General features: G+C 40.6%; 1 protein-coding gene and 2 long non-coding RNA genes across 5 annotated transcripts; 1 reads left to right on the top strand and 2 right to left on the bottom strand.

Moving 5' to 3' along the window:
• Positions 1-1,185: 1,185 nt before the first annotated feature.
• On the top strand, positions 1,186-15,864 carry LOC124078397 (uncharacterized). The gene is made up of 4 exons (XR_006846888.2): positions 1,186-3,471; positions 5,854-6,005; positions 13,036-13,134; positions 15,132-15,864. It is a non-coding gene; the product is annotated as an uncharacterized LOC124078397 (long non-coding RNA).
• Positions 15,865-19,103: 3,239 nt separating this feature from the next.
• Positions 19,104-52,167, bottom strand: Heatr6 (HEAT repeat containing 6). 3 transcript variants are annotated; one of them, XM_046423143.2, is made up of 20 exons: positions 51,918-52,167; positions 49,669-49,776; positions 47,061-47,201; positions 46,513-46,628; positions 45,636-45,750; positions 44,095-44,196; positions 43,023-43,160; positions 40,817-41,115; positions 39,803-39,980; positions 34,056-34,262; positions 33,560-33,659; positions 31,434-31,789; positions 30,373-30,495; positions 29,995-30,081; positions 27,458-27,592; positions 26,201-26,323; positions 25,416-25,540; positions 24,182-24,278; positions 22,719-22,923; positions 19,104-21,122 (listed from the first exon to the last, which is right to left on the bottom strand). In XM_046423143.2, the coding sequence occupies exons 1-20, from the start codon at positions 52,134-52,136 to the stop codon at positions 20,551-20,553; spliced, it is 3,546 nt and encodes a 1,181-aa protein (XP_046279099.1). In that variant the 5' UTR covers positions 52,137-52,167; the 3' UTR covers positions 19,104-20,550. The 3 variants fall into 3 exon arrangements, with proteins under 3 accessions (XP_046279099.1, XP_046279100.1, XP_046279101.1); XM_046423144.2 differs by having other exon boundaries at positions 43,026-43,160; positions 51,918-52,166; XM_046423145.2 differs by lacking the exon at positions 27,458-27,592.
• A 4,076-nt stretch (positions 52,168-56,243) lies between these two features.
• LOC124078398 (uncharacterized) lies at positions 56,244-58,763 on the bottom strand. Its single transcript, XR_006846890.2, has 2 exons — positions 57,415-58,763; positions 56,244-56,386 (listed from the first exon to the last, which is right to left on the bottom strand). It is a non-coding gene; the product is annotated as an uncharacterized LOC124078398 (long non-coding RNA).
• Positions 58,764-59,807: the final 1,044 nt, after the last annotated feature.

Raw genomic sequence — 59,807 nt, 5'->3', positions numbered from 1 at the left:
GAGAAGCTAGGGGTGCAGCTCAGTGGTAGAGCACTTGCCTGGTATGTGGGAGGCCCTGGGTTCAGCCCTCAGCATTGAAGAGAGAAGAATCTGAGAAGGTCTTCAAATGGCAGGAATAAAATATAGAAAAATTCTTTGGAACTTTTTCCAAAGTGAGCTGCATGTTGCCTATCATCCTGGGTGTAAAGCAATGAGACTTGGTTGGACAAACATGACTTGACCTTCAACTCCCCCATTCACCCTACAGGGTGGTGTTGGGTGAGACAAGCCCTCTTCCTTGGCCTCTGTAGAACTAGGAAGTTGGAACTGATTGCCTTCAAGGCTTCCTTCTTCCCATTGTGTGGTTTATGCTCTAAGAGAGGACCCAGAGCTTCCCTCCATGTTCAGTGAATTCCAGAGTTGGACTCCCCTTTGCCTCCGTATCAGCGCCAGGTTGTTGTATTCAGGGGACATACACCCCAAGAAGAGGCCTCACTCCAATCCTATTTTCAAAACCTGACTGGCAGACAAACACACAAGAGAAAACAAGCCCCAGACCTTTACAATGTGGATCCCCACCTGGAGGGACCGACGAGCGTTCCAGGGCAGCAGTGCCCAGAGCAGGACCCCTGTGCTGGCCGTCCCCGCTGACACAGCACAAGAGCCAGAATGACTAGGGTCATGGCAGATCCACGCACCGCACCACGCTGCAGACTCGTTCACCTCAAGGGGCTGTTTTGGTTCAGCAGCTCCTGTGACTTGAATGAGTTAATCACTGATGACAAGAGATTAATTTATAACTGGACAGCAGACAAGATAGTTCAGGCTCTGGCGGGATGGCACTGAACTGTGGTGTGGGGCATTGCTCAGAAGACACCTGGATGTGCAGCTTGGTGCCGAGGCTGGGAACTTAAGGTCCCCCTTGATTCCTTAGAGGCCACCTGGGCCAAAGAGAGGGAGCACATGCTGAGGACTTGCCCTTCTTCTCTTAGCATATGTGCCAGAAAACATGTGCAGGGACCAGCCAGGCCTGATAGAAATGTCAAGTCAGGAGGGAGCATTGGCAGGCTAACCCAGCTGAGGCCCCTTGGCCAACTGTGTGACCAGAGGGGGCAGGGGAGGGCTGGGGAGAAGGGAGGTAATAACAAGTGTGGAAGGAGGGATGGGAGCCTAGGGTGAGGGGTCATTCCTCCAGCCTGAGTCACGCAGCTTGTGGCCTGCTCTGGGAAGTCAGGCCTGTGAGGATCTTCTCTCCCATTCCACACATATCCCCTCTCACACACCCCTCATCCTGGGATCCCCAAAGATGGGAGTGAGGCATGATGTGCAGGTGCTTCTGAGGTCTGCCTTTGTATCTGAGATGCTGCTTTTATACAGGAAAAAAAACGACTCTCCCCTGCCATGTTGGAGACACAAGGCCGTGGTCTTGGGTGTGGGTGCTGCTACTCTGCCAGCTTTGGTGATCCTAGGTTTCCCACTAGGACAGTTTGGAATTCTGAAGTCAGGCCTATGGATCGAGGAAGCCCCCAGTGATACTGCCCCAAAGCCACTGGACTCAGGAGGCCTTTCCATGAGTCCACAGTCCAGCTAAAGAGATAAGAAGAGAAAGTGGGAAGGTGAATGGAACTGAAGACAGGAACAAGGCCTATGTGAAAGTCGGGGTGCAGAGGAGCTCCCCTGTGGGCTGCTGAAATATGGGCTCCCTGAGAGGGTGCTGGGAGCCCTGCTGAGTGACAGGTGACTTTGGCTTGCTCTTCCTGCTGTAGCCTGATTCTAGTCACTCAGATCCAGCCCCTCCACCCTGCTCCTGTCAATGCAGCCCATGCAGGGTCCCCTCTCACTGGGATAAGCTGCTCTTCCACTCAGATGTCCCTCTGGGCTTTCTCCATGTCCTTCTCTTCTGTCAGCCATCAAAACCCAGCGGAGACCAAATAGAAGGCCTTCCACGCACCTTCACGTGGGACCTCGGCTCCTTCTCCTTGGTTCCACAGCAGCCCATGTCTCGACAGGGTTCTCCATCCTCGAGGAGACCCCAGGAAGCCAGCGAACCCCAGCCCTGGCTCTCAGTCTCTTGGGATGGGGCTTGGGAACCTGTTTTCCTTCATCTTCACACACCCTTTGGATTCCAGGCCAGGATTGGGTATGTCTTTTCTGGGTCTGGGCACAGGGCTTAGGTCATGGTGACTGCATGTCACTGTGCCCAGACAGCCCCCTAGGCTTTGGCAAAGAAGGGAAGCAGAGTAGGAGGCCCAGGCCTTTTAATTTGCACCATTTTCATTCGTTTATGTTTCCCTCTCCATATCCCAGACACCATCCTGGGTCCTGGGGTACGAGAGCAAAACGTAATCCCTGATCTCGTTGGCTGCACATGGCACATAGTCCGGTGGGAGAGACCTGGTGCATCAGATTCCTCATGTGTTCCATGACAAAGAGCAACAAGGGTCTAACAAAGGTGCTCAGAGAAGCCATGGTGGGATCCTGGTGCAGGTCTGAGCCCCTCAGGTCACCCAGGATGGTTTCTAAGACAAACTTCTTCTCACAGCACCCCGCCCCCCACCAGCCCCTGCCAGCCTTCACTACTGGTCTCCTGAATCTGCTCTTTGTGTCAGCTTTTGGAAATGGTATGTTTTTAAACAGAGAAGAGACCCATTCTGTTCATGCCAGAGTCTGTCTGCTAGCATATACAGTGCCCTACTGAATTCCGAAGAGGTGCACTGTCATTTGAACAGACAAAACCTTGGCACATGACTTGGCCAGTCTGGCAGGCTGGACTTGAGCCCCTATCCACTCCTTCCAACCCACGCCCCTCAGCCAAGTGTACTTGTACAGTGAGCAAATTGGACAACCATCTGTGGGAATCCTGCTAGAGACTCCTCTTGAGCAGAACGTTCTGGCTTCTTGGCACATCCTCACAGCTAGAAGATTCCTGTATCCTACAAGGACATAATTATATCTTCTATAGGCATAAATCTAAAGATTTAAACAGGAATTTATATGCATTTTTTGAAGAATTGGGTATTTTTCTTACCTAAATGGAAACATGGCTTATTTATATATGGTCCAAGGGAGTTCTTTCATATGGTAATTAACTCACATACCCTGGATAAGCCCTAGACTTGGCATAAGGTTCAAAGCAGAAATTGGGTTGAGATGAGACACAGGGATGTTTCTGGATCAAATTTGCTGTTAGCCACTGACACTGGGGTAATTTGGCTCTCTGAGTGGCAGTGAGTCTCAAAAACCTGGTGAAACAACATCTTTGGAAAGAAAGCTCAAAATGTCTTTAACTAGAAAGAATGGAGGAGGCCTTGCTATGTTTGGGAGCTAGAAAGAGAAGCATTTTGCGGTGGAAGATGAATCTCATCCCACGCTGGCCACATCAGTGGCTTTGAACTGGAGTGGCCCTGGAGAGACCCCTCGCCCAGATCCTTTCATCTACCAATGGGGAAGCTGGGACTCAGAGAGAGAAAGCGGATTGGCTTAGGCCACAGGGTGAGTGACAGAGCCGGGCTGACACTAGACAGGTGCTTTCTTCTGCACCTGGACCTGGTGTGTGAGGCCAACAGTGTACATTATGGGGAGAGAGTGAGCCACATGGGTGACTGTGGGAGGATGGTGACAGGGGAGGTCTAGGGCAGCATGGCCCCTCCTCTTCCAGATGTGGAAAGTTGCTTTTCCTAGTTCAGAGGGATTAGGGTTAAGTCTCATTGGGAGTTGTCACTAGGAATTGAGTGGACACTGGGACCCACAGAAGAGGAAGAAGGAAGTCAATCTCCCAGTCACAGATGAATACACTCATAGCTGTTCCACGAGGAATTGCAATAATTGATTTGGGGTGTTGGAGGATATGGTGCCCAAACGGCACCCTCCCTTGGGTACCACAGTTTTCCATGTGGGACATCAGAAGACACGTTTTCAGTTGTGAGGTGAAGATGAGCTCAGGGTGGCTGGCACAGAGTAGGTGCTCAGCAAATGGTGGCCTCTCAGTAGAGATCCTATTAAGAAGACAGGGAGAGGACGGGAAAGGCATATAGCCATCCTTCCAAGGATGCTTTCAGGAAGTGTGGTTTTCCCTTCCTGCAGATGAGCAAACAGAGAGGGTACATTTCCTGTCCAAGGTGACACAGTTCCAAAGCCACAAAATTTGGCCTCTTTGGTTCCGTGTCATTTCCACTGGGCCATGGTGACTTTTCTTAGACTCTGCTTCTGTGTCCCTCCCTCACAGCCAATCCCTGAGCCCCAATGCATTTGAATGGAAGGGCCGGCCATCAATGTAGGAAGGTCTGACTTTGGGACACAAATGTGTTTGTTGTTGAAGCATTTGAGAGTGCTGGAAATGGGAGTCCCTTTCTCAGAGCACAAGATGAGGGGACATTCTGGGGCCACACCCAGGTCTGTTTGTATTTTACTCCAAGACAGTCTTGTTTTCCTTAGATCAGAGCTCCCTCAGGGAGCCAGGACCCTGTTCTGATTCATGCTTCAGGGTCAGCACAGGACTTGGGGCTCTGGTTCAGAGGGAGAACACGTGAGGGAGGCCCCGGGTTCCATTCCCACAAACAGCAACAACAAAAGCCAACCTAGACCTCTCCTCCAGGCTGATTCCTCATAGCAACACTGAGGAGGAACTGTCCCCAGGAGTGGGGGCCCCTTTCTTCCCTTGCCTCATTGGCTGCTCTGGTGACCAGGCAGGAGCAGGTACAAATGAAGACCTTTATCATGTCTTCTATAAAAACTGTTCTATAGATGAGGCAATTGTGAGTTTTTATCCATACCTATTTCACTAATGAATTCCAACAAGATCTAACTCTAATACTCAATATGCAACAATTCTATTCCTGTTAAGGCTGTGGGTGAAAATGGGAAGACAAGTTGAGAAGGTGAACTTCTCTACCTCCGAAGGGCACAGGCAGGAGCATCAACCAGACTTTTTTTTTGAATGGAAGGGTCTTTATTCCTTCTCTGCTGCCTGTATGATTGTGGACAAGTTGCTTAACTTCTCTGGGCCCACATGTCTGCCAATTATTCTTTCAGTGCAAATATTTTATGATTATAAACCCTGAGAGAAGCACACATTCCCCTGGCCCATGATGCTTGAGGTTAGAAGTATCTTTTGATACTTCTTTTGATTGGAATAGGGACAGACATTTAAAACAATGACTTGAGTTGTTTATCCTTCCTTCCTTCCTTCCTTCCTTCCTTCCTTCCTTCCTTCCTTCCTTCCTTCCTACTGGGGATTGAACCCAAGACCTCATGCATGCTAGGCAAACAAATGCTCTACCGCTGAGCCACCCCACCAGCCCTTCTTATCTTTTTATTTTGAAATAGGGGCTCACTAAATGACCTGAGCTAGCTTTGAACTTGGGATCCTCCTGCCTCAGCCTCCTGAATAGTAGAGATTATAGGCCTGCATCACCTTACCCAGCACTTGAGTTCTATCCAACCACGCCCCCTGAGCCTGTGGGTTTGGTAGGTCACTCAGGCTCTAGAGTCATTAACATTTTACACTGTAGAAGTATTTCCCATTTGCTTAAAAGGAAATCTTAAAAGTGAAGAGGTGTTTCCAAACTCTACTGAGGCAGAGCCTCTGAATTGGAGAGCTGGACCATGTAGTCTCTAATCTCCTCAATGTGCAACGTGGAGGCCCGGAGTCAAGAGAGGAGGTTTCCAGGATTCCAGGGGAGTTTGACACAGAGCCCGAGTCAGCACCTGGCTGCCACCACACTCTATCCAATGCTGGTGCCTCCCGGCTGTGCAGCTTCATAGATGAATAAGAGTTGATTGAAAGGGTAAAGGATCATAAAAAGCATGCCATGCCTGAAGAACAACTTTAACACATGTAAAGAGAGGCCCAAAGATTTTTATTTTTATTTTCAGTTTAACACACATCGAAACCCAGCAGGTCTTCCAACACCAGCAATTTGCATTTTCTGAAGCCACCTCAGTGAGCAGCTCTGAAATAAATTAAAAAGAATGGTCAAGGCTGAATGCACACGGAGGTTTCCATGTGCTCAACTCAGCAGATTCAGGTATGACCCCTACAGAGCTTGGACTCTGAACCGGCACTAACATTCTCTATGCTCAATGACCATCTCGCACAATGAATTCATCTGTGTAATTGTGCTTAGCTGTCCCAAGATTAACTCCATGTTTGCATGAAGATCAAAATGCTTGCTTTTAGAAGTTTGGTTTTCTACAATTTCTGTCTTATCTGGGGAGGCATGCATGCTTGGAATTTCCTGGGCTTTTCTTTTTTAAATCTCTTGGAGGGATTGAGAATGGGAGGGAAAGATGGGGTGGGGTGGGATGTTTTACCTTCTTATTGTTCTTTTTTTTGAAACAACAATTGGCAATTTTTCTTTGATATTCTTTTGTCAAAGGCAAGCCAGACCCTAGGGATCTTAAAATGGGTAATAGCATTATGGCTTGAACACCACCCACCACCACTCCTAAATCTTATACTAAGTAGGTCATGACCTAGAATTCTGCTTTATTTAAAAAAAAAAAAAATCTAAGGGCTGGGGATGTGACTTAGTGGTAGAGCACCTGCCTAGCATGCGAGAGGCCCTGGGTTCCATTCTCAACACTGCCAAAAAAAAAAAAAATCCTAATGGATTAAATTTACATACATACACGCACAGAATACCGCTCTGAAGTTCCTATCTCGATATGTATTTGTGTGTATGCATATACTTCTGCTCCACTTGCGCCTTGAGTTTTTGTTTAGTACCCCTTGGTAGTGAGATGTCTGCTCTGTGTTTTTCCAAGGACAGCCACTTCCGAGCCAGAAGGAGGCCGACCCACATTCCTGCGCTGGAAGGGTGGTGGCCTGATTCAGATCAACGGGGTTTACTTTCTGATTTCACCTCGCTTGCACTTGAGTGACAAGTTCTGGGAGAAAAGTTGGCACAGTGCACCGAGGTCCATGATAGGGAGCTGTGGGGGACAGACAGCAAGCCGTCTGAATGGGGTGGAGTGTCCCCACTTAATCATTACCACTGCTGACATTAGTGAAAAAGAAGCAAGGCATAGCGTCTGCATGGGACCTACAATGAGTGGAAAGGAGGCCAGATTCTTAGGAAGTGGGAGGTAGAGAGGGGCAGATGTCGGGGAGAAGCCTGTGTGATATTGCAGGTTCAGTGTGCACTTTTTTTTTTTTAAGTGGAGGAAGAATCCAAACTGCCCTGGCTATTTCAAAATCCTAATATCAGGGAGGAGCAGGTGTTTTTCAGCCTTCCTGTGTGAGCCCAGGACACAGGGCAGCTTTGAGAACAAACACATCCTTTCTCAAAATAGGAGGCCAACTATTTACTTATGCAAGCGATGCTATGAGAAGGCATTATAGATTGAGTCACAGCTGTTGAGCTTTGGACTGACCACCAAAAGGCTCCTTCCCAGGGAGGAAAAATCCTGAGGCTCTCAGTGGACCTGAGAGCACTGGCTCAAATAACAAGTCAAGGGAAGAGCTGCCTCTGCCTACCTGTTGAAGCTGCCCAGGCACACCCCAAGACAGCTTGCAAACACAGAGGACAAGAAGGGACATCAAAACCTGCTTTTAAAAATTATGCTGTGACCTGTTCAAAGTTGGATAAGCAGAATTAGAGCATGAATGGAATCCTAAATAAAAACATCATTTGTTCAATCCATTCATTCAACAAATATTGAGTGGGATATGCCGACGTGGCTTGACAGGGCATGTGTGGTAGGATTACCCTGCACCTTGAAGGGGCCCGCTTGAAATTCGAGGTTGCATTTAAATTGAGAGCCTCTGGACGGAAGTGCTTAGTCTGTTCTGTAAAATGAGATCTGGGCCGGAAACACTGGGACATGGAGAGTCACCATAAATTTGGTTGAATGAGTGATGCCAGGTCCCTCCTTCTGCAGAACTTCAAGGGTCCATGAGTCTTCCTGGGGCATCCACTGCTGGGTGTTACTTAGGAAAGAGCCCAGCGAGGTCACTGACACTTCAAGGACCCAAAGAGAACAGCTTGCAAGAGGATCTGCCTCTACTTCACGGTTTCTGAGGTTAAATTCAGATCCTGCAGCTAGAAAGGGATTCCCAAGGAGGCAAAACTCTCCCACTCAGAGCAGTCAACTTTGGTCCTGAGGAAGCTTCAGGAGGGCTGAGTGGAAAGAGCACTGGAGTGGGGGGTAGGACAGTGGATTGTCCCTTGCTCAGTTTCCTGTTTAATGGGTGGACTCAAGTTCACTGAGCTTTTATCTGACTTCCACCGTTGCCCTGCCCTGGTGGCATCTCTCTGTCCTCTTTGCCTGGCCTGTTTCAGACTCAGAACTGGCGCAGCACCAGCAAGTTCATGGTTTTACAGACCCCGAAACGTGCTTTGCAAATAAATGACGAAGACATTAAACGTATTGCATGCAAACCCCAAGGTCTTGAGCAAGGACAGACCTTTGGAATTGTAAGAGGAGTGTAGAAAACACCTGTCCTTGAGTTTTAGACCAGAGGGAGGGGCAAGTGACCACGGACAGGAGACACTCAGGTGCTAGGAGAGCTGTGTGCCACCTCCCTCAGTGCGTGGTGCTCTGGGCGGTGGGGTGGCAGGTGGGCAAATCTTTAAGAACAAATCAAAATCTCTAGCGAGGAAACCAAATTCAGTCTTTCTGAATCCTTAAGGGGTCTATAGCAAGGCTGGGACAATTTAACAACTTAAACTTGGTAATCTGTCCCTTCTTCTCCGATAGCACTCTCCCCTAGACCCCACTTTGTGTCAAACAGAGAAAATGGGGCTCAAGCTCAGAGAGTTTATGAGTCTAAAAATCTTATATATCGTTCTGTTTTATTGTCTTTCTTTTGGTGCCTACTTCCCATGGTCAACAACATTATTTTCCCAGTTTTAAGTAGTTTAACAATTCTCTTAAAATACACAAATTCAAATTAAAAAAAAAAACTGAGTTGATTCTATAAAAATATTCATAGTGTAGGTACTATCCAGGTATGACAACATAGGACAGATGGCTCCTGGGACACCACCAGCAAGCTCTAGGTTCCAAGAAATAGCCCTGCCCCAAATCCCTGGACCTCATTCCCCAGCCAAGCCTTGCCCAAGCAGCCACTTTCCTGGTATGTGACCTTGCCCCACTTCACCTTTGCACTGCCCGTTGAAATCTTCAAGGCCAAGTCCAAGTCTCGCCTCCTAGAAGCTTCTAGAAGCCAGCAGCCTGCGTTCAAATGCCAGCTCTGTCACTAACAGGGTGACCTTGTAATATGTTACTCAGACTTTTTGAGCCCCAGTTTCCTAATCTATAAATAAATAAATAAATCCTATAACATTTACTTACAGTTTTATTTTTCAAACATTCAATGAGACTATGTGAGTGAAATTGCCTAGTTTATAGAAGAGAATCAGGAAATAGCTCTGTGATCCCAGCAATTCAGAGGTAGGAGATGGCAAATTCTAGGCTAATCTCAGCAACTTAGTGAGATCCTGTCTCAAAATAGAAAATGAAAGGGCTGGGGATGTAGCTCCCCTGGGTTCAATTCTCAGTACCTAAAAGACAGAGGGGGCACGGAAATCTCCATGACCCATGTGGTTTCCTTCTGGACAAGCTGTATTCACTCTCCCTTGTCTCTGGTCTCCTTACCTATAGATTACCTTGGATCAGAGGTGTCTGTGTTGTGAGGTAGGTCAGAAGCTCATTTTGCTCGTGCCAATATCTCCCTCCATACCTTTAGCACAATCCTGGTTCAGGTAAGGATACTGAGCAGCCCCTCCGGGTGTGGCTCCCTTTTTCCTGGGATATTTGTTCCAAAAGCCTCTGAGTGTGCCTGGGCAGCTCACAGCATCTCATCCTGAAGGCTTCATGGGTACCCCGAATCCAGCCTGTCTCCACCTGAGCTTTGTGGAGCCTCACCTCTCCCCAGCTAGAACAGTGGTTCTCAACTTTTGGTGTCCCTCCACGCCAGCCTAGGGCAGTGTCTGGAGATATTTTTGGTTGTCATGGCTAGGGTGAGGGGTTCTTACTGGCATCTTAGAGGCAGAGGTCAGAGATATTGCTAAATGTGCCCCAATGCACAGGAATGACCCCGTCCCATGTGTCAGTGGTGCTGTCACTGAGAAGCCCTGACCCAGAGGCACCCTACAAGTGGGCCAAGGACTTCTCTGCTCACAGCCCTCCCTCTCATGGCCCTTGTGAGATGATCCAAGGTCTTCACGGTGGAGGATGAGTCTTGCTCCCCACCTGCTGTGCCCCTGCTTTTCCTGTCCCTGCTCTCTGGCCCTTCTCTCTCTCTGTCCTTCACTGATCTACTGTGTCTCCTGCTGTGCCTCTAATACACTTGTTGCACACCAGGTGCCCTGTATCCAGAATGCTCCTCCTTGGATGGTCGCTTAAGTTTCTGTTCAAAGGTCTCTTTCCCAGGGAGGCCTTCCTGGTGGCCTCATGGAAAGCCAGACCCTCACCCCTCACTCTCCCCCTGGCGCGTGCTCTGTGCTTCTCCATGGCGCAGATGATCACCTTACACCCTAATTCATTTATTGTATTTTTTTTTATTATTTTCTCTTCATACTAGAGTATAAGACCGACAAGAAAAGCGTTTCTTTTCCTTTTCATTTCTTGATCTTGTTCACTGATATTTCCAACTGCCTGGTGCTCAAAAATTATTTACTGAACAATGAATAAATCAATATCATTCTGTTCCCTAGTTGTTCCTCTTACCTCTATTTTCCAGCCAATTTATGAAGCTACCACTTGTCTGACACCCAGGTACAAAATCTAATCTGAGGTTAAGCTTGAATCTTCCCTTTTGCTATTTTTAACAGCTTTAGTGAAAAATGTGATTCGTTTCCATACGAATCACCCATGGAGAGTGTGTAATTCAGTGGCTTTCTGTTTATTCCCAGTCAAGGAACGATCACTGCAATCAATTTCAGAATGTTTTCATTGTCCCAAAATGAAGCCCTGCACTTCTTAGACATCCTACCCCCAAAACACACAGCCCCCTTCCCCCAGGCCCTGTCAACCACTAATCTGCTCTTCATCTCTATGGGTTTTCCTCTTCCAGACATCTCATGTACATGGAGTCTAACACTTGTGACTGGCTTCTTTGACTCGGCATAACTTTTCAAGAGTCACCCATGTTGGGGACTATATTACTATCTCATTATTTCCATAGCCATTGGATAGGTAAACAACATTTTGTTCACTCACTCATCAGTTGGTGGACATCTGGGTTGTTTCTAGTTTGGGGCTCTTGTGCACAAGGCTGCCATGAACATCTGTGCAAGAATTTTTGGGTGAACATACGTTCTCATTTCTCTGCGGTGTTCCTGGTCACGTGGTAACTGTGTGAGGCCTTTCGAGGAGGAGGAGGAGGAGGAGGAGGAGGAGGAGGAGGAGGAGGAGGAGGAGGAGGAGGAGGAGCATGCCAGCTGTTTTCTCCTCTCTTTGAGCCGGCTGGTGTTCTCCCCCTTGAATTTGTGCCCTGCTCCATCTCCAGAGAGACTCCTCTGTAGTTCTCCCCTGGAAGGCTGCAGTGCCTCCTAATGGGGATCTCTCCAGTGGGTCACCCTCAGCTGCACCCTCAGCTTCCAGGGGAGGGAGTATCAATGTCCCAGTGCCCAGGCCACACCTCACCGGATTACAGCAGCCTCTCTGCAGGTGGGACCAGGCACTGGTGCTTCCTGATGCTCCCCAGGTGACTATAATGTGCAGCCAGGGGTGGAGAACCCTACAGGGCCTTCCTTCCTTCCGTCACTCAAATCTGACTGTGGCCCCACCCTCTTCTAGAAACCCCTCATAACATATCCTGAGCTCCCAGTTGCTCACACACGTGCCCACCATTCATCTGCCATGCTTAACCACACACACTTTCCCAAGTGCCGGCTGGTCCCTGCCTCCATGCCTTGGGAGACCACTCCCCCAACCTGAAATGTCTTTCCCCATTTTTTCACCCTCCACTAGGAGTCTTCCTGGCTACTCTCTGTTGGTGGGCTGGGTGGGACCCTCTGTCTCCTTAGCCCTGAACCAGCCTCTCTGCAACCCCAGGGACAGCCTCACTGAGCCTCACAGCCTCACTCTCAAGGCCAGGGCCCATGTGTTATCCATATTTCTAGCTACAGACCTGCAGGTGGTACTCGTGTTCACTGGTGGCATGTGAGGGTGGGAGGCAGAGGGGGAATGGATGCCCACTGGTCCACCTGGGAGCAGGGACCCCCTAGGCAGCCTTATCAGCTGTTCATTCACACTCTTCTGAGCTCCCAAAATAATCCTAGGGGATGCAGCCAGCCCCAATCTCCTCCCTTCCCCTGGACCACAAGTTCTAGCACATTCCTGTCCCAGGGTGACCTCTACCTGCAATTCCCCAGCCTCAGCCAGGTGCCAGGAGGTGTTGGTACTGCAGGGGTTAGGGTGGGGCAGTCTTCCCCCAAAGCTAAAGACAAAGGCCCCAACCCAGACTATAGCATACAAGTCTACCTTCAAAGGGCCAGACTGGGGTGAAACGTCCTTGTCCCTTCGTCCACTATGAATTTCCAGGCTCAGGAAGGCAATTGCCTCATCATGACAAAGCTGTAAAGAGCAGATATGAACATGGGTAGAGTGCAGACTGTCCCTCTGGGCGGGGCGAGGCCCACCTGCTTGCTACCCATGGGGCTTCTTTTCCCCTGGCTCCCCACACTGATTTCTCTGTCTCTGGAGGGAGTTGGAGGCTGTAGGGTGCTGGAGGCCTCCATGGGTCTTTGTCCTGGAAATCACTAGGTTCCTCCCCGCTGCTCAGCCCACGTTGATGACCTCCTTTCCCCAAGATCAGAGGAGCACCGTGAAGGGAGTCCAGACCTGCTGCCACCATGTGACTCTGGGTGACTCATTTCCCCTCTAGGACCTTCGTTCCCTTGAGGTTTAGCGGGTGGGATGGACTGGACAGTCCTGGAAGGCTTTGCTCCAGTGGAGAGCGCAGCTGGGTGAAGGTTCTCCTCTCAGGTCTGAACTAGCAGAAGAACCATGTTTGGGAAGACCAACGTCAAACATGGCCAAAACCAACAAGCCTGGTCATAACTACTCTTTGTATTTTGATTTCTTCTGTGTTTGGCTTCAACATAGCATGGTGGCAGAGCCGTGCAGGGGACAGCATTGGTCAAAGGAAGCTCCAAGACCCGAATTCATGCCCTGCTCCACCCTCGATGGGCAGTGTTATCAGGGGTAAGCCACTGTTTTCTCAGAGGCCTCAGTTTGCTCATCCCTGAAAGCAGACATTTGAGCTGTGTGTGGTGGGGCATTGGCGCATGCCTGTAGCCAGAAGTTGAGGCAGGAGGATCACAAGTTCAAGACCAGCCTGGGCAAGTTGGTGATACCCTGTCTCAAAATAAAAGGGAGCTGGCGAAGTAGGTCAGTGGCAGAGTGTACCTGGGGTCAATCTTCAGTACTACTGGAGAGAGAGAGAGAGAGAGAGAGAGAGAGAGAGAGAGAGAGAGAGAGAGAGACTGACTCTGATTGATTTAGTACTTTCCCAATTAATTCGACAGATTTCTCAGAGTCTTCGGGAGGGTGCCTGGCCTGGGCCTGGGTGGGAGATAGAAAGGTGAATGGACAGGAGGAGCTACTTGAGGCCTGGTAGGAGACTGCGAGGTAACAGGCATTTGTGATGTACTGTTGCAGTATTAGTGTTCTATTTCATTAAAAATATTTTTTGTAGTTGTAGGTGGACAAAATGCCTTTATTTTGTTTATTTTATTTTTTTTTTAACATCAGAAATTTATTAGTTGCTCAAAACATTACATTGATCTTGACATATATTTTTATGTGGTGCTGAGAATCAAACCCAGTGCCTCATGCATGCTATGCAAGCGCTCTACCACTGAGCTACAGCCCCAGCCCCAGTATTGGTGTTCTTAAGGAACACAACTGGAATTATTAAGAAGGGTTGGTTCTACAATCTTCAATACCCTCTTTCTTCTTGGCTAGAAAATGCTTGCTATAAAATTCAGTTCTAGGGCTGGGAATGTGGCCCAGTGGTGGTCACTTGCAAAGCATGTACAAGGCCCTGGGTTTGATCCCTAGTATCACAAAAATAAAGAAAGAAAATTCAGCAACAAATAGCTACAGCCCACGTTCTCAAGCAAAAGGTGGTCAGACTCTATCCAGTCCCAGAACCAAATGAGACCAGTCTAGTATAAATTGGTCACCTGGCCACTGAGCTTTCTGTTAGGATGTTAAAGAAGTCTGGGCTTGTATGAGAATACAAGTGCAGTGGAATGAACAGAGGGGGAAGGCCCACACAGACCTGCAGGAATGAGCAGGGAGACATTCCCAAGCCATGCGGAAAGGAGGGTTTGGGTATTAGATCAGCAGTGCAAACAGCTGGCCAAGTGCTTGGGAAGTGATGAAGTCACATCTCGGCCTCACGTCCCTCATTCAAGGTGCAAATAGAGATTAAAGTGTTACATGGTGGCACAGGAGGGTGAGGCAGGACAATTGAAAGTTCAAAGCCAGCCCCAGCAACTTAGTGAAGTCCTAAGCAACTTAGTGAGATCCTGTTTTAAAATAAAAAAGTAAAAAGGACTGGGGATGTAGCCCAGGGGTTAAGTGCCTCTGGGTTCAATTCCTGGTAGCCAAAAAAAAAAAAAAAAAAAAGGAGTTACATGTAAATCAACTAAAAATTAGAAAACAGCATCCAACATTAGAGAATTGGTTAAATTATTGTATATCAATACAATGGACTATTATGTAGTTATTAAAGCCATGTTTTAGAAGAATCATCAATGCTTACAACCTACCATTAAGTAAAATAGTAGATTACAAAAAATGTCTTTTGACCACAGCTTTGTAGTTCAGTTCCCCATGAGACATATGAGATTGTGTACTTGCACAAACACACATTTGAGGTGTATATAAGTCCACATGTACACACATACAAAAGTCTGTAATAAAACACTGAAATGATAACACTGATTTTTCTCAGGGGATAGCAGGTAATTTTTACATATACACACTTCTGTGTTTTTCCCCAAGTATTCCACATTAAAGACACGCTACTTTTATAACACTGGAAAATACATGTTATTTAGAAAATTGTTTTATAATAGCTCTAATATTAAAATAATTAAAACACTTTGATAAAGAAAAGTGAAGACAAATTCAGGGAGCAGACCCTGTGAAGACTGGGAATCCACTGTATTGAGCCATCCTATTTTTCCCAGGACGGTTCCATGGATCAACCAAACACAACTTTGTAATTGCTCTGGCACCTGACACGGGACACCTGACGCCTGGCCTTCTCTGGAGAGGAAAATTCTGTCCCACTGTGGGAAAACCACCGCTGTGAGCAGAAGATGGCTCAGGGGTGGCCAAGCTAGTCTTGTATCCATTTCCAGAGGAAAAATAAAGCTGATAGTTTTTGTTCTCTCAATTAAGACTTTTCTCCTATAATATTTTTTTTTGAGGAGCTGGGGGTATAGCTCAGTGGTAGAGTATATGCCTAGCATGCAGGAGCTGATGTCCACCCCCCACCTGCCCCAAATTTCTTTAAAACATATGATACCTAATGTTAGTCTGATATGTTAGAACTCCATATGAGACTCAGACTTAGTACTGATTATGTATTTAACTATCTTAAGTTCTCTGTATCACCATTTCAGCAGACACTGTTTCAGGAGATTAAGACTACAACAACCTAGGTCTGTGTTTCAAAGTTCCCAGGTGATTCTGCAACACCGCTGTGCACACAGGTTGAGACCACCATTGTAGCATGTTCCAAAGTGGCAGTTCTCAGACTTTGCTGCCATCAGAATCACTTGTGCAGTTTTAAAAACTTCCAATGGCAAGGCCATATCTCAGACCACTAAACTCAGAGGGCACCTGCCCATCAATGGGCCTTAAAGGTCAGGCAAGGTGGTGCATGCTTGTAATTCCAGCAGCTTGGGAGGCTGAGGAAGGAGGATCATGAGTTCAAAGTTCAGCAATTTAACAAGGCCTTAAGCAACTCAGTGAGACCCTGTCTCTAAATAAAACATAAAAAGGGCTGGGAATGTCGCTCAGTGGTTAAACGCCCCTGGGTTCAATCCTCGTACAAAAAAAAAAAAAAAATTCACTTGGATGATTTCAATATACATCTGGATTTGAACTAATGTTTTTAAAGACAGCAACCCAATAAACAGCTTGTAAAAGCAGAATCTGAACTACTTTGTGTTCTCTGTCTCCCTCTGCTGGCCTTTCTACCACACTGCTGAAATTTACTGCCACTGGGTATCCAAGTGCTTGCTGGTACTTTTAAAAATTTGCTAAGAAAATTAAAAAGAACCAAAGAGGACTGAAATTTTTAAGGAACTAAAAAGCTATAAAGTATATTCTTGTCTGTCACAGGATGTTTTAGGAGTTTTAAATGCATTAAAATAGGGCTGGGATTGTGGCTCAGAGGCAGAGCGCTTACCTAGCACACGTCAGACCCTGGGTTTGATCCTTAGCACCACATAAAAAAAGTAAAATAAAGATATATGTCCACCTACAAGTAAAAAATAAATATTTTAAAAAATGCATTAAGATAAAGCAGCTAAGAAAAATTTTGCAATATTTGGCAAATAAAAAGTAGCCAATAGATATTAGTTATGACCATTCACTGTAAAGCACAAATTAGAGCCCATCTTTTGAGTACCAGTGATTCATTTTTAATGAATGGTTTTAATTCATTCCAAAATATTCTTAGTCACTTAGTCCTATTTTTCCCTGGCATACTGTTGGCTAAGGGTGACCAGTAGTGAGAAGAAAGACTGGTCTTCTGGCTAGAAAGACAGTTTTGATTTTCCTTCTTTGACTGCCTCGGAAAGCAGTTATGTTTTACTGTTTGTTTCTATTTATTCTATTATTTTCTGAGTTGATTTACTTTCTTCATTTCTGCACATAATCATCTGTGAATTCAGTCTCTCAGGCTGGTGTTATGTAATGATAATTTGGAATTGCTTGAAAAAATTTTTTAAATTTTATTTTTGGCTTATTTAATCACATTGGCTATTAAATTGTGTACAATATTGGGAGACAGTAATGACACTTAGGTTTGCTTATTTTGATTCTGAGTTTTTAAAGGAGAAGTCACTGCTAAGATATGTTTTATTATATTGGTGAAGTATCTTTTAAATTCCTTATTGTTTTAAAAGGAATTTTGCTTGGAAAAAGACAATATTTTTTATACTCTTGTAGCATCCATAAAAATGACTGTTTGGCTTTTTCAATTTGGTGTGATAGCATTTTTAAATTAATGTGATAGCATTTTATTAATAGAACTTGCCTGCATTTCTTTAGTAAATCCTAGTTGGACATGGGGTGGAAGAGAGCAACAGCTCTCATGACACTCCCAGAGAGGGTGTTCCACCAATGTCCTCCTCTCCCATTATAACCGTAAGCCTCTGCTCCTGATGGTGGTGGTGGTCCTCAGGGATGTGGACAGAAATGACAAATGCACATACAATCATTATCTGATACTTGCCCCCCCCGCTAACCCTGGCACAATGTCATCCAGTGGAGCTAAGGACCCTTTAGCTCAGGCTTGAGGACTCAAGGTGTGCACTGGAAGCAGCCAGACCTCCTTCCTTCCTCAAGGTTCCCCCCCAGTGTGCTGATGGAGACATCCCAGCCCAAGGAGGATGCCAAAAAAAGAGCAGCAAGGGGCCCCTACCAGGCCTGAACGAGGTGCTTCTCATGTTGTGTTACTTGCTTCTGAACAACTCTGTGAGAAACTGTTAGCCCCACTTTAGAGATAACTTGCCAGAGGACATAGTTATTAAGTAGCAGAGCTGTCCTTTAAAACTGGGTGTAATTTTGGAGCTTGTACAAGCTGGATCTGTAGATTCTGAAGACTGGCTCTTGGGATGGGTGAAGAGGCAGAAGCAGAAAAAGGGTCAATGTGGCCTATCCCTTGCTTCCCCTTGAGGAACTTGTGGGGACAGTACTGAGGCTCTTATTGGCAGACTGGAAATCCTGTGGTGGTGCCTCTCCACTGATGGATCCAGGTTCCCGAGACATCCCAGCTATCGCCTCACCTAAAAGTACAGCTGAGGGAATCCAGCTGTTGTCCTCACAGAGACTGCTGGAATGTTGGCAGTATCTCTGCCCAGGACACCAAAAATGCAAGGAAAGAAATGTTTGATATTTATTGAGCGCCAGAGATGTTCTAAGAACTTTCCAGGTATTGATTAATCTAATCATTTTAACATCATTACAAAGAAGATACCATTATCTCCATTTCACAGATAAAAGACTAAGACACAAGAGGTTAGGGAACTTCCACAGACAGAAATCTACAGAGCCTGGGTTTAAGCCCAGCTCTTCGTCACTGCCATTTTAATGAAGTAAAGGCTGAATGAACCAAAGTAACTCACTACGCTCTTAGGTTGGAAAGATGGTGTGGTGCCACTTTGGTCAACATTCACCTATGACTACCAAAATCAAGGAAGTCTTTGTCTCTATGTTCAAGAGGAGGTTTCAATCTGCTCTCATCTCTGTAGGACACCCGCCTCACTACTGACTAATATCACAGAGCGGGGTTACATGGATGTCTTTCTAGAGTTTTAGAAGAGAGTGGCAGTTAGCAGGTTTTATATTGATCTCAGAAAAGGTTCGAAGATGAGTCTCAATGCTGTCCATCTAATGAAGAAGGCTCCAGCCATTGTAGCTCCAATCTTTCTTTTAAATATCAAAACAAATTTCAGAGTATAACATTTTAAAAAACTTCTTTATGGTGTTGGGGATTGAGCCCAGGATCTTATGCATATTAGGCAAACTCTGAATCACTGACCCACATCCCCAGCCTAGAATTTAATGTTTGAATTAGAATTCTGAATCAGCAGGGCTTTTTGCATTAAAGTAAGTTCTAACTCTATTTTCTGGGTGGCTTCAGTACTAGTAGTGTTACTGAGGCACCAGCCCAAGGTGTTGACAGGTGTCTGCCCTCTGATGCACGCGCAGGAGGCCTCAGTAAGAAAAGCAGCATCCCTTTGAGACTGATGCCCAGACCCAACTCCTGGAATTTCTAGAGATGCTTAATCTTTTCTTTCCCTTTATGTAAACACGAACATCCATATCAGGCCTGGAAACCTTTGTAGAAACTACAGGTTCAAAAAAAAAAAAAAAAAAAGATATAAATAAAGGAGATTTTGTTTGAAATAAGCAAAAGATAAGAATGACATTTCATAAATATTTTATCAAGAAACCCACCAGTAAAAGCTCAAAAAACCCCCAGGCCATTAAGGTATATAAGCCACATTTTTACTTAAAAGTGCAAGTCAAGAAGCTGCCATTTAATGTATTAAAGACAAAGAAGTTCCAAGATTTGAGAAGAGTCAGAATTCCTGTAGGTCAGGACAGGTTTGATTCAGTCTCCTGGGTCCTCTACAGCAATCCATATTCAGAATCATCTCCAAAGAAGGTTAAGTTTAAAAAATGTTCTTTTGTGTTTTCACTATGCCTGTGGTCTAATTCTTTGGAAACTAATTCTCTACTAGTGGAAAATGAAGACTTTAGGAAATCTGAGTGCTGTGTCCCCTTGTCACTGCCTCAGTAGCAGTTTTGAACAACATGTTAAAGGACAGAAAAGAGCAACTCAAAGACAAAGAGAAAAACTGAAAACATAAACCCTTAAAATAAATATCTAAATGGTAATTAAGTACTAGATCACCAGAGCCCATTCTCTACATCTTGATTCTTATTTATCTTAGGTCAAAAGTAATTGTGGAATATTTTAATTGGTTTTTAAATGTCCCTAAGTTCCTTTTTGAAATAAATTCTAATAAATTGTTGGCAGGCAAAAGACAAATGCAAAATCTAAATGTAAATAATTGTTCTGTGAGAAATGACTTTCACCACTACTTGGGCATTATCAAAATATAGTTTAAAAACCCTTCTATTCAACCACTGAAATTACACAAGTAATCATTTTTGAAGGCACAAATTAAAAGGTGGAAAAACCACCATAAATTGAGGCTACTCTTCTCAAAAGATAATCTGCATAGGAGTCGGTATTGTGGCCTAGGCCAGGGCTCCTGCATGCCAGGAGTTCACTCTGGCCCCTGAATCGTGGAGAGGCTGAGGGGATCCTTGAGGTTGGCACTGGGGGAGCCTGGCACAGCAACTACTTACTAAGAGGAACTTTTTCAGGATTTTATCAGCTGATGCAGTTGTTCTAGTGCAGACTGACTAAGCATCTGATCTGCTCAAAGCTTTCTCTAAGTGTGACCTGACCAGAACAGGAGATTGTGGCCACACCATTTTCATTAGCTTATTATAAAATAAAAAAGTTCCTGGAGATACACAACATTCTAATTCCTTCCTTTTTCTGAGACTAAACACCCTTCACAATTTCCCAGTGTGCTCAGCCAACACTACAACCTGATGCCTGGGGTACGGGTTGCACAGGTTAGAGCTTTCAATACCCTGACCATGACCAGTGCAGTGCAGCCACTCTCCAAAGCAGCTGAGCCCTTTGAGAAGACATCAAATAGCTGCTAACCTATTCTAAATAAATAGTGGATAAACTGTTCCTGTCTGTTAAAATTAAATCCCACATAACCTATGCTCAAGCTTGCATCTTCTTATGACCATGTTTGACATCTGGAAAGTATGGTGGAATAGTCACCGATCTGACAACTCTAGAAGTGTCACTTGTGACCCAAAGGCATCAAAATAAATAGTCAAAATATTTTCTAAAAAGTCCATGATAGCTCTTCTGGCTGTGTCCCCAGTTAGTGCCTGTATACTGCTTATATGCTTCAGGGCCATTTTGACCATCTGGTATCTTTCTTGTGGGCTATGGGCTGCTCCAGGATCATCTCCCTCTGTTCCGGATTTTAAAAACTGTAGGAGATAGGACCGGACCATATCTCCATTCAGTTCAAGGGTTTCTTTGATGCAGGGCAGGTCTGAGGCGCTGGCCAAGCTTAAGAGGTGAATCAGTGCCTGGCAGATCTGGGTCCGTAGGCTGGCACAGTACTTGAATTCCAGAAAGTCTGTGGTGTCTTCACTCTTCTGCAAGGCAGTGACCAATGCGTTCCAGATCTGAGCATACTGCTCTACAGACCCATACTGCTCTCTCTTGCTCGGGATGGAAAGGGCAGTGGCAGATCTGATACGCACTTTGAAGTTCTTGCATGATGTTACAACAAACGTCAGGGCATCGTAGGCTTGGGAGGTCCATGGGGCTGTCCCTAGGAAGAATATCGTCATTAAGACCATTAAAGGTATAAAAATAAGTTGGGGGGGGGGCAGTGGAGAAGGCATGCACACTAGTGCTCCAGATAGTCACCAAATGTGCCCATTTATTTCTAATAATAATCCCGTAAGATCAGAGTGGTGAGTGAATAATGGTGGGATCCTAGGTAAGTGACTGGATACTGACCCCCAAACCTCCCTCTTCACCTAGCCCAGCCTGCAGCATGCTTAGGACTTCTATTACCCAACATAGGACTTTGGCTGATTCAAAAAAGATTTCTTCTCTAGGAAGATTTTCTCCAAAGGGGCAAGACTTGGAAGGACCATTGAATGAATTGCAGCCCTACCTGTCCTCTCAGTTGGACGTTGTTGAGCAGTATACAACCCATACAACTGTATGCAGCAGCCCTGTTCATGCTAGCAAAAAGAATATTTCCTCGCCCAGATTAGCATACACACATTGCTTTGGCCATAGCAACTTTTGCATTTTATTGTGAAGAAAAAGAAAACTTCTAATTTCAAGATTTTTTTCTTCTATTCCCATAGGCTCAGAAAAATCTTCCTGCTTCCCTCCTCCCCAGTTACCTTTGTTTTGGGGTGTCCTTATTCTTCAAGACCAGCCTGAAGTAGAATGTAGCTTCTTTAAGTCTCCCAGCCCTTCCTTATTCTTTGTTGCCTCTGAAGACAGGCAAATAGGCCCTTTCCAATTTGTGGATGCTATTGCTATTTACAATGGACCACTGTTTGAGGTCCTTGAATATCACCATTCCAATGCCATCTCTAGTCAGTTTCCTGTCTCATTTTCCTTTTGTGGTTGCTGATAGCTCTATCTCCTCAATGGAAAATGTCATGAGGCTACTTCTCTACCAGCTCCCTCTGGTCCCCTTACTTGATGAAGGCTCTGCAGGCTGAGAGGATTTCCTCCTCTCTAGGAACATATTTTTAGATTCAAATTTTGTCAGAGAGACAGACGTATAAGGCAAATGCTGACCTTCAAAGTGAGTGCTGTCTGGGGCTATAATCCATACACCTAAGCAGCTGCTGGCCCTGAATGGTATTTCCTGCTACATGTCATGTTATGATGATATGACTGACAGACACCCTCCTTAGATGAGGCATCTACCTCTGTTCCGAGGGCTCACAGGATTTCATATTTGTACCTTTTTTCCCATTCCATTTTTTTGATATTTTTCTTGACTGTTAAAACCATATATGTTCATTGTAGAAAACTTAGAAAATGAAAACAGAAAACAAATCTACTCATTATTCCATTCAGAGGCAACCAGTATTCATAATTAGGTCAATTTCCTTTTCCTCTTTTCTCTACCCATCTGTTGAGATTTTACTATAGAAAGTATTTAATATTCTGCTTTAGTTTTTGTTACAAAAACTTAGAATTATTTTCCCAGTTTATAAAAAAAAATTTTGAAAATGTAATTTTAAATGGTAACAAAATATTCTGTTGCATATGCATACAATAATTTATTTTGCCATTGCCCCCAATTTGGGGTTCCATTGTTTTCTAATACTGTGACAAAAAACATTGTGAAAAAAAAGTTTGTCTGCTAGAGTGAAGAGGGAAACCTTCTTACCAAGAGGAAGGGCAGGATTTTTAAACACATTTCCCATGGCGTAACAGGCATTCCATCGAACTTTCATGGCAGCCTCGATCAGAACAGTAGAAATCAGAGCCTGGATAGACTCCTCAATAATTTCAGCAAATATGGGTTTTTCTATATGAGAAGGTTGCAGAAAATGAAGCAAGTTTCCAAGGGCCCGAACTGCATTGCTTTTTACCTACAATAAAATGTAAAAGCCTTAGAAATCTGTTTTGCCAGAGATGTTTCAGAAAATATAATTTTTGCTTTAAAAACCCCAGGAGAGGGCTGGGGATGTGGCTCAAGCGGTAGTGCGCTCGCCTGGCATGCGTGCAGCCCAGGTTCGATCCTCAGCACCACATACAAACAAAGATGTTGTGTCCGCCGAAAACTAAAAAATAAATATTAAAATTCTCAAAAAAAAAAAAAAACCCAGGAGACACTAGATTTCTCAAAGCAGGAAGACTAATGAAATGTACCTCCTGTAAGGATGCAAGTCCTTGGAACTCTGCAAGGTCACATCTGGTTAATTTTCTGAGCCATCAGAAAGATGAGGTCTATACAGCTCCTCTCCTAGATTGCTGGTGCTAGACTGCACTTCAGAGAGGTCTGTCTTCCCTTATAGAGATGGAGCACCAGGCCCAAGACAACAGGACCAGGCTGCTTTGCAGCAAGGCTAGAAGGAGAAGCTAGGCTTCATCACTCCAGCCCAGTATTTTCTATTAGATCTGAATGTCTTAATTTTTGCAACATACTAGAATTATCCAAGGTTTTGTTTTTGTTTTTAATACCTATTTCCTGGACTCTAACCCAAAAATTCTGATTGAATTACTTTGAGGCAGGGCTTCTCAGGTGATTACTAGGTTCTCAGAACCACTGTACTAAATAAAGCATTGGTCTGGGTCAGGTACTATGCTAGGTGCTTTACCATAAGGCACCTCAGAGTCTAGTGAAGTATATGCAATGACTCCCATATTCCAGGTGAGAAAACTGAACTTCAGAGAATCTAAAGAACACACCAGAGTCACCTACTATAAAAGGGGAATCCAGGACTTGAATCCATGTCCACTTGACCTAAGGCCCAGGCCTATGCTTTTTGAGTTTATATTATGTAATAGGAGATATTCAAAGCCAGGGGCTCCTCATCTTTTTGATTTGTCAATTCCACTTACAAATGTTTTGGGAAATAACAGAACAATGTTAGAAAAAATATGAGTATATCATGTAATATTACAATGGGCTCTGATATTTTTCATGACATTAGAGACAATAAAGAAACTGTACAAGTGTAGAGGGGGCCTAGTTATATCCTGAGTATACTTTCCACCCCCTTTGAAGAGGAGACATTTGCTGTGACAGTTTGAGGAACTTCACATCACACTGAGCTACCAGCTATGGTACGACTATAAACACCCAAGTATTTAAACAAGAAATACTAGGTGTTGTTCTTAGTTTACCTTGTCCTTGTCCTTGGAGGCTTCTATTGCTGACCGCAACATTTTTAAGAGCAGGAGACCAGAGAACTCTTCTTGGAAACTTGGGTCTGGTATTTCCCTGTACCACCCAAAGCATACAAAATAGGTTAAAAGGTAAACCCCACTTAAATATGTACATATAAAAATATACTCACTTAGTATAACTACAAAAACTGTAAGAAAACAGCTTAACAAAGCTGTTCAGATCACAGCAAGAACTTACAGGATGTATGTATCTCTCTCTTGCTCTCTTTTTTTCCTAGTGTTTCTGTGGATTGAACCCAGGGGTACTCTACCACTGAGCTACATCCCCAGCCCTTTTTAGTTTTTGAGACATTGCCCAGGATAGACTTGAACGTGAGATCCCCTTGCCTCAGTCTCCTGAGTAGCTGGTATTACAGGCATGTGCCACTGTGCCTGTTTCAGTATGTACTTCTTGACTCAGCAGTTCGATACCAAGGAATGTATCCAAAGGGAATACCTCAAAAGGGAAATTTTATGCACAAAAATGTTCACTGTGGACAGAAGCCTACAAACCTAAAGTCTAAAAGAAATGCTTAGGCATAGTGGGTTAAAAATTCATCACATAGCAATGACCAAATAAAAAATAAGTACTTATTAGAAGCCAATAATGGAGAATGCTTATACATGTGACTTACACATCAGTTTTACAGGGTTAAGAGATAAAAAGCAGGATACCTGTGTACGAATAACAACAAATATTTCTGAGAAGGGGGATGTGGGTGTTCAGGTAGGAGATAGGTTTTATACTGAATATGCCTTTGTACTGTTTCAATCTTTTTTAACTTGTGAATATATTATTTATAAAAATATAAACATTATATTTTAAAAGTAGAGTAACCATTACTAAGGTTTTGGATTTCTATTTTTATATTTTCTATAATGTGGATATATTTTTTTATATCAGCATACAGTATTTTTATACATGTAATTTTTACGTATATAATTAATACATATATATTTTATACATACAAATACATATAAAATATTATGTATATTTTGTACACAGAATTCCCAATATGTGTTAAGAGCAGCTAATTAATCTTATTATTTAAAGGAATATAAAACAAAATAAATCAGTAAGACTGATGATATGGGGGAATTACTAATAATTCTCTCATAGTAGGGATAAAAGATACTCTCTTGGGACCTCCACCTTAGAAGTCACCCAGGGAAAACAGGCTGAGTCACCTACATGTTGACAATCAGAGTGTCTGTCAGGTTGCCCAGGGACCAGGCTGCTTTGGCACGGACATTCAGAGACTTGTCTTGAAGTGACATCAGTATGGCATTTGCTGTGTCTGCAACAAATATGACATCCTGTAAGATGAACCAAACACTGCATTACTTTGAGTTCACAATGCTGCTTCTGAAATTCTCAAATTTATTTTATACAAAGCTACAACCTTTATTGCAAAATTTGATTCAAAATCAAAATTCATTTACTCAATCAATTCATTTACTATTTTATTAATGTTACAATTTGGATACTCAAGATACTCATGCCATGGACACCCAATCAGACTGTGGTTGAGCTCTTGTGAATGCCTTACAACCTGGCCTGTGACAGTTATCTGTGAATTCTGTTCTTCAGGAAGTGTTGTTCTGACAATAAAATACATTTCCAAAACACACCCTATTCACTAGAAACTTCTCAGTGAGAAGATCACAAATAAGAGTGATGGAGAACTTCATTTCTTTCTTAGTAAAACCATCAGCTTTCTAAATTATTACTATCACATGGTACTGTCTCATAGCCACTCATAAGCATTCACTGAATACCTAGGTCCCAGGTGGTGTGCTAAGTAATTTGAAATAAATGAACTATAGGCATTACCAAAATTTTGTAGCAATTAAAGAAATCAGATTACAAAAAAAGTTAATTTCCTTTACTGCCCAACTCAGGAGCTTTATATCCACAAACAAGTGGTGATATGGATTATAAATAGAAAAAGAAGAGCTAAATGAGCTCACTCTGACCTGTCTGAGACAAGGAAAAAGCACATAGACTCCAAGGGCCCGCGATGTCGCAGCTTTCACTAAACGGTTCTTGCTGTCATTCAATCCGAGTAGCATTGTAATGCACAAAATCTGCCTGTCATTCTGCAACGAGAAGGGTGACAAAGGGAAAAGCAAAATGAAATAATTATGAGCCAAAGTTTCCCCAAAATGACTATGAAGTACCTGTTCATATTCAGGAGCTGAATGCACTGTGATCTCAGGGCAGGCTACCCTGTGTTAGCGCAGGTTCCATTCAGACTCAACATTGACCTGAGAATCCACTTTGTGCAAGGCACACACAGCATCTCATCACATCCAAGCTTTCTACTGTGTGAATTAGGCAATTTTTTATCCTTTTATTCCATTAAACTTGCATTTTTTATAAGAGCTAATTTACATAAATAAAAACAGATGCAAATTCTGCTGAAGATTAAAGAAAAGCAGCAGTTTGGATACTGCTATGGTCTAAATGTTTATGCTCCTGCCACATTCATATATTGAAACCTTACCCAAAAGGTGACAGTAATAGGTCCTAGGGCCTTTGGGAGGTGATCAGGTCATGGGGACAGAACCTTCGTGAGAGAGATTAATGCCATTTTAAATGAGGACCTGAAGAGCTGTCTTGCCCCTTCCACCCCGTGAGCTAGACAGGGCCACCTATGAATCAGAGATTGAGCACCTAACACCACCAACTCTGTAGATGCCTTGATCTTAGAACTTCCAGCCTCCAGAACTCTGAGAAATAAATTGCTGTTTTTTAAAAGTCACCCAGTTTATGGTATTTTATTTTAGCAGCCCAAATGGGCTAGGACAAATACCATGTGTTGGCATCATATCTAAATATTTTCACCTACTTTTATGTTATTTTTCACATGACTCCCATCTTAAGATAATATTATTAAGTTCTATAAAAGTTAAGACAGTCCCAGAGCTACAAAGACCCAGCATTTAAGCCCAGGTCTTTTAAACTCTGGCAGGAAATCTTTCTGAAATCTCTTTGCCTTTGCAGCTGTGCTAACTCTTCTACCGCCCACCTTCTAAAGCACCGGGAGAAACAGCTGTCTGACAGATTAAAAGTTCTCCCATTTGTTGTTCCCACTGCCCTCACGCCAAACTCAAATACAATAATCTCCTCTTTCTTATAGATAACACTGAAAATATTTCAAAATAAAAAAGAATTAAACTTGAACTGTGATGCTCAGGGCAGTATGAGAGGAAGAAAATGGCTTGAGCTACCGGCAGACTGCTGAAGGCCTCGGGCAAGATGGAAGACAGGGCGTCACAGGCGCTCGCCTGGAGAGTTGGGTGCTCTGAACTCTGCAGGGCTCGAGGTAAAGGACCTTTTAGCATCACAGTCCAGAACATCACCACCTGAAAGAGGCACAGTTAGAACTACAGCCTGAGATGCACAGTGGAACCAAGTGAAGCTAAGCCTACCACATGTGGCCTTAGCTATGACATGTTTCCTTAAGGTACTGGCTTTCTGTAAATGCTTCATTGGTTCCTCCATGGTGATAAAAAAGACTTTAGAAAACAACTAATCAAATCCTCGTATTTTATTGACTAAGAGACTACAGTGGAATGAAGTCAGACAGCCACAGTGACACTGAGGAGAAGGATGAAGATGACAGTAAAACAGCTAATGGTTTTCAGAGAGCTGATCACATTCTGGGCATTGTTCTAAGTGCCTGAAGTACTTCAACTGATTTTAACCCTCAGCATAACTTACATCTCTTTTTTCACACAAGGAATATGAGGCACAATGAGATACTATAACTTGTTAATAGGCAGCAGAGGTCAACTAGAATCCAGATAAACTGACATTTAGTTAGGGCTCTTTCAACCTGATCCCCTGTGACACAGGGTGTCAAAATAGTCCAGGGACCATGTATTTTAGATCAAGGAGCACAGGATCCAGAGGCTGAGTTGCATAAGTCCTGCAGCTGCTGCTTCCTGTCTACAGCCTTGGGCAAGTGACTTAACCTATCTAAACTTTGGTTCTTTTTCAATAAAATGGGGCAAAGATATCTATGTTATAGTCTGTGATAATGATACTGTGTGCAAAGTTCCTTCCACAGGACACTCTTAAAAGTTCTTACACAGTGGATACTCTTAAATTGGGCAGTAGGCTCTTTTTTCAGCATTTCAAAGAATTATATCACTTCAAAGTCCCTCAGGTAGGCATCTGAATGCTTTTATTTCTATGCTTTATAAAAATCCTGGTATTTCGCATTCATTTGCAAATCCACCTGTGGTTTTGGTAACCCCAGTTTCTGTCCTATATATATGGGCCTGGGTTTTGCTGTATATTCATGCAATAGTCATATCTTCCTCCTACTTCAGCTCCTGGAAGCCCAGTCTGGGCCCTCCCTACTCCAATCCATTATGATGTAGACAGGTGTGGTTGCCAGCCTCCAAGGTAACCCAGAGTTATTCTCACCTACTAATGTTTACACCTCTGTGCAGTCCCCTCCTGCACTGAATAGAGCTGACCTAGTAACCAAGGGATGCTGTGAAAGTTACAATGTGAAGCTTCTGAAGCTAGGAATAAGACACTCTGCAGCTTCCATCTTGCTCTTCCTCTTGGATCATTTGCTGTGAGGGAAGTGGGCTGCCATTCAACAGGACAGTCAAGCAGCCCTGTGGAGGGGGTCCTTATGGGGAGGAACTGAGTGAGCCTTCTGCCAAAAGCCAATGCTAACTTGCTGGGTAAATGAGCAAACCACCTTGGAAGAAGAGCCTCCAACCCTGGCATGCTGAAGTTGACTGCAACCCTGGGCGGCATCTTGACCACAGCCTCATGAGACCTGGACCAGAACCACATGGCTAAGCTAGACCGTGTGAGAAAATAAATGTATATCACTTAAAGTTGCTACATGGCTAGGGTTGATTTACTACTTAGTAGTAGATAAGTAGTATAGAAAGTCTATCTTCTTTAGAGATGAGTGTGAACAGTTAAGAGGCCATCCAAAGCCACTTTCTAGCAAGGAGAGAAGTTTGGATTCGAACCTAGTTCTGTCTGATAGCAAACCTCATCTCATCTCTCTGTGAATGGTTACATGAAATCTTTAATGGCAGCCCCGAGAAGGGAGGAGGGTTAGACATTATTTATATACTCGAAGGATGATGGAAATTGTGAAGGGAAAAGAAGGGGCAGGATGAAGAGGGCACAGGGAAAAAATATCACTAACACTGAATTGATTTTGCTTTTGGCACTGAATAGAAGAAACCTTTAAAGGTGGCCTCATCCAAATAACTGGCACAGTGTAGGGACAACAGAAACAACCTGAGATCACAGGATTTTTATAGTAATCACGGTTTCCCCCATAATTGGGGGTTAAGGAAATTAACATTCACTGAGCACCTACTATGTGCCAGCACCTTTACATTTCATTCACTTTTTCAGCAATCTTATGATTTAAGGATTATCCTTCCTCTTTACGATGAGGAAACTATGCTTATAATCCCACATCCATTAAGTGATGCTCTCCAAATCTGATCTTATGCCTTCTGATTCAAAATCTTTCCACCATTTTATGCACAAGAAACACTGATTTTATTATTCTTGGTTGAACCTTACGTATAATCCTACTACATACTGAATTACAAATAAAAACTATTCATGTTAGTTTCATGTCATGCTAGATTATAAACCATAGCTTGTGACATTGGAAGAAATAATATTATCTATTCCACTTTATCACTGAGGTGCCAAATAAAACTGTAACTGAAGCATTAAGAAAAGCAAGAACTATGAATAGATATGCATTTACCAAGAAGACTGGTACTCTCTGCTCAGGTGGTATGGTAGAATCTGGTTTATATTGCTGTATTAAGCCTGTGCCCAGTTCTTCCAGAAGCTGCCGAGGTAAAAGAAATAACTGTCAAAGCAGAGCATTAGAACTACAGCTCACTTCTGTTTGGAGATCACTTCAAATCATAAGGAAAAATAATTTCTAAGCGATTTTCCTTCTTTTCTCATTAACTCTTATAAAAGAGGCATTCTTTTGAGGAAAAAATCAATAGCTATATGTTGTTAATTTAATACCAAAACAATTCTTTGGGTTTATAGGTAAGAATTGAAAATAGAGGAATGTATAGCTTCTTTACCTGACGACTCCTTAAGAAATCTGGCTTCTAATGAAAATTACCTTGGCTCCATGAAGCTGAATGGATGGATCTGCTTCTCCCATGCACTTGCAAATCACCTCTCCAAGTTCCATCAAGTAGACCTGAGCCACAGAAAAGTAGCCCCTTGCCAGGTGAGCCAACACCTACGCAGAGAGCAGGAAATTAATCTCAAAAATCTGAATGCAAGGTTGCAGTATCTAGAAAACAATTTCAATATTTGAGAAATCACTTACACTTATCAGGTGACTGAAATCTGATGTGAATGAAATGAAAAACAATCAAAATCTTTATTTTATTGCTAACATCAAGTAACTATATCATAATTCTATGATGCTTTATAGTTTATTATTGTTTTTCATTTAATATTATCTCATGTCTCTGAGTAATCCTTTGAGGTAGGTATTAACTGAATTTACAGCTGAAGAAACTAAGGCCGAAAAGGTTAAAGGATATATTTAATGTTATCCAAATAATCAGCAGCAGTTCTAAGCCTATGTCTTAGACTACATCTGAGAATAGAAAGAGCAAATACTTTTATTCAGAGTTAAAAGTATATTCCTTTGAAGGAGCATTTATTTTGTTTCATTAAGCAGATGCAAAATGAGAGAATTTATTGAAAATTAAAGATTTAAGTTGCAGAATTCCAAGATTAATCATATAATTCCTTTCAGAACTATTATACCTATTACACCCATCTGTCCCACCTATCATATAATACCTGAGATAACTACAATAGCTTTTACAATATTTTACAACCAAAGCCCCCCTGCAACCTGATCAAAATACCAAAATAAACCACCCACAGCTAAAACACAACTCCCACTAATGTCATGTGGCTTTTTTTTTTTTTTAATATTTATTTTTTGGTGTAGATGGACACAACACAATGCATTTATTTTTATGTGGTGCTGAGGATCGAACCCGGGTCCCGCCCATGCTAGGCGAGCACTCTACCGCTGAGCGACAATCTCAGCCCCAATGTGGCTTGTTTTTACAATATTTTATATGCCTACTTCTCACAGTCACCCTATGAAAAGGGAATGACCACCTCCTTTCAGAAAGGAGGAAATGAAATCTCTACCTGTAGGGCCTCCAGTCGCATGGGAGATGGTTCAAAAGTGCTTCCTGCTGCAGAGCCAGTATCCCCACCTGAATAGCAATCCTCTTTGGGCAGTACAACAGTGGAAATACAAAGTCTAATGAGCCAACAGGGCTCTAAAGACCCCTTTGGTGAGCTAACTGATGTTTCTTCCAGAGAGGATCCTGCAGGGACTTTCTTCCACCAATCAGCAGGGCTGAGGTGAGGAGTTGCTGAATTGCTACTGCTGAGTCCAGAAGAACAGGGCTGTTGCAGAAGTAGCTGGACTTCAGGTAAAGGTGCATGAGTGGACACTATAGCTCCCAAGAGTGTGAGAGTTGACACACGGACATTGACATCTGTCAAAGGAAAGTCAGAGCCTATTACCTTAGGAACCACTCTCATAAGGATCAGTTACCTCTGCAGGTAGGTAAGAATTATTAGATCCTTGTTTAATTAGGTCTAATTAAACTTCCAGACCTAATTTCAAGTTCGTAAGAAACACATGGGACAACATCATAAAGAAACAATCTGACACTGAGAAAATATTACATAATCCATAAGACAACTGACTGGGAGTCTTCAAAAAATCAGTATAATGAAAAACAAACAAAAAAGGGTGGAGGGACCACACAATTAACAAAGACTAAAGTGATACAATAACTGAATGTAATGCACAAAACTTGAATGAACCCAGAATTTTTAAAAAAAGCCATTAAGGCTAAAATGTCCAGCACCATTTGTTGAAAACAATATCTCTGCTTACTTTGTCATAAGTTGATTATATGAACATAGGTTATTTCTTGGCTCTCTACTCTATTCCACTGATCTGTCTATCCTTTTCCCAATTCTACACTGACTTAGTTACTAATGTTTTATAATAAGTTTTGAAGGTGGGTAGTGTCAATCCTTCTAACTTTGTTTTCTCACCCAGTGCTATGTGGCTACTCTGGGATTTTTTTCCTTTTATAAACTTTAGAATCAGTTGACATGAAAATAATGACTTGGTATTTTGACTGGGATTGTACTGAATCTATAGATAAGTTGGAAAGAACTGACATCTTGATAATATTGAGTCTTCCTATCCATAAATATGAAATATCTCTACCATTTGTTTAGTTCTTGAGGAAATTTGGGTTCTTTTAATCTTTTTGCCACTAAAAGTGATGAGAGGTCTTAAGGTAGGAGGAGTTTATTTTATCTTTTTGAGTCCTGCTTTACACACTGGTTTAAGGAGTGGACTGAACTTAGTCTACACAGCAGGATCTCACTTAGGCCTCATAAAAGTCTTATGGAGGGCTGGGGTTGTAGCTCAGTGGTAGTTGTGCTCACCTAGCATGTGTGAAGGCACTGGGTTCAATCCTCAGCACCATATAAAAGTAAATAAAATAAAATACAGGTATTGGTCCACCTACAACATATATAAATCTTATAGAGTAGGTATAATTCCTGCTGTTAGGAATTTCAGGCTCAGTAAGGGCCATGGCAATGGGAGTGTGCTACAGACTCTCAGACTGACTCTAGAACCAATGTTCTTCCCACGATGTCACAGAAAACATCTGTTTCCTTCTTGCTCTACAATTCTGACAATTCTGACACAAAAACTCATCTTTTCCAAACGTGTTCTGATCTGAAAGCTTGCAAAATTTTCAGTTTAACAGAGTAAAATAGAAAATAAGAAATAAGACTCTGCACTTGGGATCTGAAGTTCAGGGATGTTATCTGAGCCTTCAGAAGAGATAACATTAAAGAAGTTATGTTCTATATTCCAATTTTTGTTTCCAAGAAGATGATGATATCTGCCTGTCCTTTCATCCATTTTCTACTTATGCCTAAAGCTAATAATCCACTTGCACTTGGCTCATTCCTAATTCTAAAGGAACACTCTAGTCACTGCCATGAAGCATCAAAGGGGCATTAAACTTTACAATTCATTCTCCATCTCATTTTCTTCTGTAGGGGTTTGAGGGGGAAAAAGTAGAACATCACTGGTAGCTGTGAAAAGCTGAAGAGAAAAAGTAGAGATCTCTTAAGAGTTGCAAAAATGCTCTGAATACTTTTTAAAAAAATTTACTAATATTTTCCATTTGACTGAATAAAGAAGTAATTGGTTTTAAAACACTACCAACCTTTGTGGCGGATATAAGGTTTTATCTGGTTCCAGACTTTGGTCAACAGGCTGAGTTTCAGACGGTTGTAAGGGGCATTTGATACTAAATTTGCAAGGCACTGTAAATCACAAAAAAATAGCTCATCAATAGGCCTGACTAAATCATAGCATAGAAACAAAATTTCATAGCACTTAGTTTAAAAGATCTTTTATGCTTAAGGAAAATCCTTTTCTTTTTTTTTTCTTTAAAAAAATAACTTGTTTAAAATTTGATACATTGGTACAACTTAATACTAAAGCAAAAAGAGTATTTTTAGCAAATCATTTATTTGGACATAGAGATATTATAGGTTACATCAGACAGGTAGGTACAATCTTCCAAATAGGATATCTTTAATACATTTATTATTTAGTTATATTCTTAGGTTAAGTTACTTTTGGACTATGTAAGATATTATACAACACTGAACCAGAGAAACCTTTTCTGGAACTCACAGGTACCTTGGAACATTTACCTTAATTATCTGAGTTAGGGTCTGTGAAGACGACTCTGCCACCAAAGCTAACAAAAGACATCTGTGCAACTCCCTAATGCTGGAAGCAATCATAACAGAGAAGGGAGTGAAAGCCCTTTTGTGGTCACTGGTATCTTCAGCAACAGACAGAAACTGCTTCGAGCCTTCCAGTATAGCAGATAACACTTGCAGAGCACAGGCACGTGTCTGAAATTTCAGGATGGCCACACTCGTTAGTTAAAAATCAGGAGCCACAGTCTCTTTTTCCCACATATATTTAATGTTCAAAGTACTTAAGTCATCTTAACAAGAAGACTAAAGGCAATGAGATTATCTATCAAGTCCTGAAAGCAGCCATGAACTAGCCCCTTTGTACCCCACATCTAAAAATGAACCTTAAATCACATTGCTATTAGGTTTTCTTATAGTAAGGCATAAACATAAGCAACACTATAACACAAAACCCTGAAATTCTAAACATGAGAATAATTTAAAGATAGAGGCCTAGTTTATTCAGCATACAGCCAACTAAAAAGAGAGAACTAAAGAACCCACAGGGTAGGAAAAATATGCATGACCTAAGAGCCTATTTTGTATCAAATTTCCTGAGAACATTCTGCTTTATATTCTATTCTGAAGCATCTAAGTGCTCTAAGTTAAACAAGACGGCAGGATCTAGTGTATACTCAGCGAGCACCATAAGTGATCCAACTTTTAGAAACACTCTCATGTGTAAGAAATAATATTGCTTGTAGTGAGAATATCTGATAAACAAAATAAAAGCAGTCATGGGCTATTGTATGTCAGGAAAGTATTCGTGAATCAAGATTCTCTTTATAAGGTTAAAAGATTACTTTTAACTGGTCCTCAGATGATTTTGTGGTACTAAAACTCAGACATGAAAAAAAAATGAAAGCCAATTGAACCAAAACAGAATATAGGTAACAAATGCAGATCTATTACTACAGAAAAGATACTGTGCCCTCTTTGGCCAGTTCACCCCAAAATGCCAATTAAACACTTTTGGGTCACATTTTTTTTCAAAGCAGAGAATCAATGTTACAATTCTAGGATCTAATCTAAATATTGACTCAACATGAAACAAACATAATCTGAATTTGGAGTAAACAAAAAGGTTTTCCAGAAAGCCTTCAACTATATTATCTTCAAATAACCAAATAATAAATCACTTCTCAGGTCTTTTGAAGAGTGGCATCATAAAAAAAATCTAAAGATTTATTGCTCTGAAAACAAATGTGAAATATGTAGCATGAGTCTTCAGAATTACACACGCCCACTTAAGTTAGGGGACTGACGATGCATTAGAAAACTGTGCTTATGTGTGAGGAGCAAGACCATGAACACAAATTAGCTGATCCAAGAACTGAGATCAGGTGCTGGCAAACTCTTTCTGTAGAGGGCCATAGTCCATATTTTATATTTTAGACTTGTAGGTCACACTGTCTCGGTCACAACCACTCAACTCCGCTCTGGTAGAATGGGCACTGTGTAAAGGAATAAATGTGGATGTGTTCCAATTAAACTTTACTTACGTTACAGATAATGGAATCTGAATTCCACATATTTTTCACATATCATGAAATTTTATTCTCCTTATAATTATTAAAAAAAATTTAACAGCATCTAAATCATTCTTAGCTTGTAGGTCATACAAAATAGGTGGTGGGCTAGATTTGATTTGATTATAGTTCATAGTTTGCCAACTGATGATTGGATGGCTGGTCTGTCCTGAAAAAGATAGACGTTATACTAAAACTTCATTTCTTTGGAAGGTAATTAAAACTCACAATTACAGAAGCTCACAAACTAAATGAAATTAAAAATCAAGTTGTGAAATAAATGAACTGATGTTCAAAAAGACAAAAAATTGTCGCTCAATTAACTTCGGTATCTTAAGGAGGAAAACATCCATGATTATCACAGATGGAAACAAAAGGGATGTTATTGAAACTTGTTCATTTTTTTCCCACTGAGGTATAAAAATGCATAGAAAATTTGATACTTTTTATAGTTCTGAGTTAATTTCCTTTAAATCCTGTTTAATGTATCTTTGTTATCATAAAATTGTTACTTATGATACTGAATCTGGTTCAAGTTCTGCTTCATTTATTCTCACATCAATACATAATATCCTGTTTACCAGTTCCAATCAGCACTTCCAGCAGAAATTACTGGTGTACAAGCAAATCATAATAGGTACAACTCTCCAGAGAGCTCATTTTGTTGATTATGCTTTACTGTCTGAATATTTATAATGATGGATGACTTTTCAATCTTATAAACATCAGTGTGCATAGTTCTGCCAGTGTGTATTCACCTCCTTGGACATGAAGGCTTGTCTAAAGTTAATGAAATAAAAAAGCGCCACCCACCTTTTTGCTTTTAGAATATAGCAGAAATGTTTGCTGAAATAGTTCAGTCAATCTTAATTTTCTTCCTTCTTATGTTTGTAAGTTCTCAAAATACTTTTGATAAAGAAGACAACTCTCCTGAGAGTAGGTCCTATTAAGGTTTCCATGCAGAGAACCAAGCTATTCTCTTCTTTGGCTTTGTCCAAATATTAATTTTTTTTTCAGTGATACAGATTGAACCCATGGTCTTGTTCATGCTAAACAAGCACCCCACCACTGAGATATAGCCTCAGACTCAAGTACTAATTATTATTCACATGTTTCAGGGTTATTTTTTTATGGATTACATTTCCAAAGTTGGTTGTCTTGAAAGTGAATGTATCTGAACCTTGTGACAGGGCTAGTAGATTTGGAGACATTCAAGTAAAGTTTAATTGTTCCTAGTTGGGCATATAAAAGTAACCTGATTACTTATTACTCCATAACAGTTAAAATTCTAACCTTTTCATTTTCTTATCTTGTTATGCTATTATCTAGACTTTATTTGTATCCACTTTTCATAGTTATTTCAAAGAGAAATAAAAATTCATGATGGAATTTGAAAGTCAGGATAATTCCCAAGGTATTAAAAGAAAGGTCTGCCCTTTAGTTTGTTCTTTAGGCCAAACTCTTGATGTGTCTCCATAATATGCCTTTATAATCCCTGAGAAAATTGTACAGAAGAAATTCTTACATTAGTCATGTTATTTTTATTGATAATTTGTTCTGTCTCTGCTGGAAGCATAAAATGTGCATTCTGAAGCACATTTCCTACACGGAAACATAACTTCCCAAGTACTATCACATTACCAAATCCTAAAGAAAATTTCTCAATTTTCTCCTTCCCAATTAACTGATTTAGCATTTCAAGTTCCAATTTCCTGAAAGTAATCTACTGTTTGTATTCTAATTGGAAGACTCCAATCACTTTTTCTTCTATTTCTCACTAGAAAGATTTTCAGCACATCTGTTTCCATTTTTTTCCTCAAAGTTTCTAGAAGTCTAAGAACCTCTCTCATCAACATCAACTACTGCAAACCTTTTCCAGCATGTGGCTTGGTGCACAATTAATTACACTCTCATCAGTTTGCAGAGGTATGCTCCAAACCTCATTTTGGACAATAATCACCACTTATTTAGACCCTGCCAAGCTAATATTTTATAAAAATTTCGAGTATAACCATTTGCCATTACACTAAACTGAATAATTTCCATTGTCTTTTCTTGGATGGCTTGTTATTTCTGCTTCTCCAGGACTTGCATGGGGCTTTAAGCGGGATCTAGCACATCTCCAGAAGCAAGAATTTCTTCTGTACATTTTTCTTACCATATTTCTTGTGAACACTGAACATAAACAGCAAGAACATGTCTAAAGGGGACCCGAATCCAGGAGATGGATAAGACAGACCACTGTGCCAAATGTAAAGCACTTTAAGTCAAATGTAAATTTTTTTTTTTTTAACTGAGTGCTTAGCCACTGAGCCACATCCCCAGCCCCTTTTAACATTTTTTTTTTTTTTTAATTTTGAAACGGGATCTTGTTAAGTTGCTTAGGGCCTAAGTTGCTGAGGTTGACTTTGAACTTGTGATCCTCTTGCCTCAGCCTCCTGAGCCACTGGGATTATAGGTGTGAGTCACTGCCTGGCTTAAATGTAAACATTTAAAAGATTATAAATTATTTCAATTAACTCAGTTTCATCAGATATGACCTCATAGCCTTTCTGTATTCATCCCCTAAGATTGAATGTTTCTCATTCCCTTAGCTAGGCAGTTGGAGTGTTAGTGGTTAACTTGGCTTCTACTTGCCCCACAGCAACATCTTCTTGGCCACACTGGCAGTTCCCCCTAGTGAAAAGCATTCAAATATGCATTTAAAATTCCTTGTAGTAGTTTTCCCTTTAATTACGAGAATGGCTTCATTACTGGTATCTTTGCTACCATTCATTTTTCATTTTTCTCCCATTTATTATTGATTCAGGTGAGCTGCAAAATTTCTGCTAATCTAGTTACTTACAGTATTTGAAATGTACCACAGAATTTTATTGTGTATAATTAATGCTAACATAAGCTTCCAAAGGATCATCTAGAAGTTTTTTTTACCCAGTAATTAGCTATTCAAGCACATGATTATAAGATGTTCCAATCTATTGTGGATTACTACCCATTTTAAGGAGAAACCTTAATTAAAATTATTCACTTTCAATGGGTAGTTTAGTTCTGAGAATGTCCAGATGTCATTTGGCATAACTTTTTAATATACTTTATTGTAAGGGGACTCTAAATAGCAGGCTACTTTCCTTATTTGATTGAGACTAACTTCTAGAGAGGAACTTACCTATTTAAGCAGAGGCAGATATTTGAAATATCAAGATATCATGAAATATCTTGCTATAGCCATCCAGGCTAACAAAACCATCTTTTTCTTTTTTAAAAAATAATTTTTTTCTTATTAAAATATGCAAATATTTATAGCTAGGCATGGTGGTACAAGCCTGCAATTGCAGCTAATTGGGAGGCTGAGGCAGGAGAATCCCAAATGCAAGGCCAGGCTGGGAAATTTAGTGAGACCCTATCTCAAAGTAAATTTTAAAAAAACACTCACTTGGGGCTGGGGCTGTAGCTCAATGATAGAGTGCCTGCCTCACACATATGAGGCACTGGGTTTGATCCTCAGCACCACATAAAAATAAATAAATAAAGATATAACAACAACAACAAAAAATTACTCAGTTGTACAGTGCTTGCCTAGCATATGTGAAGCCCTGGGTTTGATCCCTACTGCCACAAGAAGGAAAAAAAAATTAAAAAAAGAAGCAAGTATTTATTATACATGATTTTTTTTTTTAAATACGAAGAAAATCAGTGGGATCCTACTACATACACAATTCTATGTCTTGTGCTTTCACAAAACACTATGAGCATTTTTCTGAGCATTACACATCCTTTATAACCATATGTACCATAATAATTTTGTTGAGTTGTTTAAGCCATTTCTCATATTTTGCTATTATAAATTCCATGATAATAAACATTTTCATAAAGGGGAGACACAGCAACTTCAGTGGAGCTCAAAGGAGATACCCAAGTTACAACTCTGTGTGCTCAGGTTTCAGAAAGCCTGAGGGCAAGAAGTGGCCTCTATACAATTCCCCTCAATGTGCTATTCACAGAGCCCATTTCCTATCCCCTCTTATCTGTCCAGGAGTTCTCAAGTCAGGAACTGGGTCAGGATTACTCAGAGCAGTATTCAATTAAGATTGGATGGTGCTGAGATAAAAAACAAAATGTGTAAATTTTCCCTTCCTGTTATAAAGCTTAGAATTTAAATGCTCTTACCTTGGGAGAAGGATCTTTTAATGCAAGTGTCATTAAGGACACAGATTGTGGGCTTCCAAGCTCAGGCGTATCAGGAACAAAGGCCGACCAGTAGCCATACAGAACTTTTTTTTCTATTGATTTTATAGTAGAAAGAAAACAAGCTAATGCTCCTTGGCGAACTTTGGCTTGGTATGACCTTTCATATCCAAAATAAGGAAGAAAAGTTTTTAAACAGCTTTTTAAAAATGCAACATGAAATGCTATTTATTCTAGACAATTAAAATCATACATTGAGAAATTAAACCTAAAATAACCCCTAAAGATGTTGCCATGATATTAAAAATTTTTTAAAGATATGATCAATACATGTTAAGACAATTTGCTTATCTAATAAGGTATTAAGGCTGACAAAAACCACAACTCGATAGAATATAAGAGGGCAACATTTTGATGTTAGGAAACTAGTATTAGACATGAAACACTGCAGAATATCTATCCACCCATTCAACAAATATCCCATGAATGACCCCATGTAGGAATCAGACATTATGCTGGGTTGGAGGACAAATGAAGCCCCTGCCCATGCTAAGTGGAGGTGATTGATGGAAAGCTCAAGAAATAATAACACATTTGAAATACACTAGGGCAGAGGTTAAGCCAAAGGGTCACACAGAAGGGGCTCTTAAACCAGAATGGGAGGGATTGAACAAGTTTTCCCAGAGAATATGATTTTTGAGCTTATTTTGAAGAAGAGTAGTTGTTAAAAATACAAAATGGCCAAAACAACAACAATAACAACAAACCCCACCAAGAACAACAGCAACAAAAAGAAAGAGAGAAAAGACTATAACAGGGAAAGGAACATACAAGGACAGATCAAGTGAGCAAAGCAAGTTCAGAGTAATGCAAAGCTCCACATAAATGAGAATTCTCAAGTTTCAATCCAGGTAGCAGTCAGGTTTTTAAGCAAAGCTATAAACTGACATGCAACTTAGGATATTAAAGTATAAAAATATAACAAAATACTACTACCTCATTTTACCCTGTAAGCCTCCTTCAGCATCAGAATAGTCTGACTCACTACTGCTGACTCTTTTCCAGCTGCAAGTGGTGAAGGGTGAGGAGACCCGCTCTTTTCCCAGAGTTCCACTTCCATCTACTGGCAAACCTTGGACGCCCAGGGAGGAGGAGCATCGAGTGTTCCTGTCATGCATGTTCACTCTGCTTGTGCCAGGGCCTGGGACTGCTTCCATCTCACTACTAGATTCTTCTTCCTCTTCCTCTCCTTGTGGGGTTTTCTTTGGCTTAATTTTGTATTTTTTCTTTTTATTCTGATTTTAGGAGCAAATGAAGACATACATATGATAATTATTTATAAATGACTTTTAACAAAATCACTGGTACTTCCTCATTTGAAAATGACTAAATATGTTCCCAACACATAGTTTAAAGAAACAAGAACTAAGAGAAGAAAAGAAAAAAGTAACACTTACTTAGTATCTATGCATCAGACACAATGCTGAGTACTCACACACACCATCCTGGACTTAAGAAATAAGGCATGAAGTCCATGGGTCACAGCAAAACATGTGGTTTGGGTTCAAATTCTACCTCTGTAACTCTGGGCAAAGCACTTAGCTTCTCTGAGCTTGACCTTCCTGATCTGTAAGTATGAGGCACCTACCTTGAACAGCATAGTGAAAGTGTTCAGCCTTCTCAATAGAGATTAAAGCCTATGGAAATGATGCTAGTGCCTATTTTCTCAGCTCTCCCAATTAAGATATGCAAGATGGTAATCCATTACATACACTGCTGGTACTAGGGCCCTGGGGCTACACAGAAGAAGATGCTAAATAAAAGCCAGTTTCTTTTTCCCTACTTTCTTCTTTCTGACATCTAAATATCTTTGAAACTTGTGCCTTCTTTCAAATTCTCAAAAGTCCTTATCTTTCAAAGTCCTTATCTGTAAGAGGGAAGGTTCTTATCATTTCTACCTCAGACTACTGGCTGTGGCCCAGACCCATACTCTTTTATTTACTACCATGGTGGTTCTCTTAAGATGCAAATTCAATCACATCATTCTGCTATTTAAGATTTTTTCCTCACCTACAAGATAAAAACCCAAATTCTTAGCATACTATACAAGACCCTTAGGATTTGCCTTTGCTGCACATTTATTTGCCCTCCCCTTTCCCTTCATGAACCCGAATCTCTACCCTACAGTTAACATATGAGCTATGCACACTCATTCCCTTATGTACCTTTGTTCCCTCAGAACATTCTTTCCTCTCTCTGTACTGTTATTCACTCCTGAATCTTAGTTTAGTCACTACAGCTTTTAAAAGATTCTTCCTCCTCTATTTGGACGGGGTATCCTGCATGTGTTTTGAATACTCTGCGAATATTTTGATGAAAGAAATCCTAATATTACTATGAAGTTTATATATGCATCTTTGCTTCCCCCTCCAAACTCCTAAGAATAGCCAGTGTTGGTATATTTCACAATGGTATATTAGCACAATGTCTGGTGTTTGGTCAATGCTGAATAGGTGAATGAATGAAAGAATTCTTAATCTTAAGCTTTTTTTTTTTTTTTTAATCAGGTATTACATTTTGGATGTAAAATCTTGGCCACATATCTGTATGCTATAGGTTCTCCAACAGAAACATGAAGGAGACAGCAGCTATCAGGGAAGGCTGAGAAATGTGGTAAATGTCAGAAGTGTAGAGACATTGTGCGGACCGGTAGGTGGTCTTCTAATGGTCTACAGAAGGGCTACCAATTTATGGCCCATTGTCTGTTTCTGTGAATATAGTTTTACTGGAACAGCCATGCCCTTCCATTTACACAGGGCATCTCTGGCTGCTTTTGCACTATGACCATGAAGTGGGTAGTTGCAACAAAGAGCTAAAATATTTACCAGTCAAGTCCTTAACAGAAAAAAATTTGTTGATCCTTGGTTTTGAGAAGTCTGGGGATGAGAATGCTTGATTTTGTATATAAAGTGAATGCTTATTTTTGTAAGGTGTTACACTGTCTGGACCGCTTAGAGCATAAGGTGCTTTAAATTGTACTTTCAATAGTCTGATAAATTTAAATTTACTTTGCTAAGTACCTTAAATTGAAATCAAGTTCAAGGTGGGCTTTTGAGGCAGTGGCAATGCAAATCATAGAAAATACACAAAGCAAACTATTCAAAACAATCTGCAACTTAAATTCAAATAGACATAAATGTACCACCGTTGGTCGAGAAGCAGTGGATTCTGACTGTTGTGGTTTGACAGGTGGTCGCCCATCATACTGAGGAAGTGGAGTGGGGTATAACACCGTGGGCATCTCTATGTTTAGTCCAGGAAGTCCATGAAACATGGCTTTCTAAAAAGTGATGAATAAGGAAAACACACACATAAATATAAATCTTACAGCAGAATTATGCAGCATGCTCTGGATCAGGACACAAACAGATTAAGATTTAAAGACTATTAAGTAATAAAAATGGGACAGAACTTTGACACCTTGAAAGTTTAAGGCTTAAAGAAGAGCTTAATCTCATCTATCCTAAAGCTGGATCTGGTTTGGCCACATCAGATTAGGTTTGATTTTTAGCATAACTTTATTTAATTATTTAATCCCATCATCTTATCCAGTTATTTTATCTATCCACTAATTTTTAAACTAATTTATCATTTTTATTTAGTCATCTGTCTCTAAATCTAGCTGTCTGTCTCTATTTGAGGGTAAAAGAAATGGCACATGGGAAAAGTTAAAATTTTAGTTTTAATAAAGCTATATTGTCACAGATAGCAATGACTTCAGGTGAGCACAAAAGCTCCTTTTTTTTTTTGTCTCGGCTGAGATAGCTGGATCCCCAGAGTGGTGAGTTCATGTCCTCCTGCTTGGCAGGTTTGGAAGCTAGTGACAGCAGTGTGCTGACACATGTCTTAATTAACCTGCCTTCTACATGACAGAGGATGCCAGCAGAAGCCCTGGCTCTTTTCTCAAGTACAATAAGGTAAAAGCTGGTTCAAGATAAGCTGTGATTAAATTATCTTCAGATTTAATCTCACAACTTGTTCCTTCCTAAGATTCAAAGATAATTTTTAAATTTTGGTATATTTATTTAAAAGAGGCTATTATCTATTCTTAATATTAACTATGCTTATATATATGAACATTGTATTCTGCTCTCTTAGAATATATGAGAACTTTTGATACCTTCAAAGTTAGCCTTTGAATGATGATATGAAACGGTACTCACATCTGGGGTTTAAATGGGAAAAACACGAATCATAATGAAGAAGTGCCTTACCTTTAGTACAGCTAGAAGAGCTCCAAGTTCATCAGTCTGTGTTAGTTTCATTTTTCCACCATTTAGAAGTGACTGAATGCCTTTTAATGCATTTTGTAACAACTAGGGGGACAAAGAGAGACTTAGTTAGAAGGCAGAATAAATTTTGGTTGTCCAGGGATCTACTCTTCAGCATCACTTAAGATGGAAGAGGAAAATTCTCTAGATGATGAAAAAACCATTTGAAACACACAAAGCAGAGGTTAAGATCCAGAAAAATGACCTGATAAATCACTTTGAGTTATTTTCTAGAAGAGTACTCTTGAGAAGTCTTATACTACAGACTTATAAACCAGCATATATAAATAGTGGACAAGGAAAATAAAAAGGAAGAGATTTAGTGGGAAGACTGTGATAAGAAATGAAAAAGTAATAGTAGAGATCAAAAGCAGGGAAGTTCTCCAATATGGCAACCTCAGTAGCTCTTAAAGTCAAAGGTGTAAATGTAGAAGCAGATGGTAAATGATAAAAATGTAATCTCTAAAGGCAAATTCTGGATCAAGATTGATTTCTTGATTCAGTAATCTCACTTCTAGGACTCCATCCTTACTCCCTATAGGGGAGGATGTGAACTGTAGCCCTGTTTGAAATAGTGGAAAAACTTTTAAAAAGCAATTTTTATCCAATTTGATGATCATGAGAATGATTACCTAAGAAGCTAACCTCCTAAATGTGAAACTCAGCAACAACAGTTGCAGGTACTGTGTCAAGCACTTTAAAAGCTCTATTTTTATTTATATTTTACATGAACCCTACAATGTAGTTACATTAGTACCATTTCAGCAAGGAACATGTAGGCTCTAACCAGTTAAGTAATTTGCCCAAGATCTCCTAGCTACAGAAATAAGAAAGCATGAAGTACATTAAGAGGTACTGAAAAAACGTACCACAGATATTAAGATTAAAAAAAAAATACAGAAAGTTTCAAAACAGCATATTAAACATGATTCTATTTTAAAAAGATAAACATACTCATTCACATAGAGAAAAAAAATCTAAAAGCACAGATCATCTCCAGTGATTATATCTGAGTAGGGGACTATAAGAAACTTTTACTATCCTGGATCTGTAATGTATGAATATGTCAACCTGAATTTAAAACATGTTAAGAAACTACCATATTTGCATATAATTCTTTTAAGAAGAAATAAAATAGTACAGATATTATTGAAGTCTACTTTCTTCCCTTTCATCTTAAACATCAGGTATTAGTCTGAAACTAGACTGTTTTTATACTCAGGAGGAAAAAGAATGAGAAGAGCTTTCTTTTAAAACCTAAAATGCCAAACAAAACAAATAAAAAAGGTTTCTTGTAATTTAAACCCAAAGATATGGTTCAGTCTTTTTGGCTTACAAACGTTCTATGTAGATATATATATACATATATATAGACAAAACTAACATAGCAGCCAAAATTAAACTTGTTGGTAACAGCCTCAGTTCAACTCTTGCTTCTAGACATATCTACATCAATTTGTAAGATCAGCAATAGTCCTACCTACCATGCAAAATGTTATGTCATCCATATCTGATGATTTTGGAGACTGTAAAGTGGTCAAGAAAGCTTGGAAGCAAATATTTTGGTAGGGCTCCTCCAGGTATGGCTGTCCTGGCACACTAAAACACATATAGAGAAAACAACTCAGGCTGTGTCCTTTGAAATGGTGCCTTCAAAAGAATAATAGCAGTAATAAAAACTAATAGAGTTGTAATACACCCCTGAATGTGACTATACTTAGAAAAACTGTGCACTTTGGCGGTTAGTTACTGCTGTAGCACAGGCACAGTCTCCAGTAAATATAAAGAAGGATGAATGGTTTCCATAGGGAAAAATTACAGAAATTTGTAGTGGAAGAAGTATGGACAAAGAGAAATTTTGAGTTCTGCTTTTCATTTCTAAGAGAAAAATAATGTAAAGAGGTTCTGTAGAGTTAGAATCACATGATTGAACCTGTATTTTTAGCCACCATACACCACTGTGCTACCTAGATACAAATTCAAGTTTGTGCTGTTCATTTTCTACTGCATATTGTAGACTAATTACATCTTCTTAAGAGAGAAGAAACCAACCTTGACAGATAAATCTCACCAGAGCTTAAACTGGTACGACTATACCCTTCTAAAAGACAATATGACTAGAATTCATACCAATAGAAAACAAAACATTGACTATCACTTTTAGCATATATATTTTTTCTTCATTATGAACTTTATTTGATTAAAATCACATCATATAATGACCTTATTAAATAACCTGGGAAATGCAAATTGAGATATTTTTTCTAAGTTGCTCTTGTTTCAGACAGATGAAACAATCTATAAAAGGGCCCGAGAGATACTATCTTCTAACTACTGGGAAAACTGCCTGTATCCACATACCTGAGACATAAGTTTGCCATGCAATGCACTGCAGCTCTCCTGACTTCAGGGTCAGACTGAGCCAAGTCACTCAATGTTGTTAAGAGGCCGGTCTTGCCTAGCAAGTCTGGAAGGTACTACAATAAAATAACAGTCAATGTTGGTTTAGGAAAAGCTTCCAGGAAAATATTACAATTTAGACAGATTTTATTTTTTTAACTAAAGGGCAGTTAAATGTCAAAAGACTAGCTATTAAAAAAAAAAAAAAGACTAGCTGTTAGGTAAATCTTTCAGATGGGTGTAGTAAATATGCCAAAAAATGGCAGAAGGATCATTACTAGGTAGTTGCTAAAGCTTTTTAGACACGGCTGTGCAGATGATGGGTAATGATAATAATGATAGTTAACAGTTAAGAGTGCCAAGTATTTACAAGGCTAAGATTGTAAATCAAAGCTACATGTCCAATTAATGGCAGGATAAAAACCTAAAGATAGGTCTGTTGACTCCAAAGCCTCTGCTCCTCATCTTTCAAAAAAAAAAAAAAAAAATCAGGACACAGTTAAAATTACCTTTTGACATTTTGAGCCATTACAGTAAACCAGAGCTGCCAGGGCTTGAAGGATTTCCATGTGTGTCCAGGAACTACACTGATGAATAGCTGAAATAGTATATCCCATCAGGAAATCCAAGTTCTGTTCATCAACAATCACCTACCGAGAGAGGAAAAAATACAGATGATCTAACTTCTTAAAAATGTTTTTGTCTTTTTAGAGATTATCTATGCTCACCTGAATCAAGTTGTGCAAGGAGTATATATCCACCTTTTTGGGGTCGAAAGGATCACCTCTAAATCTTTGAAAGTTTGATCAGGTTAGAGGCCTTTGACATGTCCCAGGGTCTCGTTCACTTCTCCCTTTAGTCCCTCCACTCAAAGTAAAACCTTGTAACTTTCCCTTGAACTAACTATACACTGATAGCTGTAAATATTAACCGACAGGACTTAAAACACTGAATTGTCTTAATTCAATTAAACTACCTTATATATAGTAATCACTCAATATATGGTGAATAAATATGCCTGCTAACTACCTACTGTGTTGCTAGCATGGTGTAGGGAATACAATGAGAAATGGCACATCTCTGTCCCCCCTTATTTTATAATCTTCTTGGCAAAGATCAGGCTAATCCAACTATCAATTTATGGACATGACAGGACAAATAGTCATCAAATGCCAGAAAGCTGGTTATGGACTATAGGTGTCACAAGTACACCCCTGAGACTAGTCAATATTTGGAAGCCACCTCCCATCAGTTTGAAACATTCTAAACTTGAAAACAGCCTATCTCATGTAGTAGAAACTGTTGGCTACCTATCGGCATCCATGTTCTCCTTCCCTCATGGCAGAGTTCTGATTCTACTCAAATGCCCATTTCTCTCACATAAAACCTCTAGCAAATCCTAATTAGTTTAGTAGTTCTCAACCAGAGGCAATCTTGACCACCAGGGAACATCTGGCACAATGTTTGTAGACATATTTGATTGTTACAATTAAAAAGGTGCTATTGACATCAAATGAGTAGACGTGATGATTGCTGCTAAACATATCCTACAATGCACAGGACAGCTTCCATAATAGAGAATTATTTAATTCAAAACATCAATAGTTTAAAAAAAAAAATCAATAGTGTCGAGGGTCAGAAACCCTGAAGTAAGTCCACTGTGGCTGCATAGTGTAATCATTTAGGAAGCTTACGCCCTCTAGGTGATGCTAATGTGCAGTCAAGGTTGAAATCATTGTTTTAAGCACTCATGGTAATTCCATTCCCTTTTTCAGAGACTGGTTTAGAGAGATGTTTATATGACTTAAGTCTCCAATGAGATATCAGGAGAGTCTACTGGAGAATTTATGGGACAAATTTCCTCATTTGTAAATAAAAGAGACACAAAATTAACAGGGATAATCTGGTTTCTGTGGAATGTTATTTAGTTATTTTGCATAGGATGCCTAGAATGGAGGCAGCCATCTTATGACTATCAGAGAGGCTGAGTATAACACACACTAAGGACTGCAGAATGGAAAAATGCTAGTAAATCTCTTATTAATAAGGGACTCTAGAGCTGCTTCCTTTGGGACTTGAAGTGTGGCATTAATTGTTTCTTCTTTTTTATTGTTTTGGTACTTAGGATTGACTTTTCTGTTTTTTGAACCCAAAGCATCCTAGTAGACATATGCTAATTGATAACGCTTTTCACTCTCAATTACATTCATGTACTCATGTGTAACAGTCTTAATCCTAAAAATCAAAGTGGGTTTATCTAGCAAGTTGGAAAAGGTTCTAGAAATAGGTAGGGAGCTGCAGTTTAGATCTTGATATAAATAACTGGTGTCTTTTTATCCTGGTGTACCCTCTTCCCCAAGCTACTTCTTAGGTTTTATGTACATAAAAAATAAATTAAAAAAATGATAGTTTGAGGAAAGAGAAAAAATATTGGTAGGAAAGAATTCTGGGATCATTTCAATCCTGAGATGTATCTTGGTCAACCGTACATACCACGAAAAAAAAAAAAAAGTCTAAGGTCAGGAGGCCTGGTTGACACAGTGGTTACTGAATCAACAGGAATACTTCTAATATGCTTCTAATAGACAAACTTCTAGAATTGTGCAGAATAATGTTCTTCTGGTCAGAGTTATGTTTGTTTTAGTATCATTTTAATTTTTTTGGTACTGGGTATTGAAACCAGGGGTGCTTTCCACTAAGCTACATCCCCGATGTTTTTACTTTTACTTTTTTTTTTTTTTAGGTGGTGCTGGGAATTGAACCCAGGGCCTTGTGCATGTGAGGCAAGCACTCACTCTACTAACTAAGCTATATTCCCAGTCCCCAGTATTTTTACTTTTTATTTTAAGATAGGGTATCATTAAGTTGCTGAGGATCTCCCTAAGTAGCTGGAGCTGGCCTCAAACTGGTGATCCTCCTGCCTTAGCCTCCCAAGTTGCAGGGATAACAGATGTGCACCACCATGCCTCGCTTGTTTTAATATCATACTGAGGCATTTGCTTTTCCTAGTGTCTCAAAAGATTAGTTTATCATACCTACTATGGATATAGTATTTCAAAAGCATTTGCTTATTCTCAAAGTTCATGATCTGAATCCTAAAGTTACATACATGATTACCTGTAATCTGTTTAGTAAATGGTGGATCAGCTGAGACACTTTGCTGACAAGATGATTCTGATTAAGAGGCACCAGTCGGCAAGCTTGGACAAGAAGAGCACTGACATCCTACCAAGAAAAAAACAATCAAACAAAAAAACCACACAAAGGTAACATTCCCATTAATCAAGTGAAAGCCACCCCCATCCCCGCACCAAACACAGGAAAATGGGAGAATTAAACTGAATGTTCATACTGAAGAATGGGAAAAGATGACATCTGAATGAAATGTGAGGCAGAAAAAGATGAAATAACAGCACAAAAATAGGGTGTGCTAAAAAAGAAAAAAGTATAAATATCATTTTTGTCAAACTAAAGACTCCAGAGTCTCTACCATGTATAGACAATAGAATTAAATAACCAAAGAAAGGCTTCCAGCATATAAAAGCACATAATGAAGTTAAATATATCAAAAAATGAAGCCAACTAGATTTTCAATGTCATTAGGAAAATTGGAAACGACACATAAATTTTACGTAAAATTGGGGAATTATTAAAAAAAGAAGAAACTATTTGCAAATCATATCATTCTTTATTGGTGTTTACTGAATATAAAGGCTCTGAGCACCTACTATGTGCCAGGTAGTAGGCTAGGTCCTTGGGCTCCAAAAGTGAAGCAAACATTTTTCTGAACCTCAAAGAGCTCAGAGTCTAGTGAGGGAGACAGAAAATACACAAATAATTAAATTAAGTGCTGAAAGAATTAAGTACAAACATTGTGGGAAAATAGTGATTATTCAGTATTGTGTACAGTTATATAGAATCTGGAATGAATTGAAGGATGAATAGAATTTTTGCAAACAGATCAGCTATCAAAAACACACTTCAAGAAAAAAAAAATGGAACTGTGTAAAGACTTGGGAGACGCAAAACACCAGCAGCAAGAATAGTACCTTTGAAATGCAGACAAGACACAGAAGGAGGAGTGATAGGAGAGAAAACTGGAAAAGCACATATTTTTGCAAAAATATCAAAGCATACAAATAAATCAAAAGTCTTCCTGACTTCTTCTTAATCCCACTCACACTATTATCTTGCTGTGAACACTTCTGGATTTTTTCTGCATATATAAACATATGCATATTTTAAAATTCTTCTCCTTTCTTGAACCCCATATTGACTTGCATACATTGTTGGGCAATTTTGCTTCAACCATTTACCATATGTATAGATATTCCCAGATCAGGTTTTCATTTTTATAGGCAGTTTTTTTTTTTTTTTAAACCAAAGGAAAAAATCACTCTGGCAGCACAGCAAAAGGGTTGGACCAGAGGAAGGCATTCAGTTTAGAAGAAGACCAGTGCAATAGTCCAAGCTAGAGTCATCTTGCCAAAGGCACTAGCAATGGGAACAAAGAGAATGGTATGGACTGAGAAACATGTTTGAAAGAGATTCTGAAGAATCTGGATTGGACAGGCTCCAAGTCAAAGGAAAGGGAAAAGAACAAGGGTTTGTGTTTTGCATGTCCTGGAGGATGGGATGGATTGGGGATGAAAGTGTGTAGAGGTAACATTCATTTTTAAAAACTGTCAAGCTTGAGTTGCCTGTGAGCATGAGAAGGCTGTGGCTCAAGTGTTTAGAAAATTATTAAGTGATATCCAAGACTTGGTGTGTATAAAAAAGATTTCTCGGATAGCGAAAAGAACTTCTAAAGAGGAGGCAGAGGGGGTAGAGGAAGAACGGAAAATACAGGGACTTTGTTACAGACTGAGGCTCCACTTCTAGCTGTTGTTTGCCAACAACGTGATAATGGATCTTTGTGAACTTCAATGTTTCCATCGGCAAAAAAAAAAAAAAAAAAAAACCGACCTAATAATTATGCACACTTTAAGATTCCTGGAATGGTTCATGGTAAAGTACACATTAAATAAACAGTAGTTATGAATTTAATTGACAAAAGCGTTTGGGATGCATAGAATGAAAGTGGAGCGTGAGAATGGAAAGGTGGTGCCAGATGCGAGGTGTTAGAGCAGAAATCATCAAACTGGGCTTTGAAAGACGAGAGTTTGCCAACCACTGCAGAATCTTTCAGACGGAGGACAGCAGAGAATATGCCAGGATCGGAGGGAGCAAGCCAGCCTGGATTTAAGTCATCGGGGCGCTGGGTGAGAACAGCCAGGAGAGGCAGGCTGGAGTTACCAGCTGGGTTCCCTGAGGGTGGGGCCGTGGCAACAGCGCGGCTCCCGGTCTCCCACAGGCGAGGCGCCTACCTCTGCGGCCACGCCGCCGCCCTCGCTGTAGTTCTCGGAAATGAGCTGGTCAAAGAGCAGGTGGATCTCGGTGCGGGCGGAGCTGCTGTCATCCGGGCGCAGGGCGCGGAGCCTGGCCGACAACCGGCGGAACCCATTGTCCTGCTCAGGGGGCGGCTCCCGCGGAGCCTCTCGTAGCTGCCCGCACGACGGCGAGCCGGCAACTTGCACCGCCGCCATCTTCCCTATGTAAGGCCCCTGGAAAATACTTCCGGGGCATTCCCGGGTTCTGCAATCTAGTTCCGGAATGCCTAATATGGACCAGAAAGGCAGGCCAACGAAGAGGTTTCCATGACTGCTGTACCCTTCAGCCGGGTACCCTGCAGGTGCTCTCTGAAATCAGCTTAAAAATATTTCGCCCGCCCACCTCTTCTGAGCGCAGGCTGAAAAGTGGAGTCTCTATTTGTCCTCTCAGAAAGTTTGTTTTTGGGCAGGGCTGACAGTCCTGTTGAGTACTAGAGTTTCAGATTAGGGCTGCAGTTGGAGAAGGGTTGCAGTAAATGGCAGTGGCGGAAACTGCTGGTTCTCAGAAGTCCTTCTACTCCTCTTACAGCGTGTTAGAACCCCTGATTTTTCCCCAAGCACAAATGCACCCTGACTAAAGATTACATTACCCAGTATTCCTTGCAATTGATTCCATCTATGTGATTAAAATCTGGCCAATAAAATATAGGGCAGCTTTCCAGTACTTTGGTGACAGCTGACTGTTTCTTTGTTCCCTTTGCTTCTCTTCTGACAGTGAGTGTTCTTAGAGCCACCTCTCACCACTAGGAAAGTAATTTTGAAGTTTAAATTGAACTATAGAAAATATAACCTGCCTGGGGGTGACCTAGTTGGCATTGGAGACCCCAAGATTTTCTGAAAGCTTGAAGGCGAGAATGGGAAGTAAAATAGCCATTTAAACAATGATCAGTTTTCAGTCACCCAGGAGGTGAAGACTGGACATTCACATTTGGGTAGACTGAGAAAAGCATCTTTAGGACTTTTGAGTTCTACAAATCTTCACCTCTGGCTCCTGGAAAAATCTTGAAGTCATCTGAATATACATATTTTATCCTCAGAATAAAACACTGGTCATCATTGAAAATTGTGAATGTGCTTTTTAGCAGAGCTAGTTCTTTGAAGAATTTGAGCTTCTTTGGGGAAAAATGTTTATTTTTTTGTTTGGATTTAGATTCCATTATGCTTGTATATTATTGTTCATTCTTGGAATAAGTGTACATAAGTGTTATATATGTGCATGTATGCATGTGTATTTGTGATACTGTTCAAGCATTTTCTCAGAGACGATCAAAAGCTGAAACTAGTCTCTAGATGTTTTAGTTGGGACTCCCTCAAAATAGAGCCTCAGACAAGATTGGTATGTGAGTCATCTATTCAGGAATAAACAGGGAAGGAAGGAGAATCAATACAAATATATGCTATTGAGTTGGGCATTGCAAGAAGTTTCTTATCACTCAATCCTTGGAGTTTTTTGTTTTTAGTTGTAGATGGACACAATATCTTATTTATTTATATGTGGTGCTGAGAATTGAACCCAGGGTCTCACACCTTCGAGGCAAGTGCTCTACCACTGAGCTACAGCCCCAGCCCAATCCTCTGGAATTTCTGAGAAATCTTATGGAATGCTCTCAGAACTCCCTCCTGAGGAATGGAGGACAGAAGCATATATCTGCCAGCTTTTGACCTCTATTGTCAATTATCACCTGGCTAGGCATTAGCTCTGTAGTTAACATGCATCGATGTGCAATGTTTCCTAGAGGAGTCTCCTGTTGCGTAGTTAAAGCAGCCCTGAGGCAAAACTGAGATGGTTTGGGATATAGAGTATATGTTTGAGGCAAGGTTCTGACAAGTTATATTTGACAACCACTACTAAATAGTTTACTGAGGTAAACCATTGCTGTAAGTATGGTTCTAAGCGTTTAAGACCAAAAGTATTTGAAGTAGTGCTTAAGAGATGTTCAACACCCTAGGATAGAAGGATGTAAGGCCTGGTCCTTACCATACTGGAGTTGGTGTGAAGAGACTGGGAATAATCTGGGTTTAGAGGGGTTTGTAGTAGGCTACAACATAGATTACCCATATATAGTGTTATTTAATATTGAATGACCCAGATATTGTAAAGTATACCAATGTCAATCTGTTGAGTCATGATAGATTATATCCTTGTGGATAGAAATAAATATTCCTATTTCATGGTGATCAGCAACTGAAGGAAAAATTTATCAAGCTCTCAGGGAAACTTTTGAAAGCCCATTTCATTGACTTGAGGTTAGACAGTAGCACCCCAACACCCACCTCCAACTCTGAGACTATGAAAACTAACAGTCTCTCCCAAGAAAATTTCCTCACACATCTTTGATCCTTGGTACTCTCAACATTTAAATAGTCTTAGAGTGATTGCGGAGCTGTAAGGAGTGTTAAACAAGTTTATAGCCATTTCCCTTTTAACTTCTTCATTGGCTGATCTGGAACCTTATTCTGGAATTGCATTTCTTTCACATTTGCAACGTAAATCAAGCTTGCATACCCCCACTCTAGTTCACATCCTTGTATATTTTTTATTTATGATAATCTGTAGTTATTGTTTTTGTTTGTTTGTTTATTTACATGTTATCTGTTTCCTCTTCTAGAATGTGAGTTTCATGAAGGCACAAATCTTGTCTGTGTCATTGACCATTGTATATTCAGTGCTAGCAAGCACATGGATGCAGTAGGCATACACCTATACTTGTTGATAAAATGAGTAAATTCACTGTTTTAATTGTTTATCCAGGGCCCTCTAGTTTTCATCTATTGGGTGATGGCACTTTTTATGAAAATGCTTTGTAAAGTATGAATTTTTATAAATTTTGCATTCAAATGATGAGATATTATTATTTTCTCTCTTTATAGTGAATGAAATAATGCTAGAAAGCTTAAATAGTTTGTCAAGTTCCACATTAACAGCATTGGTCAAAATCAGACTTTAACCTAGGCCAGCTAAGTCTTAGGTCTGTGATTATGAAGAACATAAACAAGAAATTATTAGACATTTTTACCTCCCATATTTTTTGTAATGGGGGGAAAAACAGAAATGAGGGGCTGACTTTCAATATCCAGATTAAAACTAGAAACTAGAGACTGGGAAGGAGAATTGGCCTTGTGTCTTGTTCTAGATTCTTGTAAAATTAAGGGTCAACAGCCCATCTATTTGGTAAAAACAATAATAGTAATAGTAGTAAACATTTATTGAATATAGTTATCTCTTGGAGTTCATGATTCATTGGTTCTAGGACTCCCCTGAGGATATCAAAATCTGAGAAGGCTCAAGTCCCTTATATAAAATGGCATAGTATTTGCATATCACCTGCAGACATCTTACCATGTAGTTAAGTCATTTCTGGATTACTCATAATATCTATTGCAATGTAAATGTCATGTAAATAGTTGTTATACTATATTGTTTAAAGAATAATGAGAAAAAAAAAGGTCTGCACATTTGGTGGCAGGCACAATTTTTTTTTGTTCCACATATTTTCATCCTGCAGCTGGTTGAATCTATGGATTCAGAACCTGTTTGGATATGGGGAACCAACTGTTGGGACCACTATGTCAGGCACTATGCCAAGCACTGTACAAGAACTAAACTCTTTGTAGGTCTATGATGTCTATACTATTGTACAAATGAGGAAACTGAAGCACAAAAATGTCAGGATATTTGCTGAAGGCCACACAGCTGCATGTGTGCCTTGGTTTGAAATTCAGAGTAGATGGTTCTAATTACTGTGTTATAATGCCTATCCCTCAGAGTTTGACACAGGATAAAAGTGTAGGCCCCAACACCTATCTTATGAAATTATGTAATTAATTTTATGCAAATTACTAAATTTACCCAAACTCTTTTCTTACTTATGAAATGGTCATGATAAGTATAGTCAAAAGATTGTTGTAAGAATAACTTAGAAGTTGGGCATAGTAGCATATGCTTGTAAGGAGGCTGAGGCAGGAGGATCTCAAGTTCAAAACCAGCCTTAGCAATGGTAATGTGCTAAGCAACTCAGTGAGATCCTGTCTCTAAATAAAATATAAAATAGGGCTGGGGATGTGGCTCAGTGGTTGAGTGCCCCTTAGTTCAATCCCTGGCATTTCCCCCCTCCCCACAAAAAGAATAACTTAGATAATGCTTGCGAAGAATTTAACATATTCCTTGTTGCATTGAAAATATTCAACAAATGTCATGTATCTTCCTCCTCACCTTCCTTATCTTCACTGCCACCTCTCACCAAATAACTCAAGTAGTGTGGATGCTTTTAAAGTGATTATTTATTGAAACAAACACCTCCTCTTCCCTTCCTCCATACTACTTGTAGTCTCCATCCACAGGTCCTGATTTTCATTTCTCTTTCCAGTCAAGAATCTCCAGACAGTCCCATCATTGCAGGCAGAAACTACAGGAAGAGATGAGCAGTTATTAGAGAAGATGGCCCTTAAGATAACTCTTTGAGAAATGGACAAAAAATTTATATGTGAGACCTACTGTTTGGGGGACCTGGATCCACAGAATACAATTCTGAAAATCCATAGCAGCTGCAAGTGGCGAGCAAGGTCCTGAGCATTCCAAGGATTGCAGGTGGATTGGGCAAGTAATATGTTTTGAATACAAATGGTTTGTTTTAAAAATGTATACTGATTCTATTGTGTTTAGTACAACTTAATTTATCATCAAAACTGAATCATGGTGGCTTTTTACTATGCTTTCTTCAATTAATAGCTACTGAAAATAAAGAAACTACCACATGTATCCCCTGAAATATCTTTTATAGGAGAGGGATGCTTATAGGTCAACAAGACAATATCTATCAAATGGTCAATAATTATACTTGGTCAATAATTATGCTTCTTAGAATTTACCCCAAGAGAATTAATACAGGCATGTTTAATTTACTATTCATTATAGTCATATTAATATTATAAAAATAAGAGCTATCTTAGAGGTTACCAAGTACATGAGCATATATGATGGGCTTAATGCCAGTAGAGATGATGGAATGGAAGACTCACTTTTAATACTAAAATTTTTCACTAGTGATTTTTAAGTCAAATAATTGAGAAATTGAAATAGGTACAAGATTCTCATTTTAAAATACATATTATATATTTATGTTTAAAATATGCATCATCATGTTAAGCAGACATTTTGGGGGGTTGTGGGATTATGGGTTATTTTTATCTTCTTTTTTTTTCCTAAAAAAAATAGCCTGATTTTTTTTTCCCCAGGATATACCGGGTAAGGAAATTATTTTAAAAGTTTGGAAATCACTATCTTGTGATGGGATACATCTTTTATTGGGGGGTGAAGAGGGAAAGGCTACTAGAAGACAGGCTTCTGTCGCATCCAATTTTGGAAAGTCTAAAAGGGAGCCATGTGTACAACCTGCCTGGGTAGGGCAAGTTTGGGGAAGCAGGATGTTTTTACCTGTGTTTAGTCAGAAGCACAATCATGTCCACACCCGGTGCTGACACAGTGCTCCCCTGGTCCACAGTCCCAGTCACCTCTGCAGAGCTCAGCACAGGCCCCTAAGTTAGAACAGACCAGCTGAAAACCACTGTGCCTGAGGCTTAAGCACTGGGGATGACAGTCCAGGATTAAGGAAGAAGTTCCACTTCTTTCTTTCAATTTAGTATTATAATTTATAAATGATTACTGGCAGACTAATACTCATTAACGTATTGTATATCTCAGTTAAATAACCTCAAAAGGAAAGCCTACCTTAGAGATGGGGAGAAAGTGTTTGTGTTTGTGGAGGGTAAGAGCAAAGAGGCCCCCTGAATGTCCTTACTTCCCCACACTGCAAGGAAGGGGAGACTCACATTTACTGACTATCTTCAAGGGTCCCCTGCAGTCACCTTGTGCGATGAGTCTAACTATCCCCATTTTATAGGTTTTTGCAGCTGGGGTTCACAGATGTGACTTGCCTGCTAATAGATACAGAAGTGGGATTCACCCCTGACCTGCCTGGTCCCTCGGCCTTCTGCTGGCCCACATGGTGAAATTGACCTGACATGAAGAGTACATCTCTAAATTTCAAGGAGTCACTCTTGAACTGAGTGGAGAGTCCCCAAGTTCCCAGAGTCTCAAGATTGGTTTTTGGAACCAATGAAGTAGGACTAAAGATCTGGTTAAGATCTCACAGGGGCTTCTAGCAAAGTATCATGCAGTGCTGTAGATGAATGTATGCTGTGCCTAGATTGGCTACTTAGCTGTTTTCAGGAATTGCTCTACCTGATTCTATCTCTGGACTTCTCTTGGCCTTTGTTTCCTCCTCTGTAAAATGGGGCCCTTAGATCTAGCTGGAAAAAATAAAGCTCATTCTCCATTGTGAACTCCAATCAATGGAGGTGGCTCTTTGGTACTGTGCTGACCAGGCTCAGATGCCATATCCATGTTCAGAGAGAAAAGAGTGCCATGATTGACTAGCAGTATCTGAGGGGTGTAACAAGGGCCCTGGGGGATGTCTATGATGTACTTTATAGGAATTAGTGTGATCCCTCCATGTTCCCAGTAGCTGTTGTTGATTTGTTGTGAGGACATCAAAGATCCCTTGTCCCCACTGATGGCAGTTTAGTCACTCATAAGTACTTACTGTTGATTTCTTATTATATATCAAGCATAGAGGAAGTTATTCAGGAAATATAGAGATGTAAGACAAGCAGCTCAGAATCTAACAGTTGAGATAAGACTTACATTCCAAGTACTAAAAATAAAGTAGCAGGACTGGTTGTGGCTCAGTGGTAGAGCACTAGCCTAGCACATGTGAGGCACTGGGTTGGATCCCCAGCACCACGTAAAATAGATAGATAGATAGATAGATAGATAGATAGATAGATAGATAAAACAAAGGTAGTGTGCCCGTCTACAATTTAAAAAAATTTTTTTAAATGTTAAAAAAAAAACCCAACAATATTTCACAAGTGTCCCAAGAGAGGTAGATCCAGAGGACTCAGGGGACTCAGAGGAAGTAAGTCATTACTTCCAATTAGAGTAATTGTAAAAGGTGAATCTTGAAGAGCAGGGATATTTTGAAGGCAGAATTAGTGGGAGGAGGCAGGTGGAGTGTTGTGAGAAAAGAATTACTAGCAAAAATTCACAATGGAAAAATGCAACCGGGTTGGAGTGAGGGGGAGGTCAGTGACGTGCATAGCGTCCAAAACTTAAGGAGGAACTTGTGCACAACCTTGCGATCTAGTGCAGCTTTAAATCTTGAACCCTAGGCACCTCATCGGTCTCACTCCCCACCCTGGAATAAGAGGAATCCAGGAGGAATGGCAATTGGAAGTCTGCATAAGTATTATGAGTAGCTGGAAGCTAAGCAGGAAATGGAAGCAGGGGACAAACAAACAAAAAAAGGCAGGCAGATGTCCAGGACCTGTGGACTTGGGATTTCATTTGATAGGCCAAGAGAGGCTATTCACTTGGGAGGATCATTCTGGTGTGGGAGAATAGGATGGAGCAGGATTTAACAGCCATGCAAACTGCAAAAGGAAAACTCTAGAGTTAGGGAAAGGTGTTAGAAGCTGTTGAGATGGAGTAATCAGGCCAGAAACAGTGGGGCAGCGAGAGTTGAAGGAGCAGGTGAAGAAACAGTTTCAAAGAATGAACCAAAATGGGATGGGGTGGGGGGAAAAGAGCAAAGAAGAGAGAGGAGTAAATTGAATCCTCTAATATTTAGGGAGAAGAATAAGATACAGTGAAAGATAATCAAGGAGAGAAGAAAGCTTGAGGACTAAAGGAGGGCAAAGAATAGTAGATGCTGTGGAGGTTGAAGACTTTGCAATTGAGAAGTCAGGGGATTTGTCAAGGGGACCACG

Source organism: Marmota monax, unplaced genomic scaffold (assembly GCF_021218885.2).
Source record: "Marmota monax isolate L192 unplaced genomic scaffold, Marmota_monax_Labrador192_F-V1.1 WCK01_AAM20220418_F8-fsc00171, whole genome shotgun sequence".
NCBI classification, from domain to species: Eukaryota; Metazoa; Chordata; class Mammalia; order Rodentia; family Sciuridae; genus Marmota; species Marmota monax.
Note: the sequence above shows the minus strand (reverse complement) of the source record. Positions and strands in the feature narration are given on the sequence as shown.

Excerpts from the sequence above, each read along its gene's own strand:
- Heatr6 (XM_046423143.2), bottom strand. The coding sequence starts at position 52,136 with ATGGCGGCGGTGCAAGTTGCCGGCTCGCCGTCGTGCGGGCAGCTACGA. Across the intron at positions 45,751-46,512 it reads ATGGCAAACTTATGTCTCAG|TGTGCCAGGACAGCCATACC; the intron begins GTATGTGGATAC and ends TATGTGTTTTAG. Across the intron at positions 34,263-39,802 it reads TAAAAGATCCTTCTCCCAAG|ACACGTGCCTGTGCTCTGCA; the intron begins GTAAGAGCATTT and ends CTGAAATTTCAG.